Raw genomic sequence first — 69,956 nt, forward strand, 5'->3', positions numbered from 1 at the left:
AAAGAATATTAAATTTAATTAAAATTTGATGGGATTATTTATTACATAGAAGAACAAATTTATACAAATTTTAATCCATTATATATGTGAAACCCACGTATATCTCTTGGGTAATAACTATTTAGTTTGGGTATTTTGATTGTCCATCTACCGATCATGGTCTTTCTTTCCTCAAATTTCTTTACTTTTTTTTCGTAACGCATGAATATTTTGCTAGTATCACCTAATTTCACCGAAACGAATAATGTGGCCGGCATATCAAACAGCTCAGATCGACCCTAGTAGACAAAAAGTCGAGCAGTTCAAAATATTTGGATGGCAGCGACCATGGTTGTTTTGTCCACGGTACGGAGCCAAATATGCTCCTGGATTCATCTGATAAATTACAGAGCCAGTACGACACAATTGATACACAATGGGCATACAAAGTGAAGAACTTTGTATGCCCATTGATACACCATGTACAATACAATAGCTAAGACTTGCAATCATCAGGTCGGCCGTTAGGAGAAGATGTAGACCTCGTCGAATGATTTCCTACGTTGCATCAAATGTGTACGTTTGATTAGGCTTATAATGAAGGGGTTAGTAGATTGCGTAGCAGCTAGTGACAGAGACTCACGATTTTTTCCCAGTAAACGTAGGACTGTAGTTGTAAATCAGATTGTCCAGCACCTTGTCAGCGGGAGGCCTGTTAGGGGACTTGCGGGCTTGGCTGTTTCAAGTCAGAGCAACATGGTGAGAATGCGATGAAAATGATATCTGATCCTATTTCATTACTGCAATGGAATTGCAATTTAGAACTTGCATATGCATAGCATGTACTGGAAGGAACATGGTGCAACAGAAGAATAGCAATTTACAAGTATGTTTCAGGCTTGATGCAACAGAAGCTGCAAGTCTGAACTATATAAAAAGGAACAACTAGCATGGTCTGCGATTATTTGGTCTGCACCCAAAACCGACCCGGATATGGGTGTGTCATGCACTCATGGTGTACCTCAATTGGATTTTGGTTCCATTTTATGGTAAAAACCTGGAAACTTTGATTGATTGTGGAGAGCATGGCTATCATGGAATTAACACTTGTATCAAAATACAAAAATGCACGTGCACAAAAATTCTACAAACTGATCATCTAGTGTGATTATGCTAATTAGGAAGTGCCAGAAAAATAACTAGATTATCATTAAAATGTGAGCAACTGACGTGAAAGGTTAATGGCCTATCACTGCCTTAAGTTAACTTCATATAGAAATTTGGACATGTAAATGTAATGTGCACACAGTATGCTTTCAACTTTTCATAACAGAATGACATGCATGGCCAAAGGTATCAAGAATAGTAAGATGCACTCATGCAGCACTGCAGTAATGCCAATTTAATGAATAAAGGGACCGTTGTAATCATAAACCTGATAAAATAGTTGGCAAAATTTTGTGTCACTTGGACAGCATCCTCACTGTGTGGAATCATCGGTTTACCAAACTCAAAAATAGCTTTCTGCAATACGCAAGCAAACTTATCATGGTACAAAGGCATCATTTACCCAAGCAATGAGAATCAAATAAATTATAGAGAGCATTTATAAATGCAAAGATTGAGTACCAGATTAATACATAATCTTAAAAAATTGTCACATATTTTGGAGATGTGTCAAGTTAAAATTAAAACAGTGCTTCAAAACATTCCATATACTTCAAATTTAAAACAGGGTAAGACTTGAACATGGTGGGTAGCTTCACTACTATATGTACTATGCACTGTACCCACCATTCCACCACATCAGAGACTACAGCCCTGTTCTTTTCGGATTATTCATCAGATTTCTGAATAGGATTATTTGCTCCATGCTTTGAAAAATACATTTCCTTCAAATTTCTTCTACTGCATTTCTTAGACCACTTGTTTTAAGCCATTTGTTAAGTGTATTTCTTAAAATATTTAATCCATCCCTACAACCAAATAGATAATCCAAGGCAATAACCCGCTCAGTAATCTAAATCAAACAGCGTCTACAAAGAGTTCTAACAAATGTCAAATAGCGACAAGTATGATTGCAAAAATGAGCTTACTCCAGCCAACTGGTCAGCAGATGAATATTCAAACTTCTAGCATAACGAGTAGCACTATGGACAAAATACCTCAGGATGCCACTGAGTGCATGTGATTGGATATTTGTTTGCTTGCACGGTTGAGACATAGACCTGATAACCAAATGAAAGGAAATTAGTTTGTTGTACCATTAAAGGAACCGTTGATCATTCACCTGGATCAGAACACAGGGGATCCAGATTACAGTTGTCCTTTTTATACCACTTACACCACCTCAGAATCAGATTTGATAAATACAGTTCAGTTAAGTGGCAGCATAAGGAAAGAAAAGACAACTATTAATGCATTTGAAGAAAAGAAGGACCTTCAGTAATCTATTCTTTGTATAGGAGATAAAACAAAAAATATTATATTTTGTACCTCGCCATTTTCATCTGGTGATGTAGTCAGAATCTTGAAGAAACTTGATAAGGCAGCATTCTCTCTCAATGTCTTGGGTGATATACCATACTTTGACCAGTTGAGAAAATAAACCATGTTAGGAAAAGTAAGAAACTAGATAATTAGGATAATTATTCTACATACAAAGAGTTATTTTGAATCACCACCCATTGTATGGATGAACAGCATATATGGTGTTTAATTTTTCATAAGGTACTGATTTCAAAAACAAAATATAAATAGAACACATGATTTTACTCACTCTGTGGTTTTGCATCACAAGACAACTGGTGCTGAGTTTCTTGATGAGATCAGGATCAAATCTGTGAATTTAGATAATTTCAGTACTTACATACACCATTATCATTGCAGATTAGTCAATGCAGTAATGCGGGCAGAAAATACCAAAATAGCATATATATGTTATAATTAATTGCAATGTATCTTGTAAAAGAAGAACATATTAACCTATGTAACATTAACATGGGACAATATACTTAATCCCTAACTAATCAAACATTAACAAGTAATAAAGGTTGCATTTGCATTCAGCATACCTTTCAAATACTGATCCCTCAAGTGAAGAGTAATTGGGAAACTGAAGAGTAGATGCTTGATTTTCGGCACTGAATGTCTCCAAGATATTATTGTCCTAATATCATAGTAATAACAAAAATTATTTGCTGGTTATTAGCAATGAAGCAGTATGAAAAGCAAGTATTTCGTGGCCTCTCCTGCCAAAAGTATTTGTGGCCTTTTCAAGAAAATAATACCTCAGTCATCTCATCACTTCACTACTTTACACAAGGCATTAGAAAAGATAACTTCTGTAACATCTACCTGACCATTTCTCTCAACAAGACATTTCTTCTAAAAAGGCTATGAACAATCCAGAATCCCCTCCCTCCCTCTTTCTTCTGCAGAGTTTTAGAAAAAAGAGTGAAATCACCTTGCTGATGATCATGCTTACAAGCTCAAAACCAAGGCACTGTGCAAACAGTGGAAATGGAATCCCTGCATCATTCTTGTCCAAGACATACTAAAAGAGAACAAAACAACGGAAACAACAATTAGTCCTTCCATTATGTGTGGGTTAGGACAAACAAGGTAGATACTATATGAGGTTGTCAAACTAAGATGGGATATGTTCGAGTGCAAACAACAAGGGTACACAGCAGCTATCAATCACAACATGGTGCTCAAAAGGTACCTGAAACACCTTTTTTATGGTCTCAAAATATGGACCACTCTTCACTGACCCACCAGTAAACAGCACGCCATTAACCAAATTCAGTTTCTGCCCGCACAAGCAAAACCACGAGGAAATCATTTTAGGAGGAAAAAACATAAGCAGCATGCAAGCAGGGCTTCTAAGTAATCAACAGCTGGCTTATTTCATGAGAAGATGTGATTATAAAAGAGAAGCAAGTTTTATGGTAGCTTAATAGATGACGGGTTAACTATTCCATCCAGATCTGAAGTACTGAAATGATTCCAAATGTTCAGCTTAAATAATTAGCACAAACAAATATTCAAATAACTCAGATAAGATCGTACGGATTGGCAGTTCATCCACATACCATTCAATGTGCACTGAGTTTTCCATCCAACCCTACCTGATAGGCTTCCACCAGAAGAAACTAAAATTCAATCCGGTTGGTTCAGAAGCTAGTTCAACACAAGGAGCGAACTAATGACAGTGAGCAGTCAGATAGCATTTCCTAAGACACAAGCCTTTTAAGAATTTTGCATCCTCGACAATTTGGAATAATTTTTGAAGTGGTGTAAAACAATTAACATGGGTGAACTCAAAATATACTACTAGGCAAGCTGTCTAGAGACGATCAGTACACCTATTTGCTTCCCATTTAATTGGATTGGCAAACGTTGGTGGAATGTAGTTGCAACAACATCACGAGTGCGCGAACTGACACGGATTCTTCTAGATAACGACGAATTGACGCACAGCACATAGAAGGTCTCCACACGCGCGTCGCGTTTGGAAGCGGAAACGAGGATGGGGGAAGGGAAGGGAGAAGGGACCTCGAGGAGCCGCTCCTCGGGCTCGTTGTAGACGAGCGGGACGACGCGCGCCCCGGCGGACTCGACGAACTTGACGTAGGACGCGGCGATGTAGGACGTCGCCGTGCCGTTGCTGATCCTCCCGCCCGCGCCGTCCCCCGGATGCGACACGACGCCGATCACCGGGCGGCCGTACGCCGCCGGGTCCGGCGGCGCCGCGCAGGCCCGCCCGCTCGGCAGCCGGATGACCCCCTCCGCCGCCGCCGCCGCCGAGGGCCCGGCGACCAGCAGCAGCAGCAGCAGGAGGAGGCGAGGCAGAGGAGAACTCGAACTCATCTCCGCGACGCGAGAGAGGAGGGGAGAGGGGAGAGTAGGTGGGCAGGTGAGATGCAAGTGTTTGCCTTTTGTGTTTTTTGTGACTCGGCCGCGTTTACCTTTTCTTTTCAGTTCGCTGCAAGGGCGGAGGGATAATTGGAGTGGCAACTTCAGAGCAAGTTAAATAATAGTATAGCTAATTATTAGCTTTAATTTATCTATATATAGTCAGTTTTAATTTATCTATAGTTAATCTAAGATCTAATTTATGTAAAAATTAATTACAAAACATTAATATATGGTCTCACATATCATACCTATACTATGTCTTGAGCACATGTTGAAGTTAGCTACAAATTAATAGCTCATTGTTCTTCTCTATTATCTCTTTAAAATATGTTTATAGTTAGCTTATAGTCTACTATTATACATGCTCTTAGGGTTTATTGCACACGTCAAAAGTCCAAGACAGCGACAAGCGAACTGAGGAAAAGAGTGAGGATGCGAGGAATCGAACTTGCGGACCTGTGAATTACTATGTGACAATTACGTCTTTTATCCATGGAAAAACTCTATTATCATTGTTTTTTTTATTTTAACGTATGCTATTAGATTAAAACTTCTGTACGATGGATAAATGAGCATGATATGAATAGCCCACTTCCCATGTCCGGTTCGTCTGGTCACCCGCCAAATCTAATCATAGTGTGGGTTCTGGTAGTCCACGGTTATTTCTAAGTTACATTCTTGTTTAAATTGCTTTAGAAAATATTGAAGCTGATAGCTAATCCATAAGTAAATTATTTATTATATAAATTTTATATTATTTGTATCATGTATACATATATGGTGTATGTTGTTAATGGGTATGGGCAATGTTGTGTACATGTTACAAACAATAGATATATCATGAATACAAAAATAAATGATAATGTCTGCCATACCTGATTGGCATCCTTATTACTGTTGTCCATCGTTTAAACATTCATCGAAAGCCGCTTTTAAAGATTTAAAGTTCAGTTTTAGTTTCTTTTTTTTATAAAAAACTTCACTGAAAAACCAAGTGGCTTGCGTTAAATCCGGATCGGTTTCCGGTGTTTTTGTAAACCCTTCTGTTATCCGCACGAGTACAAATGCAAGCTCGCTTCGGGTCGAGCATCTCCGAGGCTAGCTATCTCACTCCCTACGCTTAAAGTTACTTTTCAAATTTAAAATTTAAATATTTCTAGCTTATCTAAATAGAGAGATTGTAAGACTTTTAACAGAAATATCTAACAAAGATATAGAGGTGAAGCCAACCGAAAATTTTATTGGGACATATTTATTGCATACCATAGAGAGCTATGCATTGAAATAGTATTTTAGTAGAAATTTTAGTAATTTTGTCAGGGTCATCTGGTCCTTATAAATAAGGCTAGCTCATACTACAGAGAGAGTATTTGATATTAGAATAAAATTGTATCTAATGATCTCTTCGTCCAAATGACTAAATCCTATTGCCTACGCACCGCAAAACTTGGCCAATCAAAGAGACTCAACACCCCACACTCTCATCTTTTTCACACCTCTCTTCTGCCCTCAATGCTACCGTCTCTATCGAGATTTGTTTAGAATGCATGAATTTTACCAAATTTTATTAACTCCCTTCGAACGCATGAATTTTATTGGACTTTACCAGGCTTTAGAAATCATAACAGGGGATTTTTGCCTATAAAATTTAAGGTTGAATTTAAAATAAGTTAAAAATAAAATTGTATATAGTTTTGAACTAAATTTTTTTTAAAATTACTAGCTGAATGTTATTCCTAGAATAAATAGAAAAATATTTTTTATGAAATATGTGATCATCTTTTTTATATAGAAAATATCCATATCAATTTGACTTTACGTGGATATACATCTAAATTTGATTGATATTTAATATTACAAAGTTAATGGAGTAAATTATAAAAATACAATAAGAGTAAGTGATGGTAGATCTACTATAGGCTTATATACTAATATAATAATAAATATGCTTATATAATAATATAATAATAAAGATAAATAGGATCGTAAAAGAATCAATAGTCTTGGCCTACCAAGTGATACGTAGGAAATGGCGGAAACCCATCCCTGCAATGGGGTAGTGCCTGTATATTTTTATTCATACAAGATCAACGGAAGAAGTTGATTATGTTTTAACACACATACTGACATACGTAATAACAACAGCAAAGCAAGTGCAGCTTAATTACGCTATTAAGGCCCTTCACAAGGCAGGCTTTAGCAAGACAAAGAGAGTACTCCGTATTTAATCAAGTGGGAGCAGCCGCCTTCTTCATCTCCTCCTTGATGGCCGCAGCCAGCTGATCGTACGCCTCCTCCCACGCGCCCCTCATCTCCGGCGACCACATCTCCGGCACCGCGTCCCTGATGGTGTCCAGCAACGCCGTCTTCACCACCTGCATTCGCGGCCGCCGGCCGGCCAACGTGAACTCCGCGTGTTCTGAAATAGAATTAATCTGACGACGGTTTCAGCGATACCTCGAAGTGAGCGTCGGCGACGCCGGCGTTGGCGTGGGTCGCGCGCAGCCGCTTCAGGGTGGCCTCCCTCACCTTCACGTCGCCCGTCTTCCTCAGCTGCGTCGCCGACTCGCATGCCTGACGCCGGAACAGCCATTGCTGCAGTCGTCAGAGCATGCAAGAGTTCATGCAGGGGTGTGCAAAACGAGAGAGCTTTTCTCTTGCCAAGACGAAGACGGTGACGGCGTGGGACTTGAGCTTGGGGTGGTTCTCGAGGGGCACGTCGCCGGAGTCACGCAGGAACGAGAACATCTGCTTCGCACCCGGCGCAATCTCAAAGATCCTGACAAGAAAGAGAGAAAATGCAGGTTTAGTGAAAGTATTTTCGATCAAGAAGCACCCGGATCGAATGGGATATTGTGATGCAATGCAGCTCTGTTCATGGCATCTCGAACTGACTGACTGAGAAGTAAATAATGCAGAGATAGATAGATAATTAGCACGTACAAGAGGCAGTGATAGTGGTCACTGACAAAAATTAAAGCCATGGAAGTCGGCTAAAACCCTGAATTGTTCTGAAGATCGAGGCTTTCTCACCTGAAGAAGACCTTGAGAGCAATGGATTCAGAGTCCTTCTTCATCGCTCGCCATGAGCGAAGGACCAGCTCTTCCTGCGTCTCGCTGAAACCCATCCTCTTTTACCAATGTGTTGTTGTGATCATCCACAGTGGGATGCATCGGTTTATATAGGCAGTGTGGCTGTCCAGCTTGTGAAGAAGCTAGAAACTCGATTTGATTATTCTAGCTGTAGCCCTTGAACGCGTGTGCAGGCAAGAGACATCTGATCTGAAAAACTAAGCTATCCTGATGATTCTCTGGAGACTTTTTTTTTGTGATCTTGCATCTGCTGACCACTCCCTGGAAGATCACACCAGGTTTCTTTCTCTTTTTTTTTCTCATTCTTAAGTATTTTCCATGATTACTACGTATTCCATGCTACATTATGAACACATGCATATGCATGGACGCAAGGTGGCCCATATCTCACTGACAGACATAGGTTTGATAGCTTTTCTACAGATCAACACATGCTAAACTCTGACATACTCCCATATCTTGCTCATGTTCTGTAGCCTGCAGTTGTACATTTGCTAATATCTTGGAATGATTCAGGGTTTCTCCTTTAGAATAATTCAGGATCAAGCTACTCTACCGTGAATTTATATACATCGATCGATAAATAAATCTAGATAAGACTGAAAGTCTTACGATATGAAACAAGTAACAGTAATCATATAAAAAAATTCACAAACTTATTGTTAAGTGCGTGGTTTGGTTGGCAGCAACAACCTGAGGAAGAACTTGAGCGCGATGTCGGCCGCCGGCTCCCCCTTCATGGCGTTCCACGCGCCCAGCACGAGCCTCTCCTGCTCCTCGCTGAAGCGGGTCGCCGCCTCCGACGACGGCTCTGCCGCCGGAGGAGCCACCTCCTCCTTCATGGCAGCGGCGGCCTTGCTCGCCGCCGCCGCTGCTCTCATCTCGTCCTATCGACGTCCCGAAAGGGCAGGATATATGTTGGAACTGCGACGAGTGTTGCACTGTATCTCGCCTACGTCGCAAACGGCCAAGAACAAGATGGATTGGCATGGATGGCTGATGGCTCACTATCACAGGGATACGGCTGCCGTTATCGGCAGCGGCAGATAATATCTGCAAGTACAGACAGACAACGCCGGCAGTAGACTGTAGAACCATGCCCTTGGCCCTATTTAGTTTCTAAAAACTTTTTTCAAAAAACATCTTATCGAATCTTTTGACATCTTAATAAAGCATTAAATATACGTGAACAATAAAACTAATTACATGGTTATAGGGGAAACCGTAAGATGAATCTTTTGAGCCTAATTAGTACATGATTAGTCCTAAGTGTTACAATAACCAACATGTGCTAATGATAAATCTATCTATTATATATATAAAGCAACAGAAAAAAGAGTCACCACGTTCGCTCTCACAGGCCAGAAAATCTCACGTTAATCGAGAGAAAAAAAGAAAAAAAAATCAATCGGACAAAAAACAGAAAAAAAATCAATCGGAAAAAAGAAAAAAAATCAATCGGACAAAAAACAGAAAAAAATCAATCGGACAAAATTTTTTTTAATCGGACAAAAGAAAGAACGTATTGCTTCTTAGTCTCCTGGGCCCAGTAGGGTCCGCTATGGACGCACAGCATGGATCGAAAAAGAGTATTTTTAGGAGAAAAAACTGTCCTTTTGGATAAAAAAACATGATTTTTTGGATTTTTTGGAGTCGAATTTTTTATCGAGCCATGGAAGGAAAATAAGAGACAAAAAGAAGTTTTTTAGGAGGAAAAAAGAACGTGATTTTTTTTGATAAAAAGTGATCTTTTGGAATTGAAAAAAGAAAAGATAATGATTTTTGGATCGGACAAGGAAAGCAAAGAAAAAATAATGATTTTTGGATCGGACGAAAAAGGAAAAACATCAGATTTTTTTTGATCGAGCCGTCGAAGGAAAATAAGAGATAAAAAAAGATAATATTTTTTGGAATCAGACAAGAGAAGGGAAAATGATGTTTTTTTGTTTGAATCGACGCCGCTGCCGTCCAAGGAAAGATAAAAAAAGTCAGTTTTTTAATCGAGCAATGGAAGGAAAATAAGAGATAAAAAAGAAAAGATAATATTTTTTGGAAATCGGACAAGGAAAGGAAAATATCAGTGTTTTAATCGGCGCTGCTGCCATCCGATCCCTACGAGGATATCCTGCAAGATTAAACTAAAAAAATCCTCACATGACTAAAAATATGTCTAAAACAGGTTATGTACAATCATAAATAATCATAAATAAGTAATATATATAAAAGATACATAATTAAAGAAGACGAATGAAATAAGAGATATAATGCCATAAATTTTATACAACTTTAATTTATTGTAACATTATTCTTAGATATATTATGTTATTAAGATAATATAAAAGAAGTCATTGTTTTAATTTGCGTGTACCAAATGTAAAAGTTTGATCTAAGTTAGATCCAAGTTTAAACCTATATTTAATATTATATAAGAAATTTTATAACAAAGCTAGCCGCGCAATTTGCGCGGGCATGATGCTAGTTAATTAATTATACTAAAAAGATTCGTCTCGCGGTTTAAGGCGAAATCTGAAATTTGTTTTATAATTAGACTACGTTTAATGCTTCAAATATATGACCTTACGCATCGATGTGACCTTCTTTCCTAAAAAATTTTAGAAATTGAACACAGCCTAAATAAACCCTTCTCACATTTCTTCATCGAGCTATCATTTTCTGTTGCACGAAAAATATGAGCAACTTGTACAACATATGTGACTACCACGTCTAAGTTTATCCATATCATCTCGACATTACTTATCAGGTGACATCGAATGACATATGGTGTCTCGTGCACCAACTCAATACCATTTTCTCTCTCACCACCCTTTACATTTTTCTTGAAACTTATAAAGATTATCTCTTATGCTTCATCCTCTCTTTTCTTATTTCTCTCTTTCATCTCATCAACCAATCCTACGTAGCACTTTTAGGGCAATACATATATACTTGTATATACTTGTAATACTTACCACACTTGCGTACCTATAAACGCATCACCTAACACACACTTAAAGAGAGCTACGAAAAATCTCACGGAGTCATCAGTTTTTTTTTAAAAAAAATAATAAAATGACATATTTGCAAACAAAAAATAGTTTGTGAATACGATCTAAAAGCAAATGCTGAAAAATAAACTACAGTAAATCTTTCAAAATTAACTCTAAATTTAAGGTTAAAAAATTAGATTTTAATCTACAAGCATAAACATAAAAAAATAAGACCCTAAAACTCATTAAATTTCTATAAAAGCGCATCCACACTAATAGAGGTAGACACTACATGAGTCATGCACTGATTCTCACTTGCACAAAATCTTCTTAAAGTTTGATGAACTTTCACACTATTGATATGATAATCAAATCCAAATTTAGTCAATCTAGTTTTCAAAAAAAAGTCAATCTATCCAATTCTTTTGTTTGCCATTTTTTTTTAGAAGGAATCGCAGAAACGTGGGCCAGCCTTTTCAAGCTTGAGCCCGAAAGGAAGGCCCAAAAAGGCCCATGGGCTTTCTCCCGTCTCTGCTCAACACGCGACGGCGCGACGCGCCGCCGTGTCCGAATCGGGAGACGGATCTGGGCTTCCATTTCCGGCGGCGCTAGGGTTTTGGAGGTGAGAGGCGAGGAGAGAGCAGAGCGACCGTGGAGGCCAGCACCGGAGGGGGGGGGGGGGGGGAAGAGGGGCGATGGCGCTGACCAACTTCATCCTGACGGTGGTGGGCGTGGGCACGGCGGTGCTGCTGCTGCGGAGCGACGTGAGGCAGTCGGCGGCTATCTTCCGCCGCAACCTCCGCCACATCCGCAACTGGCTCGAGGAGGAGTCCTCCGCCGCCGCCAAGTACATCTCTCGCCTGATCTTCAGTCCCATTTCGCTAACCGCGGGCCTAATTTGGTGCCCAGGCTCGCTATAGTATTGAATAGATTTAGTTTTAGTCAATCACAATGAAACTAGAGGTATTGAAATTGATGATAATTAGTAGTATCAGTTTACCTGTTAGCTCTAGCTCCAGGGCTAGTTTAGCTGTTTCGCTGGTAGATTGTTATTCTTTCTTCAGTGGGTTGTCTTGTGCTTCATGGACAGATGGTGTTGGGCGGAGCCAGGAACTGATCACTTGTAGGGATGAGTTAGCATGTACTTCATCATTTTCGGAATTTACATGGTAAATTGATAAGATATAAGTGGGATTATCGAGCTAAGCCTAGCTTAAGCCCTTTTTTAGATAAAGGAAGCCTTTATTGATCTCAGATGATTACATCAAAGTGATACAATTACTCGAAGACCACGTTGCTCCACCCTTGATTCCGCCTCCCAGCAGATGTATCAAACCTTTAAGCTTTCGGTAAATTCGTGCGAATAGCCTTTTCTCTAAAGCAGTATCAATTTGCTTTGCTTCCTATGAATCCTCAATCCAGTGAAATATGTGGTCATATGTGGTAGCATATTGTATATGGATAACATGGAACTGGGTGAGAATCACCTGCCTTTGTAAAGAAGTATCTTAAGCTGCCAATGCCGCACAAGAAGTGATATTCCCTTTATTTGTGCAGACACTATGTAGAATATTGCTATGTGGTTGTCAAGTGATTGGCTGCTTATTCTACATGGTCAATTCTGCGGCTGTAATCAGTTTCCTCGCTAGTGGATGAGACCTGTATTTATGCTTCACCTTTCTCTTGTAGATTGAATGTTTTAGATTCATGTTGTAAGCTTCTTAACTTGACATGTTGTCATCTTGGCTGGCAATTGGCATCTCTGTCATATTGTAATGTTATGGGCTCTTTCATCCCATGCTTTCTTTACATATTCCTCATTTCATCGTTGATAACAATGTTGAGCTAAAATTCCTGGTGCATGGACTGGTTAATATTGCTTTCAGCATAGTTAACTTTCACAGTTTGTCTTTTAGATGCTGATATATTTTCTGTTACAAGTTCCTTTGTGAAGAGCACATGGTTCAGTTGCAATTTCTGTTAGAGTGTTTTGTTGTATCCTTTGTCGAGGCCCTTGTGGGTGCATAAATTGTTTGGTGGCTTGCTGTACATCTGGTACATTATCCAAGCTAGCCATATTTTCATTACATATGCTGTGCATATGCATTTCTACTTTTGGATATTCTAAGACCATGTCACTATCGATAATGCCAACAATTGTCTAGTAGTTCATTACCTTCATGTCTTGGTTTTTTAGCTCTTTTTTTATGCTGTTGGGTCTGGGTGTTTTCTGACGTCCTGGCATAAAGGCTTAACTGACTGATTTCTCTTGCTGATGCATTTTCTACAACATCGTTGGAATCAGACCTTGTTCAATGAATATGAGGAAAATTAGTTTCCAAAGTTTATGTGCTAGAGTCTGGTAAAAATAACTTGTGTACTAGAGTAACATTTGCAGCAGTTGGATTTGCACGTCCTCCATGGCTCCATGTGTGTACTATCTCATAACGGTGTTCAGGCATTAGTTAGTTTGACTTTGTGATGCGTTCTCTTTAGGTTACCAGTAGTAGTTCGGTTTGGAGGAATTTTAACCCATAGGATGCATGCTCACATCTACCCATAGGAATTTTTTCAAGAGGTTCAAGTGGATGGAATTTTCGTATGTTTTCTCTTTACAACATGTAAGAAAGGAATTTTTTTCTTTGTTTTTCCTATACTTCATTCCTACAAACCAAATGACTTTCATAGGAATCTAATCCTTAGGAATCCAATCCTTTGTTTTTCCTTCCTCCAAAAAGAATAGGCCTACATGTGGTAAATGTAAAGTCAGTGTAACACATATGATCCCTACCTTCTCATTATCCTTTTATTTCTGTAGATCTGCTGAGCGTGCTGTACCTAAGGAGCTGGAGTCCCAGGCTGCAAAGAAAGATGTTACCCCAAAAGATGACAAGCATTAGATGATATTGCACTTTATGTTCTCGCACAATGTAGCGGTGATGTGAAATTAGAATTAAGAGGTAGCATTTGTGAATTTTTTTGGCAGGATCTTCAATCTATATGAGAATTTGACTCCATAAGTAAGGGACAAATGGATAGCTAAATGTATGTGATTTATACTTGTTTCTTAAGGTTTTATGCATGGAATATATGGAGGGGCTACTTGGTACAGTTTGAACATCTGAGAGCGTTTATATGTCTGCTTCCTATCATATTTATCCGATGAGGTCAATCAACACTGTGCCTTGTCTATCCATGTTTTTATGGGATCATTTACCTGTTGATTTTGATGTAAAATTAGCTACAAGTTGCCATGTGTGCCTATCAAAAAATAATGGACCTACTTTTTTTATAACGACTAGATTTGACATTATTGAGTCACATGGTTAGTCCTAATTTCTAAAATTTATATTGTTGCTTAGTGTACCAACTCTAGATTTCGATGTGGACTTTGCTGGTTCTTAGTCAAATTCTAAGCTTATTATCTATGGCTGCTATCGAAATCGTAATTAGGAACAGAGTGTCACTGAATGTGGGCCAGCAGATTCGTGCCCCGAGGTGGGCCCCGCCTGTCAGTGTCTCATCCAAGGATGCAACACGGAGGCGAAGCGCTCGATTAATCTCCCCGGCGACGCGATGCTTCTCGTCGGGAAAGCATATTCCAGCTCCACCCATTCCTCGCTCCACCGCTCGCCGCCTCCGTCTCACCGGCCGAGTTCCCGTCTCCGGCTTCGGCTCCGGCACGACCGCGCGGCCCGAATGGACCCTGCCGACCAGTCGCCAGAGGAGGTGTGCTCCGTCTGGGCGCTCCCGCCCGAGCACGTCCGCGACCGGCTCCGCGGCGTCATGGCCGGCCTCCGCGCCGCGCACGGCGGCCCGGCGTTCGAGCCGCACGCCACCGTCGTCGGCGCCATCCGCCTCCGCCGCTCCGCCGCTATCGAGGCGCTCCGCGCCGCGGCCGCCGGTGTCCGGCCCTACACTGCCCGCGTGGCCGGCGTCGCCCGCGGCGACTTCTTCTACCAGTGCGTGTACCTCCTCCTCGAGCCCACCCCCGAGGTACTATGGCATCCCCTCTCTCCTAGAGGATAGCGACTCCCTAATTTTAGAAGCGCGACCCGAGAGCTCAATGGATTCAGAGGTGTGATCATAGCAGCATTTCGATCGAACATTTTATTATGTTTGGGACCCGGAGCTCGGATCAAATGTTTATGCAGTTAATAATCTCTTTTGGAAAAACCTGCAGTATGAATAATCTCATGATATTATCTGATTTTTTTTCTCAGGTGGTGGAAGCGAGCGATCACTGCTGTGACCACTTTGGGTACCAGAGATCAACCCGTAAGTTTAGCAGCGAGCAGAAAAAATTCGTCTCATAAATTTTTCAGGTTGGTGACAATTGATGATTCATGGTCTGATCCTTCATTGCAGCGTATATGCCACACGTCAGCCTCTTATATGGAGACCTGACAGATGAGGAGAAGGAGGTAGCAAGGAAGAAGGTAGAGGAGATAGACAAGGAGATCTGTGGACTGCAGTTTGAGATCTCCGAGCTGGCACTGTATAGGACGGATACCGAAGACAAAAGCTTGGAGTCATGGGAATTGGTGGAGATCTGCCACCTTGAGAAGAAGTGATTAGTCTCCTCCGACCGGTGCTTCTCCTTTCAAGTTAAGTTTGAGGTGAGTTCATTCAATAAAGCTTGTTGAAATGCAAAACATATGCCTAAAAATTTAAGTTTGAGAGTTTCTACTGTAAAAGCTACATATATATCATGGGTTCTTCCCAGTTATTATTTGTCTTATTGATTATCTAATGTACTGATAAGCGATAACTGAGCTGTATCAGAACATGCTCTGATCAACTCTTAATATGTAGGCCACATGGCCTGCATTGCCATCGCACTAGAGTTGCATTCTAAGTATATAATGCTGCATATAGAGGTAGTACAGTGCGCTCTGTATATATAGTGCACACTATTTGTGATGGTTATATTTGATAGTACTTCGCTTAAGGACCTTGAGGTGCAAACCTTCTTCCACCCGATCCTGCTTCCCTTTGACAGTTGAAAAATGTGGTGGCCACGGTGTTGAGGTGGTATTGGCATGCGAAACTTCTGCAGTTGAAATTATGCCGTGTGTGTGGTGCAAAGACCGTCCCCCTACCGAGTTGGCGGAACAACACAAATACCATCCGATGGATGCCTGATCTTGGCTCTGGATTCTCATATAATATTAGCTCTCGGCCTGCAGGGACATACTTGCACTTGGATTTATTGAGTTCTTGACTATAAGCATAAGATAGTTTATCACTTTATCCGCAGAGTGCATCACACTTCCATTTATGGTGCAGTTTCCTCTTTTGATATAGACAAATACAGGTCTTATAGATATAGACGTAAGTGTTTAAGCGATATGAGCAAGTTTTTGTTCCAATATATACACAACCATTTACTCCGGTGTATGGTAGCTGGAAGCAAAATCGTACTATATTACAGGAATCCTCTAAATGCTACCACTATATAAAATGAAACCACTTAACATGTGAGAAATAAATATGGTAGCTTGGCACTATTGTACTTCTGAGTCTTTGAGTAGCTTATTTTATGACCCGATAAAAAGTGTACAATAGTAACCGTTGATATTCTACTGAAGTTAAATGGCACCAGACTTTGAGTCAACTTCTAATGATTTTAACTGATGCATTCACTTATTGCAAGTAAAAAGGCAACCCGGGTAAACTTTATGTTCCATGTAGTGAAATACCAATACTTAGGCATTCGGCATTCCAATATATTAGAACCCCATTGTTCTATGTATTGTTAATCGTCAGAGATTGTCCTGTCATAGAGTTCTTTCTGATACACGTACTTTCATTAATATGGGCACTTGCTACTTTAAACTTTTATCACATTCTCAGCTCTTGTGTAGTTGTGTACCATTAAGAGGAAACCATTGCTAACAACAGTTTAAATGCACCTAATATCTTTATTCATTTTTTTAAAAAAGTCAAATCCTTGTTATGTGATTGTGCTATTGTAATTAGTGGCTTCCTATTGTATCCTTCAGAGAAGCAAACTTCTTAATGAAGTTTGTCTGCATTACTGTCATCTGACAGCTTGTGTAACATTCAATTTTTATTCCTTGATATCCTAGTATGATTTAGTGGTAATAACATGTTTGAGCCTTTCAGGAACATAACTTCCACAGCGACAAAATTAAGTTAAAACTGAAAGCCACACCAAACATTATTCTATATAACCACACCATACCAAAGTTAATTGAAGTTGTTTCAGGGATATCTGTCACCATCCTACAAAAAGTACAGTTGTATCATAAATAACGAGAGCAGACTAAAAAATAAAATTATCTAAAAAATCGAATGCATGTGTCAGAAAAAAGAAGGGTATAATTTGTCATAATTGGTCATAGTTGCAATATGTTGCGGTTAGTTTACCAGTGCAAGTACTCCCTGAGTGATGGGTGGCTCGGGCTTGGGGCATCTGGATCCACCAATACCTTTTTGAGGTAAAGATAAACAGGTCATCTTGCAGGTAGGTTATATTTTGCTAGTAAAAGCATTTTCATTAAACTGGATAAAACAGACTAGAAAGTTCTTCCCAAAAAATGCTTTTTAAAATTCCTGCCAATAGAGGTTGTAATATTAGTCGAAAAATAGAAGGATCAACATATATTGTTCATTTGATTTCATATATCTTAGAACCACCTAGCTTACCAGGGTGTAGAAAACCCTCATATCATTGCCTCCAACATCAATTCGTGGCCTGCTTAAAACTGCTGATGGTTTAAGCTCAATTCCTGGCAGAAGTAGTCTATTGTTGTAGGTTATTCTGAGTGGTATGGTTGGAGTAAATGGATCCAACACTTCTGGTATAATCTGGGTTAAGACCAAAGGATCCATTCCTTTGTAGGCCTAGCTAGAACTATGGGTCGGGGCAAGTAGTGTCCTAGCATGAACCATTTATATGGTGAAGGATGAATGTTGTCTTATTTACCTTTCAAAAGTTAAAGAGATACATGATGTGATGCGCCACCCATATGAAACCGTTTCCTGGAACTGTTCTTCATAGTTTTTGATTAGTCGAACACTAGCCTTTTTCAATCTCTAAGCTTCATCTAGCCATCAAAGCGGTAGCATAGTTTGTGTCTACCTGGCAAGCTTAGTGATTAGCACAAACAGTCGTTCTGTTGGTAACATGCTCTCCTTGTAATCGAAGGGCCATGCTTCGGAACGTAACTATATAATGCGCTGGACATTGGGTTGTACGTAATGTGTTCTGATTCTCATTGCAACAACATATCTAAGCAGTTTTCATCTAGGGATATTTTTTTGCGTTGCCTTTCTTGTTGCGATCTAGGAATATTTTTTGCGTTGCCTTTCTTGTTGCATCCAATGCACTAGCAGAAAGGTTGTTCGTTTACCCTTTTGAGAACAACAAGAACCTTATTTAGTTAAGTTATTTTTAGGGGTCACAATGTTACATAATGGTAGAGTAGGAAAAAGAAAAATGTATGACAGGTTTGTTGCAGTCATGTACTTGCAATAAGCTTGTGCATTGAAATTTATTTACAAGGTGGGTACTTCTATTTTGACCTGCGAGAGATATCATATGGTAATTTATTTTGGAATATGGAAATCATCATTTTGTTATTTTGGAAAAGGTGAGAATGTGAGATTGATGCATGCATGCTCCGAAAGTTTCAGGGTAGTTTGTGCGTTCCCGATCGTGATCCTTGTTGTATTTTGGTATGGGCTTATTTTCATGTTTATTTCTTCGGTATGCAAATGACATTCTTCAATATGCACTGTAACATTACTGGAGTTACTGCTGCACAGTTTGTTCCCATATTGTCTTGATTTACATGATTTAACTTCTCATAAAGTGTAGCAGTAGATTGCATCATGTGCTTTATTAGTACTTTATACATGCATGCGTAAAAAATGACACAATAGCCTGCGGTTTATCCTGAATGCTATTAGGGCTATTAGACCAGTGTCAATACATAATGTCAATGCATATTTGGGGTGTTATGCACATTAAATATGGTGTCACATCAGTAAAATTGCTAACTTGGCAGGATCATTAAATAAAGGAGTTTCGTGAGATGAGAGAGCCCTATGAAACTCATCTGGCTCGGTGCACGGTGTAGTTTATAGTCTTGATAATTATGTCATGAAAGAGACTGCCTATCCTAGAGGGCTTCAATACAGCGCATTAACTACTTTACATATAATTTCATGATACATCGTACATAAAGGAGAAAAAGATTCAAAGTTGTATTTGGAAGTCCTGTAGCACTTTCTTTACCTCAGGATAAGGATTCTATTTCTACCATTTGCTAGCAAAGCAGATTCTTCTTGTACCTTCTCCACGTGGAGCAAAAATGATCCGTGGACTTCTAATCAGGGTTCGTGTTACCGCGATAAGCGGGCCGTCCATGGAGACTCGGCTTCGGTAAATCACTATAACCGAATTTAAATTTTTGAAAAATTTAAAAATTTTGAGGAAATTTAATGAAAAATATATGTTGTACAAATTGATATATGATATAGTTTTGTCAAAGAAATTCATGAAAAAGTGTATTTCTGTCGTAATTAAAAATCATAAACAAGAATTTTGGGAAGCAAATTAAAAAATAGTCTATTGCAAATAATATTTCATAGGAAGATGGTTAAGAATATTTTGTTGTTGAGTCATTATTAATTTACACTAGACACTAGGGTACATAATGTTAAAATACAAATATACAACGATGGATATATTAAAAATATGTATGGAGAAAAATTATATGTGCATGTTAGTAATAATGGGTAGTAGGTATAGTTGTGACGCAGTAATCAAAATAAAGTTGTTGTTACTTGTTATTGTTATTGTTGTGAATTATTTGATAAAGGGTGATATGACGTTGTATGTTTGTATGTTGTAATATCAATAATTTAGAAAAAGTTATGTGAAAATAATCTTGTTTTCTCTATAACATGTCCTATTTTTCCTATGTCCCTATGTCACAGATATAGTCACAAAATATTTTCTTATTTTTCATGTATTTTTTAGATTTTTTAAAGTTTTTTTGCATTTAGTATCACACTCACGGTTTGCTCGCGGTAACCGCGGTCTCGGTCTCAAAAACCGCACGGGAAACCACGATTTACGCCGTTCTCATGAGTTGTTTCAGCAAGTAGTTACCGCACGGTAACCGTGTTTACCGTGCAGTTTTTGCGGCGTCCACGGTTACTGTGCGGGATCCATGGCTGCGCGGCGCTGCGGTTTTGACGGCTCGCACGGTAAGTGCAACTTGCTTCTAATTGCGGGATCCACGGCTGCGCGGCGCTGCGGTTTTGGCGGCTCGCACGGTAAGTGCAACCTGCTTCTAATTGCTGTTCTATTAGGATTTTTGAAGGCACCATATCTGATGCTGAATATAAGTATATAACGTAAGGCAAAATATGTGCCTTGGGGGTGGGGGGGGGGGGGGATTCTTTTTGTGAGCAAAGGGGATAGCACTGCATACAAGGAAGAAATTTAACAATCTTTTTTATTAGCTTTATTCTGTGGACAATATTCGCCTTCTGATGTTTGCTTGAAAGGGGGCATGATATCTTTCACATATTGCTAGTACGACTTGGACAGTAAACGTACCATGATATTAATCATGGGTGGCCATCGACCAAACAGATCTTGGGTTAGATTATTCATCGGCTTCAGCACATATATTTCTCGAACGGTGAAATGCTATTTTTAAAAAAGAATTATAGATATTAATTAATCATTTCATCTCTGTAAACTAGATTTTCAATTTCAGATAATCTTTCCTATTCCATTTTCATCAAAAAAAAAGAAAGAACATAGCCTCCTTAGCGTATGTCATGGACTTAGAAGTTGTGTCGTTTAAAATTGATTTCATGAAATATGGCTTAATTACAGGATTGTGGTGTCAGATGTTGGTACGATGGTATTGTTGGATGGCATGTGTCCAGTTTATATTGCAACTAAACCAGATGGCATGTGTCCAGTTTATATTGCAACTAAACCAGATGGCATGAAATAAGCCTGGCCCAGTTGTGTCATTTATATGCTACAATATGCATATAAATAAGTTTGTGCAAAAAAAATATGATTATATTTATACACAGTAAAATAGAAAGACACACTATGAAGATTGTGGAGACTTAAGTTAGTTTAAGCATTTGTGCAAAGCACATATCCTCTTGATCGAACGCTGTATTATTATTGTTCTTCCCTAATCCTCTCCAACATAATTCACGACGCAGTTCGTGTTCCGTTATAACAGTTTGAAAAATGTATATACAAAAATCGAGTAATAATCTGGATGAAAAGAAAACGAACGCAATCCTGTTGTTCGTGTGCTTGCGCTTCCTGTTTGCTAAACTGTCGTCACTTTTTTTTCTCACTGTTGCAGTGTCATTGAAATTAAGTATAAGCGAAGCAGCTTATTAACAATTAAAAAATATTTTATGTATATATATTATCGCTGATCTAAAAGTAAATATTAGAAAATAAACCACGATAAAATAAACTTAAAATCAACTCTAAATATAAGTTTTAAAATTTAATTTTTTTCCCAAATACGTATAAAAAACAGGGCTAATAATTGCCGTTGTTCGGATCAAATAGAATGGACATTCTAAATACTTGTCACATGCCTTTAATTGAGGGTAACGGTTATGCAAATCTTCGTTAGTTCTGGATGTGCATTTACCATTATGATTGATTCGTTAGTCGGTGCGGGCGAGTCGTGCGTTGGTTGCACGTGTGCGTCTTTTCTTAATTTTTCCTTTTTTTATTTTTGCGACGTTGTGTGTTCTTTTTTCTGTTTTTTTTTTGTCGACGACGTCATTTTTTTCGTGGGGAGGACGGACCAATGATATCATTTCGAGATATTACTTTCTTTTTTCCTTCACACGACACTTAACTATATATATATATATATATATATATATATATATATATATATATATATATATATATATATATATATATATATATATATATATATGCAAACCTACCCAAATGTTATAATATATAATATAAAACAGACTAAGCAATAAAAATTTACGTTTACCATCCGTCCAACCATCCTCTGACCCATGGTCCTCGGATATAAATCACCGGTACGTGGGCCCCATAAATGTGCACGTCCATGCCACAAGAGAAGTTCATTTAGTTCATGCTGTAGATGGTACTTAAATATGTCTGTATCATCTGTAATTCTAACATTTTAGTCTTTTTTTTAAAAAACTTATTTTATAAATAGATCTATAAAAAAACTTATTACACAAATGAATCTTTTTACCGCGTCAACGTTATTGACGTCGTCGTTGTATAGAATAGCACCATCGTCCTCCAGCTACATAAGCATAACATAATGACTTGAAGAATAACGTCAACAACGGTGACGTTAGAGTGGTCAAAAAAAATCTATTTACACAATAAATTTTTTAAGAGATCTATTTATAAAATAAGTTTTTAGAAATGTCTAAAATGTCAAAATTTCAGTTTGAACCACAGTCTATCCGGGAGAATGAGACCATGAGGCATGTCTCAATGCCTAGTTTCACTACGCAGCTTCCAAAATAACTAACTTGATGAAATCATTCATGAAACAACTACTCACTCATAATGATGTTTCATTGTACCATTTCTAAAACTAAATAAAATATTTAATTACCGCTGAAAGTTTAATTGTATGTAGATAGTGTTTGATTGCATGAAACGTCTCAGACCCCTCAATACGAGTTTCACTGTTTTACCGAGAGCTTAGTAATAGTGCCATGAAACTAATTCTTTCTTTTTCTTGTAGTTTTATATAAATATTTTCTTTTGTGCGTACGAGTTAGTGAAACTTTGGCCTTGTTTACTTCTTAAATTTTTTTAAAACATCACATCAAATTTTTGGACACCTAAATAAAACATTAAATATAGATGAATCAAAAAACTAATTACACAGTTATGAAAGAAATCTTGAGACGAATCATAAGTGCTACAATAACCAATATATACTAATGATGGATTAATTAGGCTCAAAAGATTCGTCTCGTGGTTTCTAGTCTAACCATAAAATTCGTTTTTTCATACGTGTACGAAAACCCCTTCAACATCCGATCAAACGTTGGATGTGATGTTTTTAAAAAAAATTTAGCAACTAAACACCCCCTATCATTCAGACGGTGGCCTGATCCATCCACGGTGTAAAAGCGCGAGCAGCGGTGTCAGACCGGCAGGTGGCGCCGGGGCCCACCACCACCACCTCCGCGCGCACGCCCCGATGCTCCCGTCGCCATCATCATCAAACCCTCCTTCCTCCGCAAAAAAAAGAAAAAAAAGGAAGCAGCGTCGCTTTTTTCCTCCTAATCCGCGACAGCGCGGGCCCCCTCCCCCCTGGGCGCCACCACCCAGCTTCGGCGGCGATGGCCGCCGCTGCCGCCGCCGCCGCTCCGTTCTCCATCCGGTACCGTACGACTCCGCCGCTGCTGCTGCTTTCCGGACACCTGCATTGCGGACTGACCTCGTGCTTGCTGCCGTTGTTGTTGTTGTTGTTGTTGTTGAAGGGGGTATGCGGCGAGGGCGCGGGCGGGGGCGGCGGACGCGGGGAGGTGCTGGCCGTTCGGCGGGGAGGCGGCGCGGCTGCCGCCGATGGAGGTGCGGCGGTTCCGGTGGTGGGAGGACGAGGCCGCCGCGCTGGCTGAGGAGGAAGGGGAGGAGGAGAGGAGGATGGCGGCCAAGCGGCGGAAGCGCTCTATCGTCGAGCTCTTCGCCGCGGTGCCCAAGGTCGCCGCCGGCGACGAGGTGCTCGGGAGGGGGAAGCGGGTCAGGAGGAAGCTTGACAAGGGGGAGCCGCCGCTCGGGGCTGAGGCGGCGAAGAAGAAAGGGTTTAAGAAGGAGAAGATCGTGGTTCAGATTGGCGTCAGAAAAAAGGTACGGTTTCATACCCCATTGCATTGCATTACCTAGTACTTCTCAATTTTTACTTTGGTAATTATACTAATGTTTTAGCTCATTAGAATGTTTCCTACTAACCCATTCGGGTGAGCTCAATAATGTGAGAGGCGTGAATGTTTCTGCTGTAGCACTCTAATCATTTTGCTGCAAATAAACAGGCCTTGCATTGTGCAAGCAATAGTATGGATTCAAATACGTTTGACTTCCTGAGAGTATGACAATGATGTATCACAAGCAAAAGTTTATGTGGGTGTGTGGCATTGTGTTGGATGTGCATAATCCTGCGACCATGGGTGGTTGGTTGACTAAACTAGTTGTCAGCCAAAGCTGTAGGTTGCATGAACCCAACTGCAGTTGGAAAACATTGCAATTATTCTTAGATGTCCTTGTTGTCACCTTACATTTAGCTCTAGTGGGCAAGTGGCTATCAGATTATTATCACCTCTCTCGCAGTATCAGATTTTGCATGTATCTTTCTATCTGGTGACTCCCAGGTTCACATTTTTCTTCTGTTGCTACTGGACTTGTATAGTATACTGCTGTGCTGAACTACATCTCCATGATGATCTGTGCATATTTCTTTGTTTCAGGGGAAAAGTAGCAAGACAAAAGTCACCTCAGCTAGTATGTCGCAGTTGTTTCAAGATGCCGTACAAAAGCAGAAGTTGAAAAAGTCTCTTAACAAGAAAAAGGGAGTTTTATTGGGAAAGAAAAGCATGAAGGGAAATAAAATGACGAGTTTAAGCAGCCAGAAGGCTACAAAGAGCAGCTGTCATGTTCAGAGCATTCTTAAGAAGCATCTGAAAACAGGAATGTGCACACCAGTGAAAAACACGGATGTTATGCCTCCATCGAAGTCTTTAATCAAACAAAAGCATGTTACCTTTTCTGATGACAATGACATACTTGGAAGGACAGCCTCTCAACTTGAAGATGGCACAGGGAAATCACAGTTATTACAAACATCCCAGCAACCATACAAGTATGGTAAATCTCAGGGAGGTGACAATCACCATAGTATATATAGACCACAATCCTTGTATCAACGAATGGGTGCTCCATTGGAGAGTGTTGAGGAGGATGCTGGCTCTACTGTTCTGCTTGCTAAATCAAAAGAGAAAACTATATTGGGCAATTCAGTGGATTTGAACCATTGCTTAGAGATATCCAGCAGTGCCAGTTGTTTGAGCTCTATTAATTCAGCAGTCCTATCAGGTCAGGTCCTTGCCCAAAACTTTGCTGGCATGGGCTCTGTTCCGAGCAAAAGCTTAAATGTCGATGTTGGATTTCAAGCAGAAGCAAATAATCATAAATACCAAGGATCATCTGTTAGTGCTAGTTTAACAGTCAGTGCGAGATCAGGTGATCTTATTAGACGACAATTGCCTGAACCTTCTAATTCTTGTTTAGTTGCTTCTCTCAATGTAATCGATAGGAACAGAAGCAAAATGCTTCAGGAAAGGTTGACAGCAGTTCATCCTAGGCTTCTTGGATCAAAAGACATGGTGAACAGCATAAGCTCTTCAGCAGGATCAAACAAATCAACAGATGCACAGACTTCAAATTGTGTATCTGCATGCAGGAGCATTAACACCAGTGATGACTATATGGGGCTTCCTCTTAATTCGCATGGTGAATTTGTCAAGCTTCATCCTACTGGCACAATTGACTCTAATGGGATGATTAAGAGACAATTCTTCGGGGAGGACGTGCGACCTTCAGCATTTCCGACCTTTTTCACACCTGAAACTTTAATGGATTATGCCTATTTAAAAACCTGCTATCAAGCTCCACGATTTTGTGCTGTAGATACCTTCGGTTTTCACTCAGAGCCTTATCTTTCTCCCACAGTAGCAGCTCCATATGGTATGAGTTTCAGGCAGTCACCAAATTCTGAAAGAATGGAGATACCCAACTATGCAATTCCTGGCAATAATGGTCCATATGACAACCAGCAAGAGGTTTCAGTGGATTGCTTTTGCCCTGGATTCATGGGACAAGATAATCAAGCACGCAAGTCATTAGAGATGCACAGCTGCTTGCCTAGTCAGAATTATGAGCAGAACACCCACCCAGCTCCAGAAACAACAGTGCGCCTGATGGGCAAAAACGTCACTCTTGGAACCAGCAGTAAACAATGCAGAGGTCTAGATAACAAGAATCCTTGTCCAAATAAACAGATCAGGGATGAAGGTCATTCCTTTCAGGGAATGTGCACAAAAGATTTTCCTCAATTGTTTCATGGTGCTTGTGTAGAGCCTCCTAACACATTGAGAAATTCATACGGAGGGGTAGAATATCCATCATGTTTTCCTTCAGTTCCAGAAGCTGAACTAAGGTGTGGCCTTGATGCCTATAGTTTCAGGACAAGTGGTCGCTATCAGCAACCTCATCTAGCTGTGAGAAATAAGCTGTATGTTCACCCAGTGAGAAGGCACAATGAGGCTGAGCTATGGCATCAGCAGCTCTCTGTGGAAAACCATATTGTTGGTGCTTCTGAACCCCAGCTCCTTGGTTCTATGCACCTCAGACAGAGTCAAAATGCTGCAACAATGCCATCTTACAGTCCAAAAGAAAGCTTTAGCAACTTAGTAGAGACAAGACCAGCGCACTCTCAGTTCACTTATTTTCCGCAGCAAATAAAAAATGTGACACAGAGGACCCCAATATCATCTTTTTTGTCTGGTTACGCCGTTCAGAGCAGTCCTGGTTTAACAGCTCAAACAAAGTTTACCTCCCTCCGTCCATTACCCCCTTCAATTACGTCGTCTTATGTTTACAGCAGTGATGATGCACAGTCTCATGGATCTGTTCCTCCATTTTATCCATCAATTGCCTTGTCAGATCAGGCAAGCAAAAATAGCTCTCCTGGTGATATCAGAGGCAATAGGAGCATGCAACAGACTCGGATTACATCAAACCATGATAGTTTTGAACAAATGAGCAGAGGTTGCAAAAGATCAGCAGGAGATAATATGCTCCTGACAGCAAGGAAACCTTGCATAGCAGTAGGAAAGGACCTAAATTTGTTGCCACTTCAAGAAGAAAGGCTAGGATTTCGTGGGACTAGACCAGATCCACAACTACCGGTTTGTCTCAGCAAAGATTCTGAAGTAGATGTTCAACTCATAAACGGCAATACGCAGACCACATGGTCTGATTCTGTCAATATGGTGAGTGCAAGACCTGTCAAGTTGACATCTGGAGCTAAGCATATACTTGAACCAGGTGGTAATGCTAGTGCTACCATGGGCGAAGATGAGTCGTGGCCTGTGCATTCGATCAAAAAATTTGTAGTGGACAATGATGTTCATGCAGTAAGTACATCAAAGAAGAGAGACGAAGGAATTTGCGGGGTCTGACCTTTCAAGCGGTAAGTCTTTTGGGCCAAGTCTGGCTAATGATGAGAGGAGACTTCATAAGCAGTACAATCTCAAACCAGATCATTGATTTTGTGCTAATCTCTAATCTGACTTCTTGCAAGAGCTTCTTCTATTCATACTGGCATGTGGTAATCTCTAATCTCTGAATACGTTAATTATGGTTTTGTGGACTGGCCATATTATATCACTGGAAGCAAATCCTGTGAACGCCGACAAGGCAGATAATGCACACCATATGGCGTGCAGGATTCCTTTTATATTATCTCTAGTACAAACCTAGTGAAGTCTGGCTTCAGGAAACAGAGAATGGCTTTGACCTAATTGGCTCGAAATATGGCCTTTTATCTGAAAGCGGGCGGTGCATGATTTATCAGCATGTTATTCTTCAGTTGAAACCGGTTAGATGCATTGCACGATCTACTAAATTTCTGGCATCATATGAGCCGTGCGGTTTTGACCTGTTCATCCCCAGTAGTGCCTGAATGCTGTGGTCATGCTGAAGTAGATGTTTCCTATGCATGATGGTTGATGGAGACATTCAAAGGCCAATCAACATACCGTTCCAAAACTAATTAAACACTGAGAGAAGAACAATGTCGCCAACATTTGAAACCCTCCAAAAAAAATCACAATATCTATATAGTACTATTGTGGCATATATCTGAGCTAGGAATAGCATTTTTTTTTTCTTAAGACAATCGTGTGAGGGTGGCTTGCCCTAGAGGCGCGCGAGGGTGCGGAGATCCACGGGGTGGACGTCGGACGGCAGGCGCGCGGCGTACGCCCTCTGGCCGACGAGCACGTTGGCCGCCTCCGTGGGGTGGAAGGCGTCCCAGAAGACGTACTCGTGGCGGTTGGCGCATGGCGTCTGGAACGGCAGGCATGTCACCTGCCCGTTGTTCCTCCCCACCCCGCAGCACCCCTGGTTGGTCACCTTCAAACCTGCCAAAGAAAATAATTTAAGGTTGAAAATAAACTACGATAAAAAATTCTTAAAATCAACTTTAAATTTAATTCTCAAAATTAACTTTAAATTTAATGTTAAGAATTTAAATTTTGAATTATAAATATAAGTGAATGGAAAAAGATGGGGGTGAATGTGATCTCTGGACCACCATTGATTTTGGCCTAGAAGGACCCTACATCTAAACGCAACATAAATCCAATCCATAGCCATGATCACTTTTGGGCTTAAAAAATGTTGGTTGGTGGATAATGTTATAAGATATTATTATTATTATATCTGTGCTATATTTTTGAGTAATTGCTGTATATGTGTATTGAGGCCCTGTTTAATTCCCAAAACTTTTTCCCAAAGCATCACATCGAATCTTTGAACACCTAAATAAAGTATTAAATATACATAAACATTAAAACTAATTACACAGGTATGGGGAAAATCGTGAGACGAATCTTTTGAGCCTAAGTAGAAAGTGATTAGCTGTAAGTGCTACAGTAATCAACATGTGCTAATGACGGATTAATTAGACTCAAAAATTCGTCTCACGGTTCCAGCCGGAATCTGAAATTTGTTTTGTAATTAGACTACGTTTAATACTTCAAATATGTATCTAAAAACTTGATATGATGCTTTTGCAAACTAAACACCACCTGAGTTTGTAGCTTATAAAATTTTGGAACGTGGATTCGAAATGGCTTAGCTTGACGGACGTACCGTGGGATCCGGGGCTCCTGAGGATGTCCTCGAAGATGCCGTAAATGTTGATGTAGGTGAAGTGGGCTCCGGGCAGCGTGTTGAACTGGTCGACGAGGCCGGACAGCTTCTGGTTGAACATCCTGATGGCGCTGTTGATCCGCTCGACGCAGGTGACGCCATTGGCGCTCTGCTGGGCCAGCTCGTTGGGGCTGCACCCGACCTGGCCGACGCCGACGAGCGCCACCTTCCTCGCGCCGTTGCTGTACATGGCGCGGAGCAGCTGGGTGTACCGGCCGATGAGGTCGTCGGCGTACTGCTCCGGCGTGTACTGGCTGCCGGTGTTGTAGAACGCCGGCATGAAGTAGTTGTTGAGGTAGTCGTTGCTGCCCATGCCGACGGTGAAGATGCACTGGCTCAGGTGCGCCGCCGCCGTGTCCTCGTCGCCGAGGATGCTCACCAGCTGCTGCACCGCCGACTGGTAGTTCTGCACCTGCCCGCTGAAGCTTATCCGCGCCCCCAGCTGCTGCCCGGTCTCCTCCCGGATCCCCGCCGCCGCCGACGCGAAGTTCACGCCGGTGAGCAGCTGGTCGCTGCTCGCGCCGGCGAACGGCGGGATGAAGTCGTCGAACCCCAGAAGCTTAGCTGCACGCACACGAACACACAGCCCATGTCACGCACGCCATCTCATTCTCATTCTCACGTACACATGTACGCCGTCGGCGACAGCGACGGCGTGCATTGACGGGGAGCTTACAGATGACGTCGACGGTGGTGAGGCCGTTGCTGAAGCGGCCGGTGGGGCCGCCGGCGAAGTCGATGCCGTAGGGCGGGTAGTTGGCGCGCGCCAGCGACACGATGTCGTTGTTGTTGCCGTTGTCCACCAGCGAGTCCCCGAACACGAAGTAGCACGGCACCTGCGGCGCCGCCACCGCCGCGCCGGCGGACGCGGCCAACACAACCACCGCCGCCACCACCCCCCATCGCCGGCAAGCACGCGCCATTAGTTCCTAGCTAGCTCACACTGACAGTACTGTCACTCCAGCTAGCTCGCTACTATCTACCAGTGTCACTATGCAGGCAGTGTGCGTGCATGAGACATATAGAATGCGACATTACGCGGATCCATTTATACTCCAACGGAGTGGGGATTGAATTAATCAGGTCGCATCAGCAGCAGCAAAAAATGGATTGGATTTGGACAGGGTGGAGATCGATCGATCGATCGATGGATCGATTAAATTATTGGGCTCTTTACCTCCACGCGGCGCGGCCACTGTACCAAGTGTGAATCGCAAGCAAATTGACATTCCTGGTTGGGACTTGCGAAAAATTACTCCCTCCGTTTCTATTTATTTGACGTTTGGTTAGCTCATTTTTAAGCTAACCAATGACAAATATAAAAGAACGAAGGTATGACAGAGTTACAGGAAAACTGTTTTAAACTCTCGAGAACATTCTCTCTATTTAAATAGTCATTAAGAAATATAAAAAAATTATAAAGATAAATTAATATGTGATATATCGCCACACAACATGCAGGTTAAAATATGACTTCTACAATTCATAACAAAATTAACAAATATATGACTGTGAGTACGTGTATACTATTCACAACTTAATTTATTATATTTGTTATAGATTGTAGAAGTTATATATTTTAACTTGCCTGTTGTGTAGTGATATATCACATATTAATTTATCATTATAATTTTTTTATATTTTTAATAACTATTTGAACAACATATAATAGACGAGAAATCGACGAGAGAATATCCCCTCGAGAGCTTAGAATCCATGCTCCGGAAGGACAGCACAAAACCCTATTCAGATTTCATATGGACTCGCCAACTATGGTACTATACGCGTATTTACGCAAAGCCGTGAGGCCTCCTGCTCTTTTATTACCAGCAATTAGCATCCGGCCGGAAGCGTAATGTCGCCAATAAGAGTAGGGCCAAATTAAGTACGGTCGGGCCATGGAAGGAATTGAAGCACACGCATGCAGGTTGAGTGTACATTACGTTGGAGCACAGCCAAATTAAGTACAGGTATTTCGCTGAAGACACTTTTACTCCAGTCGTACTGGAGATTGGCTTCACTTCGTATGCTGGAAAACTTCTCAGGATTTTTGTTTTAATATATTAGGTTCTCGCCACAAACGTATCTAACCTATAGACCTCTAGGCTATTCTTAGCGTAAAATTTCAATGTGCGGTTTTTAACAATGTCACATAATCAAAATACGTTTGAGTGGATGAATGAAATAAGTTCTCTTAATACAAAATTTTATTTTACGGTTTTATAAGTTAACATATCACTTAAATGGTACGTCCAAATAGCCAACAATAGTTGATTAAATATGTAAAGATTAAACAAATTATTCTTCGTGTAGGTTTCAATATAGTTCTATGGTCTAGTTAAATGTGTATATCAAGTTTTATCCCCGTGAAACTCATATAATCTCTCTTATCCTAGATTCTATGCCACATCACTCTTTTCACCATCATTTTTTTGTTTTTTTTCTTATGCTTATATGCCAAAATTTAAAATTTTTTAACCTTAAATTTAGAGTTGATTTTAAATATTTTTGTCCTAGTTTGTTTTTTAACTTTTACTTTTAAATCGTTAAGAATACATATATAAAAGGTTATTCACATATTATTTTTGTTTGCAAATATATCATTTGATTTTTCCACTAAAAAGCCAAAAAGATGACAACTTTTGCATGTATAGTTTATCATTTAATGAGTTTTAAACTCCCCTGAAACTAGGCTTAGACAAACTTAATGCAGAAAGACTTGAAACTCCTAGAGTTATTGGCGTCAAGGTTAGTCATCTCAATGCCAACCTTGCCACTGCTGACCTCTCACACTTTCATCCCACATTTCAGAAAATATATCAAGAAATATTTCTTTGTCAGTTTTTCTGGCACCAAAATAGAGGGTATCGAAGAGGGACAATTTCACACCCTCCTGTTTATATCAATAAAAACGAAACAAAGAAATCAGTCACGATACATTGATTTCCCACTTTTCAAATTAGTGGGAGTTAGGCCAGTCTTAGGGGTGCTTTAATCTCTTAGGGTGTGTTTGGTTTAGGAATGGGTCGGACCTATCCTTATTCTTGGGTTAGAGCGGTTCTATTTTTTGTTTGGTTAGAGGGTTAGAGCGAGTCTGTTTTTGTTTGGTCAGAGGGATAGAAAGGAATGGAATAAACCTATTATATGTTTGGATTGAGTATCCTCCTCATAATATATAAAGGTTAGATTATCTCCTCATATCAAATACGTGAAGTTACAAATTTAGTTGTTAGACTGGAAATAATAATGTGCATGCATTAATCATAATATTACAAGATGACGAAAATTCTTGCAAATAAATAATACATCAATCCTTCACATATAAATAGCATTTTTAAAACATTGACAAGCCAATCAATCCACCTTCGATAATACAAAATCGCACCTGACGCCGGAGTTCCTGTCGCCGTAGCTCCACTCCCCGCGCAGCCAGAGATAGCACCAAGGCAGAATACGTGAGGGGGAGAAACCGTGATGGGGAGAAATCGCACGGCAGAAGAAAAACGCCGGTGATTTTTTTCGGACTTTCGGAGCGGTAACTCTCGCGTGGGCCCGGCGAAATTTCGCAGCCTCCTCGTCACGTGCGCGCTCGCGCCCGCAGCCGGGTTGACTCGGTCTGGCAAAATTTCCTCTATCATCTCACCCTGAATCTGAGTGGTATATTTCAGCACAAAATCAGGTTGGCTCTATCCTAACCCTTGAAATTCCCCTAACCAAACACATACTTAAAGGACATCTCTTAAATGACATGTCATATATGTAAATACAATGATGTAGCATATAATTTATGATAAATGAGAGGAGTTAAGTGTTATATGGATAAAACTTAGTGTTATGTAGACCATAAAACTGGATTGAAAACTTTCTTAAGAGTAATTTATTTCATCTTCACACATCTAATTAACTTCTATTGGCTACGTGAATTCAACATTCAAGTAGTATGTTAGCCTATGAAATCGTGAAGTAAACTTTTTATTTAAAGTGCTTGTTTGATTTATCCGGTCAAATATATTTTTGATGATATTGCACTATTGAAAACCTCACAATTAATTGCAATGAGAATGGTCTTAGGAGGTGTGGTCATGCGGATGAGGGAGGGACCCACAACCTTGTTATAGATTAATCTTTTATAAATACAAATAAATTGTGATGTATTGGAGAAAGTATTTGGTTAGATATTCATTCTTTTTCACATGTCATCTAAATAGTTATTACAAAATTAAAAAATAAACTAGATTAATATGAGATATAGCGCTTCATAAACCTATAAGTTCTAATTCGACTTTACAAGTTATAAAAATAAATTGATATAATTTATAGAAGTTGAATTTGTACTTGTATATTTGTAATTAATGTGATATATCTCATATTAATCTATCTTATCTATTGTTTTTAACTTTTTATGGCTATTTAAATAGCATGTTAGAGAATAATGGATGTCCAACCGAAGAATGAAATTCTTCTTAGGCGATGTTTAGTTACCAAATTTTTTTTTCCAAAAACATCACATCGAATTTTTGGACACTTAAATAAAGCATTAAATATAGATGAATATTAAAACTATATTAAAACTAATTACACAGTTATAGAGAAAATCATGAGACGAATCTTCTGAGCCTAATTAGGACATGATTAGCCACAAGTGCTATAGTAACCAACATGTGCTGATGACAGATTAATTAGACCGAAAAGATTCGTCTCGTGGTTTCCAGGTAAAATTTGAAATTTATTTTATAATTAGACTACATTTAATACTTTAAATATATGATCATACGTGTCGATGTGATCCCTCTCTGAGAATATTTTGGGATCTAAACGGCGCCTTAAATACATTGCCAGCTTTACCAATACTCGACAGCAAGTAAATAAGATTAGTAGGTGTAAGAGTGTGGGTGTGAAATTCAAGCTTGGGTTCCAACGACGGGCCAGATCCTCTTTCATTATGTTTCTCGGAGGATCTGCATGTGAAATAAGTTTAAAAGGACCAAATCGTAAAAAAATTCAATGGAAAAAAAAAAGGAAACATGCAAAACATTGCCAATGAGGCTGGCAGTTGGCAGCTGGGTGTTGGTGCTGACCACGAGCATTTTGCGAACACGGGAGTCATATATGGATCATGGATGCATGCCCGCTTACACGGGTTCAAAGTTGGAGATTTCCGGTTCCTTTCCAGCCATCCAGAGATGGCATGGTTGCTGGTGACATGAATTAATGGGTTTCATAGACTTTCGGTCAGATTTTTTTCACCGAGACCAAACCATGCTGCTTCGTCTTTTGCCTCTTTCGGCTGATCGAAAGACAAAGACAGAACGATATATTTACAGATAAAATAAATTATAGATATAATTTTTATAGATGTGTTCTTAGAGCACGAGCAATATATAAACATTATATAGCCTTTATAAGTAGGATCCACTGTTATTGATATTAGTTGTGGCAAGCTCCATAATACTTATGGATAGAATGAAAAACAAAGTTGATCCTGAATAAGAAAAAAAAATAAGAGTATTTATTCTTATAGGTAGCCATATGGCTTTAAACTGCTATGGATAGAAACAATTCATATGGAATTATTTATCGTATAATGACTATTTTTTTATACATTGTAGATGTCCATAGTGATCTACAAAGGCTGAATAAAACTACGATGAATAAAACTTAAAATAACCTATAAATTTTGGATTAAAAAAATTAAATTTATACTTGCAGAAAAAAAAGAAATAAAAGATCTAAATCAGTGACCGACAAATTCCCCTAATAACTCGCCGACAATCTCCGTCGCGTTTACTGAATGCTCAATTCCGTTTCCCACGCATGCATCCATACATTCGCCTTTCGATCGGCCCAGTTAGGTTGTTATTGCTATCTATCTACTCCTTAGCTCCAATTAATAGTCGATCGACCATGGCAACTGTGCAAGCCACCAGCAAAACCTGACAGACTGTGAACATGCGACGTACTTGTGAGCTAGCTGCCGAGAAAAACACAGTTGGACATCGATCTGTCAAATTAGAGGATGAGAAGATAGATAGGGGACACCCCACATGCCATGCATCCATGCAGTATAGCAGCGAGCTAGCACGGTATATTTACAAACAAAAAATAATTTATAAATAAAATCGAAGACTATAAATTAAACTACGATAAATAATCTCTCAAAATTAATTTCATATTTAATTTAAAATTCTGAAATTTAATTTACAAATATAAGAAAAAGATGAGACTGCAAACAGATCTATCACCGCCGCCACCGCCCGAAGATTCTGACCACGCGAATTCATTGCGCCGCCATGGTAGAGGGCAGAGAGAGGTAGACTGCAATCTTTAGCTCTGCTCGATCCATCCACTAGGCTAGATCTAGGAACAGTGGTTAATTCGTAAACATGTCCCAGCTGAAGACTACAGGTACGTACCCGATGGCTCAACTGGTACCTTGTCCCAATTTTTTGTCCTTTTTTTTTTCCTTTGACAGCAAATAGTGTGACCATTTCCTCTTTCCATTGTCCTCGTTTTATTAACTGCAAGATGACACTATGCGAAATTGCATGCGTATGCATGTTATGTAGGAATGTGATTTACCATTATCCAGCTGCGAGGTTAAAGTTAGCCTCAGGCCACCAGCTGAATAACAAATGTCTTATGTCTCATAATCTGAGATCCTCTTACGAACATCATCTAACTTTTGTCGTTAATATGCAAATCAAGATGAGGTGTAACCGTATATATATATCGACTTTTGTTGTTAATATGTAAGTTAAAATGAGATGTAACTATATACCAGTAGAACAAAGTTATCTGATTTTACGTTAGAGGATCCACGTCCGTCTCACTCTCGCTCACACATCAACTTTTCCTTTTTTTTTAAAAAAAATCTGGTATATCAGTTCGATTAAAATATGTGGTGGAGATGACCTAGGATGGGCCTGTAAATGGGCCTGACAGCCCATTTCTCTGAAAGAAATGGTGATGAGTCCAGCCTATTTCAGGGTTCACTTTTTCTAATATATATATACACACACACATACAGACGTACTACTCGTTTAATTTGTTGGGATTATCTCATGTAGCGACCTACTCATTTCTCATGAAACAAGTGGCAGTTCTCTGTCCCTGAGCTCTCATCCTGCACAGTTTTGCACCTGCCCAAACCGTGTTCTACACGAGTAACACGACGCAGCCTACTGCTGGCTGAACACTGCACTTCACATTTCTCGCTGTCGATTCCAAGTATACTAGCGTCATGCTCGTGCGTTATATTATGATCTTAAAAAAATGTGAATAAATAGATTTATGGGGTTTAGGTAGGGTGGTTTTGTTAGTAAAGAAAGAGTAAGTGAGTGAAGGAGGAGGATGACTCTTCTGCTTTATCCGTTCTAAAATATAGCGACTCTAAATTCAACAGAGGCTGCGTTCAGTTATATGCTAACTTAACCTAGATTAGCTCGTTTTTCACGCGTACGTTTCTTGAACTACTAAACAGTGTATTTGTGAAAATTTTCTATAGGAAAGTTGCTTTAAAAATCATATTAATCTATTTTATATTTTTTAATAATAATTAATTAATTAATCATATACTAATTTATTACTACGTTTTTTCACGTCAGATAACTGTGGCCACAATTAGGAGTCCGGATAAGGGAAGAGAGTGTTGTGCAAATATCCAAGAAGAGCAAATTGGGAGACAGAAAGGCATGGCCTGGTAAGAGAGAGGGCGAGGTAGCCCACAGAATGTGGCCCAGAGAGATCGCACGTATTGCGACCAGAGAAGGTCCACGTGCTCGTGAAATCTCCCCATGATCTACGAGTATCATATTCCCGCTATCGCTGGCTCACGCAATTCATTTGTACCAAGATTCCTTGACCAGCCGTCACCATCGGAGACAGCAAAAGGAATCGGTCTATTTTGGATAATTTAGTTGAACTAGGATATATATATGTAGAAAGAGATCAACGATGTTACGAAGTGGAGTAATTCACATAGTCTCCTAAAGTGTGTTTGTTGAATTATCGACGGTAACTAAATATATAAATTTAAATTTTAGAGTTTAATTTTGAAGTTTGAATTGGAGTTTTCTTAATTATATTTTATTGTTTACCATTGGGCTTTAAATTGTAATATGTAAATATATTTTTTAGAAATTTTACCTAAGTTTATTTTCCGTTGCTTCGTTTATCTTTGTACGGCTCATATAAACCAATCAGATCTCTAAAAAGACGGTTCTAGGCTTTACCTAAGTTTTTTTTACGGTTCTTTAAATAATTCTGTTTTTTAGCATGTATAATTCCATACAAGTTTAAAGAAACAACAAGACACCAAAATACTTTTTCGAAAAAAAGAGAGATAACGTAAAATAATATGAAACACCCACCGGCAACAAACAAGATAAAAGCTAAGTGGCTGTTTGGATTCATGGACTTTTTTTAGTCTCTTGTCACATCGGATGTTAGGACGTTAATTAGGAGTATTAAATATAGACTGGTAGCCAAAACTAATTGCATAAATAAAGATTATTTCGTTAGACAAATTTTTTAAGTCTAATTAAGACACGATTAGCAAATGTTTACTGTAGCATCATATTCACTAATCATGAACTAATTAGGTTCGATAGATTCGTCTCGTGAAATAGTCCAGAGTATGAGGTGAGTTTTAATAATAGTCTATATTTAATACTTCTAATTAGTGTCAAACATTCGATGTGACAGGAACTAAAAAAGTTTGCAGTAACCAAACAGGCCCTAGGTTGTTACGATATTTTATTGGAATAAAATTCTCTAACGTTATTATTAGCATGACGTGGTGTGGTTGATAAAAATTCTCTAACGTTAGAGGAGAGGGGAACCTTTTAATTTCCATGAACCTGAATGAGATTATTTAGCACGTGATTTAATCAGCGTAGATGTCGGCTGAATTTTGTATGGAATTAATATGGTTGAACTGCCGTGGTTCCCGCCACAAATTCGCCACACGGTAGCAGGACGAGGCCGCGCCACATTTTCCGGGAGCAAGCCACACGTTTGTCCCCCAGGTCACGCCTCGGATCGGAGCAGGTCACTCTTTTCGCTGGTGGTCAAAACGAATTTTAACAAGTGAATTGAACCAACAAGCCGTCCCTCTTAACAAAAGGTTTATAAAAATGGATTTTTACCGGCAGCTGAGCTGGCTTAAGTCACTGGAGTTAAAAAGTGATTTTATTCCAAAAAGATTGAAAATAAAATTTACACCAATTTTTAAACGTTTCTTCACGAATCATATCAATTCAACTCAAATTACAGATCACGTTGGGCTGGACAATTTATTCGATAAACTTAACCTCAATCATATATTTACTACAGTCGAACACCAAGCATTCAAAATTTCACAAATCCGGATCGTGAACGACACTGTCCTACACTAAGATGAGTCTTCGCTATCATGATGCCTTCCGAGTAATTGCAACCCGCTGCTTCGGTGAGAAAGGACACCACCGTTGCCTGCCAAGGACCCGCAGCACCAGGTCCACCATGGACAAACTCGTGGGAGTCCATGACCGCCGTCCTCGCTTGTTAAATTTTTTTCTAAAAACATCACATTTAAATTTTAGACACCTAAATAAAACATTAAATATAGATGAACAAAAAACTAGTTGCACAGTTTTGGAAGAAATCTTGAGACGAATCTTTTGAGCCTAATTAATCCATGATTAGGCTTAAGTGCTACAGTAACCAACATGTGCTAATGACAGATTAATTAGGTTCAAAAGATTCGTCTCGCAGTTTCTAGGCTAGCCGTGAAATTTGCTTTTTCATTCGTGTCCGAAAACCCCTACCGACATCCAATCAAACGTTCGATGTGATGTTTTTGCCAAAAAATTTTAGCGACTAAACATCACCTTAGAGTCCATGTTTTCTTTGCCATCGAGAGAAAAGTGCGATGTAGCTTCTCTCCCACCCCGATGCTGATTTTTCATATTCGGACATTGATCTGACCGCCTCGCTGCCGGTGCCTCCCCAAGCCGGACGTCGCACGCCGGCCCTGCGCCATCCCTCGCGCCGCTCCGCCCCGCTACCTTGCTGTACCCGTTCCACGGCAAGGAGCACCGCTTCGCCATCAGCTTCCGTGACAACGTCCACTTCATCCGGAGCGACGGGGAAGAAGTACTGGGTGGCCAAGAACTCGTGGGGGTCGGATTTATCATCGGGGTTAGATGGACTTCAGCCCCTTCTATACGATATGTGCCTTTGAAGCCCTCTAGACTTTCTGTCAAAATTTTTATTATTACTGAAGAGAAGAAAATACTATAAGCATATTCTTTTTAATCCATCCAGTCTTTTCTAATTTTTTTTCAGATCCGTCGCTGCGTGGGAAGACCTGGGGCACCTGCGGCCTCGCCGTCTCGCCACTCTACCCCACCGTCGAGCTGGCGACCTCACCACGTACGGTCGCCGGCCGGCTCGCCGCCGTCGTCCTCTTCGATCTCCTTCCGTTAATTACAGGTTGGCTGGCCGCGTGATCATCCGGCCGTGCGTGCGTTGTAACGCGTGGAATAATGAATCAGTATCGAATTACGAGAGATTAATGGATGGATGCTTCTGTTTGCTCCATGTGATGATCGATGTGCACGCAGGCTGAATTTCTACTCGTGATTTTTTTTTATACGATGACCATCATCTTCTTCGACGAGATAATTAGGGCGGGGCGGGGCGGCGCGGCGCAGGGCGTCCAGGCGCCGGGCGGCGAGGCGCGGCTCGTCCTGGCTTGGTGCGGGGAGCGCGGCCCTGGGCGGCACGCGTCCTGGCGTGAATGGCGGCGAGGGCGCGGCGCCGGGCGTCGATGGTCGTGGGGCGACGCGCGTCCTGGCGTGAAGGCGCCGACGGCGTGGCTCCGGGCGTGGTGCGACTGCGATGCGATCTGCCTCGCGTCAATTACCAACAGTTTTTGGGTTTTTTTTTTGCTTTTTGGCAAACGGATTATCCTAAACTCTCTTAGAGATAAAATTTATATTTTCTTTGCCATATAATTTACAAACTTATAAAATATAGGTTTTCGAAAACCGAAATTGCAATACTCTTGAAGATGCAGTTAGAGAGGTGAAGGAGATACGTGAGGAGAGGTGAGAAAGAGGGGGCTTATTCGTAGCCTCGGTTGTCAAATTATGATCTAATAATTTTAATAAGTTGTCATCTTGAAAACCTTGTAAGTAGTAAAAAAAACCTAATTTTTTTAATGTGAGAGTATTTGTTTTCATGGGTAAGTGACCGCATATAATTTTTCTATAGTGGCTTTGACCACGTGACCTATTATTATGAGCAGATTTTTAATAGTTTGTCTACAAGAATAAAATCATGGTTTAAGAAATTGTGTTCACTTATATTTTTTTACCAATGCACTGACATATAATTAACAGGTTGTTTTAGGTTTTCTGCTCGCCCAAGAATACTTGACAACTGTCGCTCTCTCTTCCATCTATGTCTCTGTGACCCTGAGACATAAGATAATCTTGTTCTCCATTGTCAGTCAACCCTGAGCTCTGCTCTTAGATACTCCCTCCGTCCCAAAACAAATCAACTTTTTAGTTTTTAGATACAATGTTTAACTCTTCGTCTTATTCAATTTTTTTACGATTAATAATTTTATTTTTATTAGATGATAAAACATGAATAGTACTTTATGTGTGACTAATTTTTTGAAAATTTTTTAAATAAAACGGATGGTCAAATGCTTGACAAAAAACCAAAAAGTTGATTTTTTTTGGACGGAGCCATATCCATGGACATGAGCCATGATGTTAGTAGGCTGCAATATATGCATTAGGAAGTATGTTGCCATGTGAACTTTTGGTTTGTAAATTTCCCATAAATTTATATGTTATGAATTGTCGTAGAGATGTTTCGAATGGTGCAATGAAATGACTGGCAGTAAATGATATAACATATTCATAATTGATTTGCATTACTAAAAATCATCGGGGTGTTAGCACGAATATATGACTAGTCATTTTAATTAGTGTGTGTGCTGGCATCTAACTTTGAGTAGCTAACATATGAGTGCAACTAATAGCATGTCTAAATATGAGAGACTCAAGTTAAGAGTACGCATCGGTGTTATAACTATATCTCATGGCATGTCTCGTTTCACATGAATATTATTTCACTGGGTGTGGATGCTCAGATATGACTTCTCATGACAAATCATACCAACCTCTACGTTGATATCAACGACCTAATCTACTTCTTATCCAACACGTTACACGGCCATCGCCTAGGGGTGATTAGAAAAAGGTAAATTGTATATTTGCAAACGAAATATAATTTATAAATAAAACTTTTATATATGTATTTTAGTGATAAGGCTAAAAGATAAACTTCGATGGAATACTCCCAGAGTAAACTTCAAATTTAAAGTTGATAATTTAAATTTTATGTTATAAGTATAAGCAGAAGCGAAAAGATACGAGTGTAAATATATGGAGGTTATACTTTAAAAGTTGTCTTTTTGAGGTATGACAATTTTAATATAAAAAAGTTAACACCTTCAATTAATACGTAACATATGGGTATTTTCTCGAACATGATAAAATTATTCTCGGCTAAGAGAGACACACACATGATGGTGATTACAACTAGGAAACCACATCGACGGCAGAAATTTTTTTCTTTTTCAAACCTTTTTAATAATAATTTTATTACTAAACCTCAAAAGAAACTATTCTCATCAGATGAACCTTTTGGTAACACCATCAAGATTGGCGTGGCAAGATAACGCTGTCACGCAGAGTATTTGGCTTGGCAGGCTTGTCACGCCAAATACTCTACGTGGTAGCGTTATTTGCCACACTAGCGAACACTGACGTGATCAAAAAGTTTATATGATGAAAATATTTTTTCCGAGGTTTAATAATAAAATATTTATTAAAAAGTTTAAAAAATAAAAAAATTCTCGGCAGCGGCTGCCACGTACGTGTGGCGGTGCGCCATAGGCTGCCGCGCGCACCCCAGTTGCATGGCATTAATTGGGCCGCCTTTGAGGTGACAGGTGTCGCGACCCATTATTGGGCACAGCTAAAACCAGCTTTAGCTCGCCGTCAAGTCACGTGAAATTATGGCTTGTCTAGTTCTTAAAAACTTTTCCTAAAACATCACATTAAATCTTTAGACATCTAAATAAAATATTAAATATATATGAATATTAAAACTAATTATACAGTTATACGGAAAATCGTGAGACGAATCTTTTAAGCCTAACTAGGACGTGATTAGCCATAAGTGCTATAATAACCAACATGTACTAATGGCAGATTAATTAGACTCAAAAGATTCGTCTCACGGTTTTCAGATGGAATCTGAAATTTATTTTGTAATTAGATTACGTTTAATACTTCAAATAAATGTCCAAAAACTTGATTTGATATTTTTGCAAAATAAACAAGTCCTAAACATCCGAAATTCTCCTACTACTAGTGCAAATAGTGGCAGCAGAGAGAAATGGGGGTATCGCAAACCGAAAACGACGAGAGGAGCTAGCTACGCCTACGCATCGCAAGGCGGAGTACGAACGAGAGAGAGAGAGAGAGTACCCTATACCTTCGCAAGTTGCGTTGGGGGCAGCAACGCGGCCAAGAAAAACGGGCCACACATAGATTCCGCCGATCGTGATCGATCTCGTCTCGATCGATCGGCCGCCGCTCGATCCGCGCTGCATGCGAAAACGAGCGCCACTCCAGCGTCTAGTGATCTCCAGGCAGCGTTGCACACAACACGGGCAGCCAGGCAGGCAGGCTGACCCCCAGCACGTACAACTCTCCTTTTTTCTTTTCTGGCGGTGACGAATAGACGCGTTGCGGTGCGTGGGCGCGCGTGTTCGCGGCGCGAGATCTTGCGAGATCCGGCGGGGGGGGGGGGGGGGGGGGGGCAAGCAAGAAAGGGGCTGGTGGTGCGTGCGGGCAGCGCGGCACGGTTGCCGAGGAGGATTTGGTTCGCGGGAGGGAGATTGCAGGAGGCACATGCGCGCAGGCAGGCTGGTGCATGATTTCCCGAGCGCTTTTCTACCGGTAGCCCACGATACGCTGGTACGATCTCCTCTCCCACCTATCGACGTGACGTCATCTTAGAGTGATCGCCGATATATTTTTGGTAAACAGAACATAATTTGGAAATAAAATTTTTATATATTTTTTTTATTATCTAAAAATTAAGATTAAAAAATATATAGTGGTAAAAAAGCTTTAAAATTTAAGATTAAGTTAAATTTAGGTTAAAAATATAAGTAGAATCGAAAAGATTAGGTGCACCAATGCACCGATGATAGGAAGTCGTCTGATGACTGTCCCGCCTCGCCGCACTGCAAACCCTCAGAGGTCTTCGGTGCACCCATGTACTACTAGGAGTGTTTCAATTTTTTTTTTTACTCTAGCTAGAGACACACCCAGGAATTTAACATAGTGTTTAACAGTAAAATATAAATTTATTAATATATTTTGACTAAACCTAAGTACTTTTCGTTGTGCAATTTTTCAACTAGGTATGGAGCTTAAGCCCAAACTGCCTCATGCCTATCGTCCCTACATTACCCTACGATTTACCAAAAAAAAAGAAGTCATAAGTTTAACTAAAGATGTGTTCCGTTTCTAGCCACACATTGCTATGGTCTGTCACACTCCCACCAAGGGTATTCACAAAGTGATTTTAAAGTGGATAGCAAGGAATAAAATACTCCTACGGTTGCATATATAGTGAGCCTAGGAAATAACAAATAAACTCGTTATTCTCCCATTCCTCTTTCATGACTAGCGGTTGTGGGGCTAGCTTAATACCTATTTTTATTGTTTATCATTATAGCTACGATAACATTTATACCCATGACACAAGGTCCATGCTTATTTACAAGTAGCTAGTAAATATTGGTGATGACATTTGGCAATTGTTTGGTTGCGGTTTCAATTGTGGTGAGATTCTCTCCTAATAGATTAAGTCCCACGTGTCAATGACTCGAGAAAAAATATGGGAATATTTTCTTATACTTGTTATGGTGTGACTAAGAATTCAATAACCTTAATTTAGACAAATGTGGTAATTTTATTACCTCGTGCTGGTAAAATGTGGTAGGTAACCAAATTGATCCTAAAATTACATATGTTTCCAAAATACCTTATTTTATTTCCAAAATACTTCATTTTATTCAAAGTCTTAGTCTTTTGGAGGTAGGTGCAGAAGTAAAGAGTATTAACGTTCACCACGTCGAAATAAGGAAACTATATATGAAAATATGTTTTATAATGGATCGATCTAATAATGATTAGAATTTGATATAGTAAATATTTGTATTATAACTATAAACTTAATCAACGTTAATAGAGTTTGACTTAGCAAAAAAATATTATATTTTTGAATGGACAGATACTTAGTTATTACTCCTATCTTCATTATTGTTCCCAGAAAAATATTCACTGTATTTTAGGACATAGCTCTAACCATAGATTCTACTATCTATATATGTCATATTATAATACTTTTTAGTAATTACCTAAATCTATCATTGATCGATGTTTAATAATTTGTATATGTTTAGATTTATTAACATCCATGTATAGTTAAGCTTAAAAATCTTACATTATGAAATTGAAATAGAGAGAGCATTGAACACTTGTGGGATATACTTTTGGTAGTAAATAGTAGCATATAAGTTTTTGGTGTACGTATGAAACTTTCTTATTTTAATAAAACAAACTATATATATATATATATATATATATATATATATAACACTACCAAAGTATGTCGCAGGGAAATAAAAATCAAGAATTCGTAGTGTAGCCAACCATTTTTAGCACGCATAATACTATAACGTAAAAGACACACTTACCGTTCCTATCTCCTGTGTTTAACTTAGCTACTCCCTCCGTTTCATAATTTAATTCTTTGCAGCATTATTTATATTCATAAGGATGCTAATAAATCTAGACACATATATAAATTATATATATTTATCAATGAATAAATTTAGACAAGTCTAAAAAGATTACAATATGAAAGTATCTTGCAATCAGCTCTCTATTTGCGTTCCACATGGTGTGGATAAGTGCGAGACATGTTAAAGTGTGCGTGTGTGTTGTGGTTGTTCTAGTTGCATCAATATGGTAACAAAAGGATGCCTTTGTGTACACATCATTTTCAACGGTAGTACCTTGTGTGTGTGGCTTCTGGTAAGTAATCGGTAGGGTAGAAAGTAGCCAATGCATCAGTACGCATGGACGGTGCGATCGCGATGCTCCACTATCATGGTGATGTCTCTTTGCTTTACAGTGCAATTTTTATGTTCCTTTCAAAGGTTTTTGTGTGGCCTTTTAGTATAAGATGATTCGGAACACATGCAACATATTTTTTTTATTTTATGTTTTATGTCTACCTAGTGATGCTCATTAGGGAGCAATATGTTTTGAATTGTAGAAAATGTTGGAAGTATAATTTAGGGGTATATAACTTTGGTTTTTATTTTAAGAAAACACCATTCACAGATCATAGCTAATTTTACCATATTTTCACGATATTAACCACATCTATAAATAATCTGATTGGATCGAAAACAACAATTCAAAAATATATATTCCACTGAATTTTATGGTAACAATAAAATCGATGAAAATATGTATTATAGCCTAAATAGTATACTTCATATGTTTCATAATATAAATATTTCTTGAATTCAAATTTTGTTCCACTTTGTAAGCATTTTTTTTACATAGATTTCTATTATTCCCGTAACATCAACAATTCTCTAACTAATCAGAAGCTTGGAAAGGAAACATACATCATTCAAAATTCAAAAACTGATCAAATGAAGTGACTAAAAGAGTATCTTTTGAACAGCATTAATATTTGCTAAATAGTCTAGAATTTCTTATATTTCAGAACTGGCGTAGTATGTCATACTAATTAGGATTTAAACGCGGGTGAGGTACATATTATAACCAACATCATGTGTCATAAACCAAAATATCCAGGCTTTGCTATGCATCTGATCATAGAACCTTTATGAATTTTTTTCTCCTTATTATGATATTTTTTGTTTCCTCGTCATCAGTTCGTGCATGCTGACAGTGCCTGCAAGACAATGGACATGAACTGGCATCAGAGGCTGTAGAAAGATCCGAGCATAACGTGGAGAAGATTTTCGTGCAAAGTAGAATTGACTAGTCTTTAGTAGCAGCTAGCGTGCATTTTTTTTTTCACCCGTGAGGTGAAATTTTTTTTTTCCAAAGGTGGTGGTAACACCTCCAAATCTTGGGGGAGATATATTTGTCGGGTTGAGACCCCCAAAAGGGCAGACCCAACAGCCGATCCATCACCTCACATGATGCCATTGTGGGTGCAAAGGGATAATGCACGTAAAAAAGGCTGCCGTGTACGTAGCAACGCACGCACATTTTTACCCCGGGGATGGAGAGGTGAGGTGAGGTGAAAAAGGGTCATGTGAAAAATCTTCACTCTCTTTTTGGTGAAGATTCATCAGCTGTTCAACTGTATACATGTCCCTTCAATTTAAGCCCTCTTCTAAAAAAGTAATTTATGATAAGACTTTTACATACGATGTTATTGAGGATCTAAAAGTAAATAATGAAAAATAAGTTACGATAAAAACCTTCAAAATCAACTCTAAATTAAAATTTTAACTTACAGACATAAAGTACGATGTTAAGTTAGCTATTTTTCAAATAGATTACTAAGCTCCAATCCCTCTATAAAGAAAAACAGTTATTGATATTATATCCAAATTTATAGCCAAAAATTATTTTTTGAGAGCGTGCGCACCAATAGTCGGATCTACCTAGGTACACTGTAGTATAGCAACCAGATTGTCTCGCTAGCGTTTGATGACACTAATATACTAAAACGTAGTGGAATTTTTTTCTGGGCTCTAAAAGGTCGATTCCACGTCTATATATATATATATACCACATTATCTAAACTAATCGTAAACCTTTTTCTGCGGTGTGTAAACCGAACGCAACCTTGATTCAGCTAACTTGACCATGGCCCTAATACTTATCTGCTAGCTAGTTCAGTAGATCTTAATTTGTTTGGATGCCAGTTGCCACTAGATCGAGTAGAACATATCATACTTCAGATGCTTCACCTAGCTAATCTACTATAAATCTCTATATCATCACATACATAGCATTTTAGTAGCAAAAGGAGGAGGAAAAAAAAAACTACCACTGTGTACAAGTCGCTGATGCCACCCCTAAGAGCACGTACAGTAACATACTATTATAAACTAGCTATAAGTATATTTTAATGTGATAAGAGCGAAGAGGAAAGAGCAGCGGGCTACAGATTTGTAGCCAGCTGCAGCACGGACTCTAAGATATATGTACGTATGATAGGTGAGACGGATATTAATTGTGTAGCATACGACTATTGTATGAATTGACTATTATAAATTGGCTATATATAATTTATAGCCAACAGTTGGGAACTTGCTCTAATGTGTTGAAGCATATCTCTCTCGTCGTGAACTCTCATTTTTAGTTGTCTCATGCAAAAAGAAAAGATATAGCTAGTACTACATTCATTCTGGTATAATTAATTTTAATATAGTCAGTCGAGTGATGATGATGCATGCTACGTTGACAATGCCTGGGGGGCTTTCCTTTTCGTTAGCGCATAATATAAACAGTCGCTTTAAACATGGCCTCTGAATGTGACTAAAGCCGGGGGCATCCAATCACTTCTTCGTCTTTGTGATGTACAATATATTTATTTTCCAGTGTGTGGATGCTTCCAAAAGCTAGCTATAGGCTTCTTTCTTTTTTTCCCCCAATCAAGTGTGTGTTTGTGTCATTGTGTGTGTAGTTCATCGATCGATCTCTCCATAGCTTTCCCCGGAAATATCCCTATCCAAATAATCGAAAGCGGGCAAACACATTTGCAAAAGATGATCGTTGTCAGCTCAATCTAATTCCTTGCGAGCTAAGGTTTTGCTCGACGACGCGTGCATACATGATCGCCGTCACGTACAGCACCCGTCCGGACATGCATATGCATGAACGCACAAACCTACCTGGCTATTACCTACACATACGTATACATGCATTTTTTTTTATAAAACAATTATTAGCTACGTCGCAAAACGTAAACATTTCTATATTTAGCAAAGATTAAATTGACAGGGAAAAAATATATGACATCTCTTAATAGATGAAGAATAAATGTGGTGGAAGGATTTGTTGAGGTAAAATTAGAACTGACTAATGATGGAAGGAGTAAGAGAAAATTGGGTGAAGAGAAAAGATGCGCGCGCGCACACATGTGCAAGAACCTAAAAAGATTGCAAAAGGCTGATGATGATTGTTTGCTTTCTCCCCCCTGCTGCCAGGGGTGGACGTGGGGACTTAAGCCTCTATTATTCTCGTTAAAGTTATACAAACCCTTACTAAGATCTATCTAAAATTATCAATTCAAAGGAGAATTAAAACTCTATATATCCTTTTAACCTCGGTGACCACAGCACCTTTACACAAAGCTGTTTTGATTCGCGGGGCAGGGCACAGGGCCGCCCGAAGAGGCAGCTAATTAGCTCCTCCCTCCTTCACTTCCCTAAATATTTAACGTCGTTAACTTTTTTATACATGTTTAACTATTTATTTTATTTAAAAAATTTACATAATTATAAATTATTTTATATCATTTTATTTATTGTTAAGTATACTTTTATACATATATATATATATAGCTTTATATATTTGATAAAAAAATTTAAATGAGACAAATAGTTAAACGTTTATAAAAAAAATCAATAACATTAAACACAGGGACAGAGGTCCTGTTACCGGTACTAGTCGTGTCGTGGTAGCCAAAACACCCAGCTTTCCAACATTTTGTTCTCTTCGCCAACTTCGGCTTCCACCCACTGGCCCGGCCGCCTTTGCCAAAAGCCCCCCCCCCCCCCCCCCCCCCCCTCGGACAGATCCTGAATATCTTATGCGTCCCGCCTCCTTTACCAGTTACCATCCTCTGCTGCTGGGCCGCCCTCCAGTTTCTTCCTCCTCCTCCGGTCCTATGATCGCCGTGGTTTCAAATTACGACGACATTTGTGTGATAGTTATGGTTATTGGTTTCATTGAGCCGGTTCGTATTGAGAAACTGCTTGGCAAAACCGATCAAGTTGACAAGGAAAACTGAATTTAATTTCAATGCTCTTTTTTTTTGTTTTGGGGAAACCGATCATGGTTCATGAATGGTATATGTTTTTTCTTTTCACAATTGTCCCTAGAGGACAAAATGCCCACCTAAATATATTACTTCGAACAATCTCACATATAGATAGATATCAACTAAACAAATATAATAGAGAATATTTTAATATTTTTAAAAATATCTTAAGATAACACATTTTTTATGTAAAATTTTAGTACCACGATGTATAATATACCTTGAGGTGCTATAATTTTGCACTAACAATTTTTATACCTCAAATTACTTTCTAAGTATGGTAAAAAATACCCAATACAATAATATTAGGGGTATAATAAGAGAGAATAATACTCCGTGGAATACAAGGAAGATAAGAACAAGGTACGACCAATATGTTGACGGATTGCATTTTGAAACCCGGCAGCTCCGTACGCTTTGCTGCACATTGGTGCTTCAGTTCGCACGCCGGCTTTTGCTATCTGCTGGTCGATTGCACGATCGATCCAATCGTGATCCATCGCTGAATTCGCTAGTGGAGTGCTGCGACGCTCGCAACTCGCAGCGATGTTTTTTTTTTCAATCGTTGATTAATTATATTACTTCGTAAACTTTGTAAACTGTATTGACTATACGTCCTGCTGCTTCCTTTTCTATTCTGACGTTGCTAATTTTTAGGTTTATGTTTGAATATTTACTTTATTTTGAAAATTTTATATAATTACTAATATTTTGTTATGACTCAATTTATTACTATAAAAATTTTAATCACAGCCTACTAAAATTATTCATAAATTTTAAAAAGTTAAAATTAACGACATCAAATAAAAAATCAGGTGCGAGCCGATAGGTCCACGAGACCACGACGCTAGCTGTCGTTTGGATTTCGGAGCAGAGTGCGCCGAGATTTACATCTATCTCCTTAGCAGTGAAAGCTAGCTAGCTGATCGATTCAACGGGCTAGTGAGATAGTATGTGTAACACATGTTGGGTTATTGCCTTATTGGCGATCCGAATGCTCGATCGATCACGTATGGTCGAGCTGATGGATCGAACAACTGATGGATCCTGAAATCTGAATCCACGATTCATGGAGATTTGCGCCCCCCCGACAGTTGCGGTTAGAGCACTAGAATGAGACGGTGGTCTTTGACTTTAGCTGGGAGCAATGCGGGCACTGCCCCTACTGCAAATGCAGGATCCCCGGCCGGGCCGGGGCCGGGGCTATCGCCCTAAGAGCAGATACAGTAAAATATAAACCAGCTATAAATATATTTTAAAGAAATAAGAGGAGAGAATAGAAGTGAGTTATTAATTTATAGTCAGCTGCAGCACGAGCTCTAAGACACTGGTGTGTGTATAACACGTGAGACCATGTATTAATATTTTATAGGTAACTATCGTATGAATTGATCATTAAATTGACTAGGAGCTAGCGGTTGGCTATACTATTGAACTTGCTCGGGCAAAATCATGCAGCCTTGTCTTTTCATTTTTTGAAATATAAAGTGAAAAAATTTATTTGAGAACAAAAAATAATTCATAAATAAAACTTTTACATGGTCATCGGTTGATTTATTAAAAAACGATCCACATATTCACATAAGAAAAATAATTTATAAATAAAACTTTTATATATGTATTCTTAGCGATTTAAAATAAAAGACTAAAAACTAAACTATAATGAAAACACCAAAATTAGCTCCAAATTTAAGGATGAAAAATTCTATTTTAACTTATAAGAATAAACGAAAGCAAGATGAGTACCTTATATTTGTGGTAAAATACGATAAAATATCCTAAAATTAACTGTAATTTTTTAAAATTTAAATTTGACTTATAAAAACAAACAAAAAGATGGTCCGAACCTGGCTCGCATGCAGAGGCATTGCCTCGACATGTTCCCCGACCATGCTGTCATAAGGAGAGACCTCTCCCGGCGCCGATTGATAAAGGCACAGGATAGTCATGCAAGATATCTGAATGGATTATCGCTTTTAGGATGTCTGTTGTTTCACAATGGTTACTGTCTCCTTTGCTATGTACCTAATCATTTCTGTTCTTTCACCAGAAAATAGTTGGAACAGGTCATGAGTTTTAGCTTTTGTTTTGGACTTATGTTTTTTTTTGGGGGGGTCATTAATGGAGTTCTTTTACATCATTGAAAAATATCTCAAGATACCAAAAATTTGTACTAAAATTTTTTGGTACCTTAAGATACTTTTTAAGGATGATAAAAAATAGTACGAGGATGTATACAACACTTAATAGTATAATCGATGAAATCAATTCATCGTAGGAGCTGTCTCTGATTTGTCTCTTAATTACATTAATTAATATCATGGGAGCTAATCATACCTATCTAGATATAGATATATATGTACTTTTTAGGAGCTCCGACATTAACTTATAACGTTGTTAGATGGATTATATTATACCGTAGATCGGTTTTTAAAATCACGCGTCACATTATAACCCCATGTATTCTACATGAAAATTGAGGTTTTAAGCATAGTGCAACTTAGTTTTTATTGATTCAAAAGTTTATGTAAAAATCAAAGCTAATATTTCAAAACAAGTATTGCTCGGTATTTTTAACACTTTTATAAATCAATAACAACAGTCATATCACGTACGGTTTGATGACCAGTATAGATAATACTTTCTCCATCGCAAAATATAAGTATTTATGGGATTTAAATCTGGTACCAAAACATAATCATATCTGGCAATATTCATTTTATCGTTTGTCCTATCGATCACTTATCAGTCAAAATTCTTTTTATTTTATCCTCATATTTCACTCAAATCCATTCCTCATTTGTTAAAGAGTACCATAGATTTTTTCTCAACCTTAATCCCCAGTGAATAACCTAGAAATGATTAATTTTGGGACACAGACAGGATATTAACTCAGCTCTTGAACATGTCCTAATGCTTATTGGACACACTTTTGCAGTGGCGGATCTACCACTGGGGCCCCCTTTAGCCCCTCTGCGTCATTGAAGCCCCTGCTTAGCCCCGCAAAAAAAATTTTGGTATTACTGAAGGAAATGATAGGCTAAAAGTAATTCTCTCTCGTCCAGCCCCTTTTAATATTTTTTCTGTATCCATCACTTCACTTTTGTCCACCGGCATTATTTGCCCTCCTGTAGCTAGGTCAGAATATGCCATTGAAGTTGGGTCTGAATTTGGTCATCCGAACAAACTGTCAAGCACATTTGAATATGTTGTTAGTTGCATCTGGTTATGTAACCTTTTATATTATTAGAAACACTATCTAAAAGCCACGGGAAGAAAGTTGAGCACCTGGTGCATCGATCTTCCTTTTGATTAACTAAAATTATAGCCATTGCAGGGTGGCAAGTGGCCATTTCAATATAAATTGAGTAAGACTACCGCACACAGAAAAGAAGAAAAGCATTGAAACTCTCCATGCCTCCATGTTTGTTATTGGCTCTTTACTCCTGTGATGCATTTTCATTATTTTTTTTTCCTCTGAAGAATTTAATATCGTTTTTGCTTCCACTCGTTTGCGTTCCATTCTAGATGGCGTCTCGAAATGGCTGATGTCAACCTTTCAAAAATTCTATCGAAATTTTGTGCCCATATAATCATATTCCTCTAACTTTACCCTTTTTTTCAATAACTTAACAAGCTTTATTGACTTACGACATATTTACTTACAAATGACGTGCCACTACGATTAATTATAAAAACTGCACTACAAACCTTTAATTCTCAAAAACAAAAGTGAGGAGGTAACAAAGAAAAAAAAGATAAAAAAAGATAGTGACCCCATTTAGCCCGGACGCATCAAATTGACACGGGGCTGGTCGGCTTTCAAAGGAATCTGGAAATAATTCGCATGTTCCAAGTGGGGGCTACCCCAGCAACGTAACCAGATCACACGGCGATCGTCCGAATATCGCAGCTAGCACGCACGCGCACAGACGTCTACATTCGAAAGCGGTATGCCGATAGAACAACAGCAAGGAGGATTATTTGAGGGTATAAACCCCTGGAGCTGCAGATCGACCTCATCCTAAAGAAAGTGAAGAAAGGAACGTGAAAAAAAAAAAGAAGAAAAGAGAGCAGCGGCAGCAGCAGCAGCAGCAACGACACAGCGGCAGGGTGGTGTGGGTCGAGAGGGGTACATATTCCCCTCCCCCTCCCCTGCTCCACGGTTAACGCAGACCGCACTACGGGCAGCCCACTAGGCGCAGCGCATCGCGTTTTTTTTTTTCTCCCCCTTCCAGCGGCGGAGATCCCCTCGTTTTTTTTTTGGTTTCGGGGAGCCGCCACCCATCACGCCGTGTTTGCCCGTGCTCCCCCCCCGCCCAACTTGCACGCGCACGTAGCAAGCACCCGGCTCGTGCAGCCGTGCGTGACACCGTCGTCCCGCTACCCGCTAGGGCCGAATCGTATTCGCGCGATCGTGAACGCCGCCGCCCGTCCCGCGCGCTCCGCGCGTTGTTGCGTTCGCGCACCGGCGCAAGCGGTAGCGCGAGGCGGATCCACCGAATCGATCGGGCCGCGGGCCGCCGGCTAGCGCCGATCTGTCCGTCCGTGAGATGATGCACGCGCGGATCGCGGGTGAGAGCGGTGAATTCGTCGGTCCGTAACGTGGATTGCGCGCATTCCCGCGAAGACGTATGGTGGGGGGTGGGGGAATCGATCGGTATCCTTTTTGTGGACGGGGAGGACGGGCGGGAGGGGTCGCTGGACACTCTCGTGGATAAACAGGGTGACGACGAGACTGTTTGGAAAGCTTTTAGATTATAAGAAATAACTAACGGGAATTTAGTTCCACCATAATCTAGAAAGCTGAAATTTTTTTTACTTCTAGCTTACAGTTTAATTTGTAGATTCTAGAATCGATTTTAGATCTTACGAGTTAAGTATTATTTGAAACAAAACTTCTAAAAGATTAGTTGCAGCTGGCAAAAACTTCTCTAAATAGATCCTATATATACACAGGGAACGACTGCTTTACTCGCGCCAAGATGTTCGCATCATGCGCAAGTTGTTAAGGTGTGTCGTGGATAGGGAATCTGGACAAAATAGTATAGATAAAAACCGAGAAGTTTCCGTGGAGGATATAAAAAGGAAAATGAAACATGAGGCTGCGAGAGCTACCGGACGGGATTCATGTAAGTTCGTTTCTTTATCTGTTGTTCTGAACCGGATAATGTGAAATGCATCCCTCGGGATTATATATCTCACTGTGAAATTTTCTGTTTCCCTAAAAAACGTGGGACAAATTGTTATACGAGATTGGGATGCCATTTAGAGCCGAATCTTTTGCCCGAAAACGTTATCTCCGACGCTAAAATTTAAATTCTAAAACTTTTAATCGTTTTTTCCTGTTCGATGTTTAAGTCACAATTTTCCATTGCTAATATACGTATTTTCAGTAATCATCCAACCGATGGGGAGCTGGTGATTTAACAACACAACAAAACGCATAGTGTGCCGTGACTTGTGAGGAGACCAGTTACAGTACCCTCTTCATCTTCGTGCTCACAAAAGAAAGTCGCCTCCTGCTAATTATGTGAGCCATTAGTCGCCTCATCAGACGCGATTTACTGAAGGGAGCCTCACATCATGCATCCGCGTGAGCTGCACGCACTTTATCTGATCCTCGTGTTCCTCCTTGTTCTTTGCTTTCTTATACGGAGACAGGGCAATCTCTTCCGGGATTGAAGTTCACGTCTCGCTGTCTGCGTCCCATTCTTTCTGCAATCAGCTGAGAAGACCGTAATTCAACGGCTATTTTTGCTACACATTCTTTCAAACCAGACTGATTGTTGATTAACTTGTGAGAAAAAATAATTACTACATAAACAGAAATATTACTTTTATTGATAACAACTCGATCTCCACGAAATTATACCACTGTCCATACTGTTCTAAAAGAAGACAGTGGTGGTTGAGTGATTCTGCTATCCCCATTAAATATTCTTTTTTTTTAACAAAATACTCTTTCTCGTACTTAACGTTGCAAAATACTTATATGAATGGATCGTTTTAAAACCAATAAATTTATCTATAACAAAACACGAGTATTTAGCCAATATATAAAGTACACGTCAGTGGCATATCTTATGAAACTTACATAATCAAACAGTCATCATCTATCATGTTGATTTTTTTTTCATAACTATTTTGACAAAGTCCAAAAACGAGTGGACAACCATGGGAGGGATTAACATCACAAGCACAGTGTAATATACTTGCAGTGGCTGCGTCAACGAAGGGAAGTAAGTAATCCAAGAGTCAAGTTGGGTTCTTCAGCTGGAGAACACAGGATCTGACATCAAAGAGATCAGGCAACTCGTGGTGGATTGTTACACATAACGCGAATTCGATCGATATGATCGATAGGCCATGAGTGCGCATAACACGTACATTTGCTTGGGAGCCAGGCAGTGGCAAATTTGCCACTTTTGCATGTCGGCAGCATGTCAGCTCGATCGACGAGAGATATTGATCTGACAGACAGCAAACATATATTCCTCTGCATAATTAACAGATTTATAACAGTTCTGCGCGCCGCGCTCTCTCTCTTGCTGAAGAAAGACACCCTCTTCTTTTCATTTTTGTTGTGCTTATAAGCCAAAAACAAATTTTTAGTCTTAAATTTAGAGTTAATTTTAGGTTTTTTCATCGTACTCTATTTGTTAGCTTAGCTTTTAGATCATTAAGATCATATATATATATATATATATATATATATAAGTTTATTAATAAATTATTTTTTTTTGTTAATAAAAAAAGCAAACGATCACCCAAGAGAGAGAAAAGAGGCCAAAGCAAGCATGCATGGATAAATATTCTCCTTTGCCAAAAGAAGATTTAGAGACGATCACGACGTGTTTGTTCCCTTTTTCAAGTGAGGAAATTGTCCCTTGTAGTCTTTTGATTCGCACTCGATCACGCACTCAGCTCAGCTTACACCAGTGGCAAGCTCAAAGTCCTGTATACCCTAAAGAGAAAGTGGAGAATTGCACCTTCCTGATGCTTTTTGTGGCAAATGATATCGGAAAGAATATATAGCATCCAGCTGTTGAGTACTTTTGGCACTATTACTGGCTACTCTTTTAACGAATTAAAGCCATGGCATCAACCGCTACAAGTTGTGCATATGTATTCTGTTTTCCTCCAGCCGATGAATATTAACATCATGATATCGAGCTTACAGCCAATTTTATTCTTTTTCTAACAAGTTAAGTGGCCGTGCCTTTCCAGGCATAGAAATGGTAAACAATATTATCCCCTGCGAGCACGTTAATTAAGCTTTGGAGAGGTATTTTAATTCGATAATGGATTTACTATTTGGAATGCGACTGTCTTAGCCGTTGAATTATAATGTAGTGTTGCTTGGTAGCTTTGTCTTCTACTACCAACTCTAGATTAATATCACCAGTAGAATTAATTTGAACCATTAATTAAGAAGGATATTTTAGTACTTTATTATTTAATTATTTAGTAGTATTATGTAAATTAGATTTTTTGGCAAATTGTTTCAAGCTCACAGTAAAAAAGACGATAGTATCACCTCAAATTTCTACTACTCCTAATGTTGTTGACAGTATAATTTAATCCTAGCCATTAGATAAAAATCGATTAATGATGTTGATTAAATTCTAGTATCAGTATAATGCACCGGAAAGGGTTCACAAAAATATTTGTTATTTAGGATAAAATTTGGTTAAACTTCTAGAACTCCAATCATCTATAATTTCTTAAATTCTTAGTTTAAATATAAGACAAATGATACCCATAAATTATTCTTGCAAAATACTGTCATACTACCGTAAATTTATTAGATTTTATAAGTTTATTATGACACAAAATTACTTATTGGTATTTTAAAATTTAGACTAAATTATGTCGTAAACAATAAATATTTTTGACTGGAGTAGCCAGAAATGTTGATAATTTTGGATTGTGAGGGTACATCGAGTCTATGTACGCAGCGCCATCATCTTGCATCCACTGGTCCGCCTTGGCTTCATGATGGTAGCGGTGAAGCAGTGGGTGATGGTACGTAGTCCTACAGCGGTGAAGCCATCGGAACCGTGGACAAGTCTGTGTTCCTGTGCATATATATTTTTTTTCAACATTTGCGTGCACGCTTTGTAAACTATTAAACAATATGTTTTTTTACAAAACCTTTGTATATAAATTTTCATCATATTATATTTTGAAAGACTATTTATTTCCATTGTTTATATCATTAAACACCTATCAAAGAATTAGATAATCATATAATCTTTTATATTTTATATAAAAAAGAACAAAACCAAAGAAGAATGTTAACGACGGTATTGGCATTAAGCATGGTAGACACACTGAGTGGTTAGGAGGCAACGGTGAGTGTTGATCCAACGGCGCTGAGAGGAAGCAGCGGAGGCCATACAGAAGAAATGTAAAGAGATAAAAGAAGCAAGTTGGGACTGGAGGAGGAAGAAGGTATGTCCAACTTAGCAAACAAAACTGCTAGACAAAAGTGAAGAAAATTTTAGGCGGCAAGCATATAGTCGTAGTAATATATGTGAAGAGAAGATGACAATATCAGGATGACAATGCAGAGAAGAAAAGATATTATGCCATAAATATTGTACGAGTTTGATTTATTTTAGAATTATTCTTAGACCTATTATGTTATTAAGATAATATGAAAGGAGTCACTGTTTTACTTTGCGTGAAACATCAAATATAAACGTTTGATCTAGGTCCGAGTGTAAAACTATATTACTATTTTTAATGTTTATATTTTATAATATAATATAAAACTATATTTGATATTATATAAAAAATTTCATAACGAAGTTAGCAGCAGCAGCGCATCATGCTAATTCATATATACCTTAGCTAGTTTAACTGGTAAAAGCTGAAACCAGCGTGATCGACGCGGGTGCTTGGAGAGGGATTGAACTAGGGGCCTCTTCTTGCACCTGCCACGTACGCTCAAACCATCTAGGCAAAACGATTGGTTGGTTTTAAACATAAAATTGATCGAATTTAATCCTTTCGACTAAACCAAAAGTAGGAAAAGTCTCGAACCAGTTTATAACCCACCGGTTTGATCGCTAGCCTAGATCCACAACTATAATCCTTGCCGTGGGTTTAATACATTTCTTCATAACTGCACATCCTTCAATTTTTCATTAATCTTAATTAAGCTAATACTTAAACTCATTGGCTCGCTATATGGGCAAAAATTATTGGGTACACTACCCTAGCACATCGAGCCAAATTACCCAGACGATTCCACGCTGGCTATTAAGCATTGCATGCACGTTTTGGACACTGCCACTCCGTGCATCGTTGCATGGCAGAAAATTTATTTTTTGTTACGTTGTGGCCCATTCGCATGTGTCAGATGTCACAAGCACCTCTCGGCCCTGCCAATTGCTTGCTGTTTAGTAGTAGCATGAACTTGGTAACTCGCTCTCACTCGATCGAGGACCACACAAAACAGGATGAGTGTAACACGTACGTACTGTGGCGCTTTGGCATCACATTGCCTGTTTCATTTCCAGTTTAGGAAAGCCAAAGGACGAAAAGCCAAGAGATAAGAGTTGCCATATATGAATGACTAAGGCTGTGTTCGGCCATGAGGATAAGTTAACTAACCTTCTCTCTGTTTTTCGTACGCACACTTCCCGAACGGTTAAACGGTGTATTTTTTGCAAAAAAATTCTACAGGAAAGTTGTTTTAAAAAATCATATTAATCTATTTTATATTTTTTAATAATTAATAATTAATTAATTATGTACTAATCTATTACTACGTTTTCCGTGCCGGGTAAGTTAACTTACCTCCCCTCTCCACCGAACGTGGCCTAAAGGTGACAATGGAATCATGGATAATTATCTTGTTAGGGTCTTTTAGTTGATTAGTTAGGTACCACACAAACACACACTGGGTAGATGGGTATAGATATGGTTTTATATTGTCCATACCTATTAACCAATGGATACCCATTTATTACAAAGTTTATTTATTCTGATTTATTTTGTAGTAGGCTAAAATAGTTGGATACTTAAGTTAACCTTGTCTAGTTCAATACTACCTCCGTTTCATATTGTAAGATTTTTTAACATGGTCTAAATTCATCAATTGATGGATGCATATAATTTATATATATGTCTAGATTTATTAGCATTTATATGGATCTAGACAAAGCTAAAAAGTTCTATTGTGAAACAGAGGGACCCAAGCATAGGAGATGGACAACATCTGATGTGCCCATGTCGGTGCCAATTGGATGTGGTACCCGTAGATACCCATATACGTGGATACAATTGCTATCCTCAGAACGGAGATACTCCATCATATTCTTCATCTTAAAAATAGAATATGCGAGGAGAAATGTTATCTTTAGCAGATACTCCATCTCATTCTTCCAATATAGAAAATCATCCATATTAGAAATAGAAACTCCAAATATAAATGTTATCTCTCCTCCCTTCATATCTCAACATACAATCACAACAGGAGGAAGCATAATAACATGAGAGAATGTGGTTACAAAATATTAATAAAATACATATAACGTAATATGGATATTCTGGTGGAGTGATAACTGATCTGAATAGAAAATCTATTTTAGATTGTTATTCAAATGGTAATATGGATTATCAAATTTGGACGAGTTGTTGGGAATGCTCTCATATATTTTCTCCTCACATGGTATCAGGGGCGAACCTATAGTCATTCTCCCGGGGTCCTCGGACCCCGGGTAAATTATCCAATTCCTATTAAATTATATCATATTAATTAGTATACAAGTATAAAAATTAGATAATTAGTATGGATTGGACCCCGATAATTTCTATTATGGGTTCGCCACTGTATGGCATAGTCCATAGATCTCATTCTTTTCTTGATTTAGGAATGTCGTAACATTATATTAACTTTTTTGGTTGGGTATTGATTTTTTTAATAAAAAATCTGGATGCACACATTTTAATTAGTGGGTTCGTGGAAATGTGAAAAACCGTACTTACACGATGCATGTTTTTCGTTAAGTCCAACATGCAGCTTTATTTAATTCTTAAGAAAATATCTCTATGTACCAAAATTTACATTTAAAATTTTAGTAGCTTGAGATACGAAGTAATTAACTAGAGGTATCAAATTTTATTAGCATCTTTCGATATTTTCTCAAAAATGATACAACTACTTGTAGTCTAACATGTTAGGTATAGCTAGGACCAAAGGATATGGTAAAGCTATAAGTCACTTAGGCCATGTTTAGATGACAAAAGTTTTTGTAAAAATGTCACATCGAACGTTTGACCAGATGTCGGAAGGAGTTTCTGAACACGAAAAAAAAAAACAAATTTCACAGCTCGGCTGAAAACCACGAGACAAATTTTTTGAGCCTAATTAAGCCATCATTAGCACATGTTGGTTACTATAGCACTTATGGCTAATCATGTACTAATTAGACTCAAAAGATTCGTCTCGAGATTTCTCACATAACTGTGCAATTAGTATTTCGTTTTATCTATGTTTAATACTCTATTTAAATATCCAAAAATTTGATGTGATATTTTTAAGAAATTTTTTTGGAAGTAAACATGGCCTTAGCATGCATGCTGAGCAGCTGAGCTTGAAAGGGCTCTAAGATACAACTGTACCGATACAGCTGCTGCTGATCGATCGCTCTCACGGGGAGCCCTTCTTTACCACGCAGCGCATGGCCCATGCCCCTCGCCCTCGCCCTGGACCTGCTGCTTTCTCATGTGTCTCGCCACCTCAGAGACGTTGTTAACGACCATCAATATTGATGACACCTCCTGCGTTTTGCATGCATGCCAAACATCTTGCCTTTTCAAGAGGCGATATCAATACGGTATCCATCATATCCATATATATGATGATGATATCTCTCCTCCTGCGACTGCAAATTAAAATAGAGATATGATATGTTATATATTGCTACCTCTATTTCATAATATAAGATGTTTAATTTTTTTTTAATTTTTTTTACAACGTTTGACCATTCGTTTTATTTAAAAATTTAGTATAAATATAAAAAATGACAAGTCATGTTTAAAGTTCTTTTGATAATCAAATAAGTCGTAAGCAAAATAAATGATATTTTTATAATTTTTTAAATAAGACAAATAATCAAACATTGCAAGAAAGAAAAATCAAACATCTTACATTATGAAACGGGTGGAGTACCTTATACTACCTTTAGTTAAAAATACTTGTCGTCGTTGAGCCAAAAGAAAAAAAAAAAGAAGCTAAGGCTAATGCAACTTTGGTGTTTAAAACGTGCAAATGTGAGCATATATCGTGTGAGAAACATACACCATTTATGTAACATTTTTAAGGCATTACCTAGAAGGTGCTATACGTATGGGATCACATCTAGCTGGGGTAGTGTGCTTGACAGGGTGGGTTGTACGTACTTGATGCAACATACAAGAGCTAGTACGTAGTCCCTCAGAAGAAGACATGGCGATCGATCACCTGACTCCAAGTCATTTTACACGATCCTTTGGTCCTATGCGCGGGAAGGAAGGAAGCTCCACGCATTTTGTGTGCGATCATCGATCGAGTGCGGTGGACGAGTAAAAATGCGGCTAAGCAACTAGCCTAGCTAAATACTCGCTAGCATGCATGCCTGCCTGCATGAGCATGGCGCCCCTTGGAGCTCTCGGCTACTCACTCCGTTCTATATTTTATTTTTAAAAAAAATTTGTCTAGATTTATTCATATATCAATATATTTATTTCTTTTATATATTTATATTTATTAGCATACATATAAATTTAAACAAGAAAATCTTATAGTGTGCAACAAATGGAATATATCCAGTGTTGTGTCAATTGTCATACCGTGTTAGCTAGACATCAGCCAACACCAGATTACCAGCGTGGGAAATTTGAAGAAATTATATGAGAGTCGAGAATTACTAATTTACATGAGATTCTAACAAAATTTCTACTATGTTCTAAATATAAATGTGTGAATTTTATAATAATCTATCAAACGTTTAGTTTCTGCTAAATTATTTAAAGATAAAGTTAGTTTGGACTACTTTTTAAAGAAACCATTTAACTTTATGTTAGTTAATTTATTCGTTTCCACCCTTAGCAAAAAAAATTAGGGCGTGTTTAGTGTCGTGCAGGCAACGTTGGCCAGGCTATGCGCATGCAGGGTACACGCATTTGGTTACCTGAGTAGTGTTATGAGCCTGTCCCATGGCATGCAAAACTAAAGGGTGTATCTGGCCACGCAGAAACGCAAATGTAGTTCGTTTCTCATGAGCCTGGCTGAGGTGAGCTAAAAACAGCCAACGTGGCTATTTGGTATTGGCTTCACATGACGCAACCAGACTAAATACAGACTAAATACATGTAACCAAACAACTTCTCTACAGCGTCTGGCTAGTTGAACACGACAAGCCAAACATCTCGACAATGATTGGGCGCACCAGGGTCACTTGGACCAGCTTCACATGTACGAGCCATGCTGAATATTAAGCGGTAACCAAACACGTACTTAGATAATCATCAAATCCTAAATCTTTATGTCATGTTTAGATCCTTTAAAATGACAAAAGTTTTGTTAGCACTTTTTGGCAAAATAGATCTAAACACTAGGTAAGAAAATGATAATTTTGCATTTGGCATTTGGTAATCTAGACTAGCAAATTTTGCCAAAAAGTACATAGGGACGCGGACCACCCCTCACTTTTGCAAAAAAAAATAATAACTTTAGCATGCCTTTAAACACCAACTTACAAAAATATAATGCCAAAATCTTTACCATTAAAACTTTTACTATTTGTAATTTTACGTGCCTCTAAACAGGACCTTCATAGCAGAAAAGAACACACCCAAATGATGTTTATATCTGTGGACAAATAACTTTTCCTATATTATCTTGCGTTGCTGTACCTTGTTGCATCTGGCCCTTGCTCGCATGCATGATGTAGGCACAATAACGGAGGGAAAGCGAGGAAAACGAGGAAAGAGCGCTAGCTAGCTGTGACGCCGATGCACCCGTAGTACGTGCGCCGGCTGGATTCCCGGCTAGTTATCTTCCCACGTTTCTATTTAACGGCTACTTCGGGCTTGGTTGGATACCTCGGTGAATAGTACCTTTTTCTTTATTTTATAATATTATATATATAATTTTTTTAATGGTACATATAGTACATTGATTGGGGAGAGAAGTACACACGAGGGTAATTATTTGACGTCATATTTACAAATAAAAAATAATTTATTAATTAAACTTATATATATTCTTAGTTATCTTAAAAGTCAAAATAAAAATAAAGTATGATAAAAATATAGCAAAATTAACTCTAAATTTTTAAAAATAAAATATTTAAATAGGAGAAACGATATCCTTTCGTGCATACGCGGCACGTCACGCGCGCGCTGGCAGCTGCATGCGTTTGCTTACCGTGCTGTGCGCCACGCTTTCTTCGCCTCCACTCGACCGTGCTGGGATTTTCGCAGTGTTTGGACCTTCTCTTTTCACGTTTCCGCATCCGTGCACGCGATGTTTTCACGAATTACCAATTAAAACTTGAACATGAATTAATTGTTAAAATAATTTTTAAATAAAAGTTTTACATAAAACATACAAGTTATTCGTTTAAAAATGTGATAAATGAAAACGAGGAACAAACCATTTCCATAAGCTGAAAAGAACAGGTCAAAATTTGTATGGAACATGGGCGGTTTTATTATACTTAAGCACGTTGAAATATGTAGGTTAAAAGATTTTTTAAAGAAATTCACAGCTTATGATCTTTCTAATATTCAGCCTTTTCTTAATTCCTCGATAATTAATTATCGCAAACTCGATTTTTCTGCCAAAGACGTCATTCACCCAATCTTTTCACTTTTGCTTATAAGATGCACCGTTACGGTGCATTTCACAGCAAGCGGTAGTGGTGTAGTAAAATTTAAAGTCAAATTTTAAATTTTACAGCATTAAATTTGGAGTGATTTGTGTGTGTGGGGGTATCGTAATTTATTTTTCAACTTGACTTTTACATCACTAAAGCCATTTGGATTTTCCTTAAAAAGAGAAAAAAATTGACCCCTACTATTTTTCATTCGACTATCTTCATCGATCCACGTCATTCTAGGGCTGTATGCCGGCTAGATCATCCTTCCCCTTCAACCATATATATAGACTAGAGGAAGTGAAATTCATTTGAAGAGACCAAGAGCTACACCACACTAGTTTAAGTGGGTTGGCCAAAAACATGCAGATAAAAACTCCAAGCCAGGACCGGCAGAGCCATAGCTTATTCAAATTAGTGCCATATTTGATATTCCACTTTAGGCCTTGTTCGGTTAATCTTAATCACAAGATGATTCAAAAAGATTAGGAATAGATTTATTCCTCACCTATTGTGATGTGAAATTATTTCATCTCAATTCTCTCCAATACATCCCTTTTGGGAAATAACCGAACAAGGCCTTATAGTAGTCTAGACCCATGTCTTACGCAAAGTGGATCAGGCTAGGACCGAGACAACGCCGTCCACCCATAAACAAGGGATGCCATGGAACAACCTACCGTTCTAAATGAGATAAGCATTATTTCTATATGATTTATATGTATCAAATGTGATATCCAGTTATCAGTCTATCTCATTTCAATGGAACATTTTTTCTTAGCATTTGTTTGAACAAACACATGGTTACAGGCCCGGCTCCGACCCATGGGCAGAGGGGGCGACAACCTAGGGCACGCTAGAAGGGGGCCATTACCCTCCTCCCTGGCGAAACATCGAGTAGAATATTTTGGACAATATTGAACTTTAAAATATTTTTGATGATTTTGCTTCAATAACTACTTGTAGAATCCATTTCTATAAAATACAATAGGTATTTCTCATCAACAATTTTACGGCTCTATACTACATTAGTAATGTTTTTTTGTTACTATGTCGTATGGCTTATATAACCGCATATTGTAGTAAGGGCCTATAATTCAAAGTGCGTCTAGGGTTCTCAAAAACATAAAACTGGCCTATATGGTTGATGTAGTAAGAGTATAATAGCAAGTTATAAGACAACTAAATGTTGAGGTGGAGGAGAGTTGAGAGGAGAAAGAAGAGAAGCGGGCGGTACGCTTACCGCCAGTTCGGACGAGAACTCAAAACTCTACGAGAGAGACAAGTGAATCATGTATTAGCGATGAACAATTAACTATTGTGTAGATTAGCTGAGAGAAGACTGTAAAGAGTCTTAAAGTTGGCTTGTTGTCTATATTAGCCTGGCTCTAACGGTGCTCAATTCACATATGATTAGAGCATAATAGTTTTGGATTTGTGGAGATGATTTTGTTTTAGTCGATTGGGCTTTTGAGTTAAAAGATCGTAGTGGTGGTCGTGGAATCCAGCGATGAGAGAGCTCGAGAGCTGGCTCTGGCCACTCCCATGGGTTTGCCCTATAAAGGAGGGGCTCATGTGAAACTCGTAAGAGATCGATCGCCCTGCCTGTGACGCGACGCGAGACGAAGGCAGCTTCTTCCATCCTCGTGGAGGGGCGTCTCATGCCGACCCCCTCACCCTCCTCCACGCCGCCGGCGGCATCCTCCTCGTCGTCCTCCTCCTTCTCCTGCGATGGCGTCGCCTCCCCGGACCGCATGCTGCGGGGGGATTGCGGCCGCCGCCACCACCCCCACCCGTTCGCGGTGGCGACCGGGGTGGGGGCGGGGGCTTCCCCTGTCTCCATGGACACGGACTCCTCCTCCTCCTCCTCCTCCTCCTTCGCGTCCTCGGAGCCCTCCTCCGCCGCGTCCTCCGTAGCGGACTTCGGGGTGGGGCAGTCGCCCGCCGCCACGCCGGCCAACATGGACGACGCGGGCGGCGCGTCCGCGGCGGGGCACGCCGCGCGGCCGCCGCTCGCGGGCCCGCGCAGCGGGTTCCGCCGCCTCGGGCTCCGCGGGATGAAGCAGCGCCTGCTCGTCGTCGCCAACCGCCTCCCCGTCTCCGCCAATCGCCGCGGCGAGGACCACTGGTCACTGGAGATCAGCGCCGGTGGCCTTGTCAGCGCGCTCCTCGGTGAGTAATCCCCGCAAAATTTCACCCTTATCCCAAATGCGATGTGGTGGAGCGAATGCATGCATGTGCTATCCTGCACTACATCTTCATATGGAAATTTCACCAACGCCGCAGGCGTCAAGGACGTCGACGCCAAGTGGATCGGCTGGGCGGGCGTCAACGTCCCCGACGAGGTCGGCCAGCGAGCTCTCACCAGAGCACTCGCCGAGAAGGTTCGTCGTTGCAACCTGGGACAAAATTTTCAATTCTGTCTGAACTCTAAGTCTGAACCAATAGAACAGTGACCGTTTTGGTGTCACTCTAGTAGTTGGAATCATATTTTTCTGATTGATTGAACGGAACAGAGATGTATACCAGTGTTCCTGGATGAGGAAATCGTGCACCAGTACTACAACGGGTACTGCAACAACATACTGTGGCCATTGTTTCACTACCTGGGGCTGCCACAGGAGGACAGGTTGGCGACGACGAGGAATTTCGAGTCACAGTTCAACGCGTACAAGCGAGCAAACCAGATGTTTGCTGATGTTGTGTATCAGCACTACCAGGAAGGGGATGTAATATGGTGCCATGATTACCACCTCATGTTCCTGCCCAAGTGCCTCAAAGATCATGACATCAACATGAAGGTCGGCTGGTTCCTGCACACGCCATTCCCTTCTTCAGAGATTTACCGCACGCTGCCTTCTCGATCGGAGTTGCTTCGCTCTGTGCTCTGTGCTGATTTGGTCGGGTAAGCACGTCCTTTGCGCTCTGAGTGTCCGTTCTGCCTCTTGTCTCTTCACTAATTTGATTGACAGTGGAAGTAGATGAGTTTGGTTCACTGCCCTCTTCTCATTCTGAATTTAATTCACCTGCGACTTGCTGTTAGACAAGTCAACCAAAGTAACTTTTGTGATTTTGACCATGGTCAATGTGTTTATTAGTCCTAAATCAGTCAAAAAGAAAAACAGTTTGTTATCTATTATTTGCCATGTCTATAGAATAAAGTTACTTTTATAGTAGCTTAGAATTCAATCGAACAACTTTATTTCGTACAGTTTGACAGTAAAGGTACACAAGGTGACGATGGATGGTCTAATACTTGAAATTGACAATCGAGACACACATTGCATGCCAATTGATTGAGTTTGGTACATATTGCTAAATTTCTCCGATATCATTCTTTCAAGAAACACAAATATATCAATGCTACAGTATTGTTGATGAATCTATTCCATGTTGATCTGCCTTTCTGGTTTCTGATCTGATTAGTCTCAACTGGGTGCTTTTTCATTATCATTTGCCGATGATCCTCCCAGTAATCCATTCTGCAACATTTAGATAGTTTGGCATCCAATCGAATCACATAGAACATGCTACTTTTAAATGAATTTATCAGTCTGATTACTTGGTGAGTTGTTTCATGGTTTTTCTACTGATGTTTGTTCTTCAGATTTCATACATACGATTATGCAAGACATTTTGTGAGCGCATGTACAAGAATACTTGGGCTGGAGGGCACTCCAGAGGGTGTTGAAGACCAAGGAAGGCTAACCAGAGTTGCTGCGGTATATTATCAAAACCTTTGTTTTTATTAATTATTTTACCTGAACCTCTTGAAATTCAGGATGATTCTCTTAGCTTGATTATTTTGATTATTTATGATCTATTCAAAAGATGTTTACAGAATGAGTGATTCTTTTGACTCACTTGGCTGAAATCTTCAGTTTCCTATTGGGATAGACTCTGAACGTTTCAAGCGAGCATTGGAGCTTCCAGCAGTTAAAAGACACATCTCTGAATTAACAGAACGCTTTGCTGGTCGAAAGGTGAGAAAATACATGTACTTCACATGATCTGTGGTAGATTTATGATTTTTCCTCTTCATTTTACCGGTTATAAGTATAGCTATGGCCAACAGTTCCAAATGCCTGTCTTGCATCACTCTCACTATTAGAAGTTTTGTATGTGTTGCATTAAGTTACTCTTCCTATTTCTTTCTTTGTGCATCTTTTAAAACGGGCAACAGTTCTAAAGAAACTCATAGATGATCCTAACACATTTACATATGTGCAAGTTACACTGTAAACATTTAACAGAGCTTGTCTTTATAACAATTTACAATAACGCTATCCATGGTGTCCCCTGTTTTGCAGTCTGGGGTCTGTTTCTTGCTTTCAGTCGTATCAGACTCTTTATATGGTGTCGAAAATTAATTATGCTGAGCTTGCCTCCCTTGTAACTGATAAGATGCAACCATTATACTTTTCCAACTCCATTTGCTACTGTTTACTGCTTCTAACTTAGAAATACACTGTTGCATGTCACTTTCTTCATTGTTGTAAATGAGATTTAAATAATAATTTCCAATTGATATTCTTTGCAAGCTTTTGTTTATCGGCATTAAATATGTATAGATGCATCGTATGGTCTTGTCGCTATAATTTTCCCTTGTTGATGTGATAGGTAATGCTTGGTGTTGACCGACTTGACATGATCAAAGGAATTCCACAAAAGATTTTGGCCTTTGAAAAGTTTCTTGAAGAAAACCATGAATGGAATGATAAAGTGGTTCTACTTCAAATTGCTGTGCCAACAAGAACTGATGTCCCTGAGTGTATGAGCCCTTTCTGTGTCTTATCTCCTATTTATACTTTGTGCGACTCTACAAGCATGTCTGCTGGAGTACCTCAGATGCATGAAGTATGACTTCTCCACGTAAATGGATTATCAATTTTTATCAGCTTGCAATCTTCTTTGTTAAAAATACATTATTCTTAAAATTTAAATGAAGTTACAGTTCAATAGCTTTGTTATTGTTTGTGGATAAAAATAGGTTCTTTTCGTAACTATAGACTCAATATATCTCACTGTTAAGAAATTACAAGAGATCTTATTAGGCGAGAGTGGCTCATATTATCTACTTGGGCTAAAGTCCTATAAGAACCTAGTTATGAGCAAAAGCTAAAAGAAGATTGTTTCTCAACCTTATTTCCTAATTTTGGTGTTATATGATTGAACTGGAAATCTGATCTGATTATTTATGGTCACTTTTACTAACAGTAAATAGTATCTTGAGCAGATCAAAAGCTTACAAGTCAGGTGCATGAAATTGTTGGGCGCATAAATGGCCGATTTGGAACATTGACTGCTGTTCCTATTCATCATCTGGTTAGTTTTAGCTCTTGTCCTTGTTACCTTCGTTGTTGTGCTATCACAAAATGTACATACTCTAGTCATATTTGTCTCTTTTCTAGTAGGCAAACTAGCACTACCATCATAAAACTCTAATTCTGTGGTACCCATATTTTCTGTTACTACAAATAACCTTTGCACTATTTAAATACTACAAGAACACAATTTTGGTTCCTTGCTTCACTAATACCTTCAGCAGACTTCATGTTTTTATGAGAAGCAACTATCATTTAAAAATATTGCACTCCTTGCAGGACCGATCTCTTGATTTCCATGCCTTGTGTGCCCTTTATGCAGTCACTGGTAATTATAAGCTCCTCTCTTGATATTAAATTTTACTTATGAAAATACTTCCTGCATCATAACGATTATGTTTAGTGTTTATAAAAATGTTCCTTCAGTATTTAAGTGGCTTTTGTCAAGCTTGATCTGTGCATTCCTCTGTTTTGTTCAGATGTGGCCCTTGTGACATCGCTGAGAGATGGAATGAATCTTGTAAGCTATGAATATGTTGCATGCCAAGGA

General features: G+C 39.2%; 8 protein-coding genes and 1 long non-coding RNA gene across 10 annotated transcripts in view; 5 read left to right on the forward strand and 4 right to left on the reverse strand.

The window, feature by feature from the left end:
• Positions 1-282: 282 nt before the first annotated feature.
• LOC102700528 (gamma-glutamyl hydrolase 2-like) lies at positions 283-4,912 on the reverse strand. The gene is made up of 10 exons (XM_006655425.3): positions 4,540-4,912; positions 3,707-3,793; positions 3,446-3,535; positions 3,054-3,148; positions 2,759-2,819; positions 2,476-2,565; positions 2,145-2,207; positions 1,415-1,503; positions 623-715; positions 283-537 (listed from the first exon to the last, which is right to left on the reverse strand). The coding sequence occupies exons 1-10, from the start codon at positions 4,852-4,854 to the stop codon at positions 504-506; spliced, it is 1,017 nt and encodes a 338-aa protein (XP_006655488.2). The 5' UTR covers positions 4,855-4,912; the 3' UTR covers positions 283-503.
• A 1,982-nt stretch (positions 4,913-6,894) lies between these two features.
• LOC102700805 (non-symbiotic hemoglobin 1-like) lies at positions 6,895-8,923 on the reverse strand. Of its 2 annotated transcripts, none has more exons than XM_040524493.1 (4): positions 8,689-8,923; positions 7,564-7,681; positions 7,360-7,476; positions 6,895-7,277 (listed from the first exon to the last, which is right to left on the reverse strand). In XM_040524493.1, exons 1-4 carry the CDS (start codon positions 8,874-8,876, stop codon positions 7,131-7,133), a joined length of 570 nt encoding a protein of 189 aa, XP_040380427.1. In that variant the 5' UTR covers positions 8,877-8,923; the 3' UTR covers positions 6,895-7,130. The 2 variants fall into 2 exon arrangements, with proteins under 2 accessions (XP_040380427.1, XP_040380428.1); XM_040524494.1 differs by lacking the exon at positions 8,689-8,923 and adding an exon at positions 7,936-8,618.
• Positions 8,924-11,549: 2,626 nt separating this feature from the next.
• On the forward strand, positions 11,550-14,102 carry LOC102707962. Its single transcript, XM_006654592.3, has 2 exons — positions 11,550-11,829; positions 13,801-14,102. The coding sequence occupies exons 1-2, from the start codon at positions 11,678-11,680 to the stop codon at positions 13,880-13,882; spliced, it is 234 nt and encodes a 77-aa protein (XP_006654655.1). The 5' UTR covers positions 11,550-11,677; the 3' UTR covers positions 13,883-14,102.
• A 372-nt stretch (positions 14,103-14,474) lies between these two features.
• Positions 14,475-15,948, forward strand: LOC102701083 (cyclic phosphodiesterase-like). Its single transcript, XM_040524243.1, has 3 exons — positions 14,475-14,978; positions 15,206-15,260; positions 15,351-15,948. Exons 1-3 carry the CDS (start codon positions 14,559-14,561, stop codon positions 15,554-15,556), a joined length of 681 nt encoding a protein of 226 aa, XP_040380177.1. The 5' UTR covers positions 14,475-14,558; the 3' UTR covers positions 15,557-15,948.
• LOC102701359 (protein RICE FLOWERING LOCUS T 1-like) lies at positions 15,914-17,840 on the reverse strand. The gene is made up of 4 exons (XM_006655428.2): positions 17,655-17,840; positions 17,376-17,437; positions 17,191-17,231; positions 15,914-16,165 (listed from the first exon to the last, which is right to left on the reverse strand). Exons 1-4 carry the CDS (start codon positions 17,838-17,840, stop codon positions 15,930-15,932), a joined length of 525 nt encoding a protein of 174 aa, XP_006655491.1. The 3' UTR covers positions 15,914-15,929.
• Positions 17,841-23,369: 5,529 nt separating this feature from the next.
• LOC102701637 lies at positions 23,370-27,283 on the forward strand. The gene is made up of 3 exons (XM_006655429.3): positions 23,370-23,410; positions 23,511-23,877; positions 24,492-27,283. The coding sequence occupies exons 1-3, from the start codon at positions 23,370-23,372 to the stop codon at positions 27,261-27,263; spliced, it is 3,180 nt and encodes a 1,059-aa protein (XP_006655492.3). The 3' UTR covers positions 27,264-27,283.
• Positions 27,284-27,891: 608 nt separating this feature from the next.
• LOC102701918 (GDSL esterase/lipase At4g18970-like) lies at positions 27,892-30,025 on the reverse strand. The gene is made up of 3 exons (XM_006655430.3): positions 29,696-30,025; positions 28,960-29,583; positions 27,892-28,226 (listed from the first exon to the last, which is right to left on the reverse strand). Exons 1-3 carry the CDS (start codon positions 29,940-29,942, stop codon positions 28,003-28,005), a joined length of 1,095 nt encoding a protein of 364 aa, XP_006655493.1. The 5' UTR covers positions 29,943-30,025; the 3' UTR covers positions 27,892-28,002.
• An 8,911-nt stretch (positions 30,026-38,936) lies between these two features.
• Positions 38,937-39,575, forward strand: LOC107304252. Its single transcript, XR_001550279.2, has 2 exons — positions 38,937-39,198; positions 39,346-39,575. It is a non-coding gene; the product is annotated as an uncharacterized LOC107304252 (long non-coding RNA).
• Positions 39,576-65,664: 26,089 nt separating this feature from the next.
• LOC102702196 (alpha,alpha-trehalose-phosphate synthase [UDP-forming] 1-like) overlaps positions 65,665-69,956 on the forward strand; it is a 7,984-nt gene continuing 3,692 nt past the window's right edge. The window contains exons 1-9 of the mRNA XM_015837178.2: positions 65,665-66,254; positions 66,369-66,466; positions 66,599-66,987; positions 67,690-67,804; positions 67,964-68,065; positions 68,703-68,853; positions 69,319-69,407; positions 69,686-69,734; positions 69,886-69,956. The exon at positions 69,886-69,956 is cut by the window's right edge and continues 30 nt beyond it. Of these exons, the coding sequence (XP_015692664.2) occupies positions 65,744-66,254; positions 66,369-66,466; positions 66,599-66,987; positions 67,690-67,804; positions 67,964-68,065; positions 68,703-68,853; positions 69,319-69,407; positions 69,686-69,734; positions 69,886-69,956 (1,575 nt within the window). The 5' untranslated portion in view covers positions 65,665-65,743. The remainder of the gene's footprint in view (positions 66,255-66,368; positions 66,467-66,598; positions 66,988-67,689; positions 67,805-67,963; positions 68,066-68,702; positions 68,854-69,318; positions 69,408-69,685; positions 69,735-69,885) is intronic.

This window comes from Oryza brachyantha, chromosome 5, assembly GCF_000231095.2.
Source record: "Oryza brachyantha chromosome 5, ObraRS2, whole genome shotgun sequence".
NCBI classification, from domain to species: domain Eukaryota; kingdom Viridiplantae; phylum Streptophyta; class Magnoliopsida; order Poales; family Poaceae; genus Oryza; species Oryza brachyantha.

Excerpts from the sequence above, each read along its gene's own strand:
- LOC102707962 (XM_006654592.3), top strand. The coding sequence starts at position 11,678 with ATGGCGCTGACCAACTTCATCCTGACGGTGGTGGGCGTGGGCACGGCG. Across the intron at positions 11,830-13,800 it reads GAGTCCTCCGCCGCCGCCAA|ATCTGCTGAGCGTGCTGTAC; the intron begins GTACATCTCTCG and ends TTATTTCTGTAG.
- LOC102700528 (XM_006655425.3), bottom strand. The coding sequence starts at position 4,854 with ATGAGTTCGAGTTCTCCTCTGCCTCGCCTCCTCCTGCTGCTGCTGCTG. Across the intron at positions 2,820-3,053 it reads GAGGGATCAGTATTTGAAAG|ATTTGATCCTGATCTCATCA; the intron begins GTATGCTGAATG and ends CTAAATTCACAG. Across the intron at positions 1,504-2,144 it reads GCACTCAGTGGCATCCTGAG|AAAGCTATTTTTGAGTTTGG; the intron begins GTATTTTGTCCA and ends TGCGTATTGCAG.
- LOC102701637 (XM_006655429.3), top strand. The coding sequence starts at position 23,370 with ATGGCCGCCGCTGCCGCCGCCGCCGCTCCGTTCTCCATCCG. Across the intron at positions 23,411-23,510 it reads GCCGCTCCGTTCTCCATCCG|GGGGTATGCGGCGAGGGCGC; the intron begins GTACCGTACGAC and ends TTGTTGTTGAAG. Across the intron at positions 23,878-24,491 it reads AGATTGGCGTCAGAAAAAAG|GGGAAAAGTAGCAAGACAAA; the intron begins GTACGGTTTCAT and ends TCTTTGTTTCAG.
- LOC102700805 (XM_040524493.1), bottom strand. The coding sequence starts at position 8,876 with ATGAGAGCAGCGGCGGCGGCGAGCAAGGCCGCCGCTGCCATGAAGGAG. Across the intron at positions 7,682-8,688 it reads GCGCTCAAGTTCTTCCTCAG|GATCTTTGAGATTGCGCCGG; the intron begins GTTGTTGCTGCC and ends CTTTCTTGTCAG. Across the intron at positions 7,477-7,563 it reads CCGTCACCGTCTTCGTCTTG|GCATGCGAGTCGGCGACGCA; the intron begins GCAAGAGAAAAG and ends TTCCGGCGTCAG.
- LOC102701083 (XM_040524243.1), top strand. The coding sequence starts at position 14,559 with ATGCTTCTCGTCGGGAAAGCATATTCCAGCTCCACCCATTCCTCGCTC. Across the intron at positions 14,979-15,205 it reads TCCTCGAGCCCACCCCCGAG|GTGGTGGAAGCGAGCGATCA; the intron begins GTACTATGGCAT and ends TTTTTTTCTCAG. Across the intron at positions 15,261-15,350 it reads TGGGTACCAGAGATCAACCC|CGTATATGCCACACGTCAGC; the intron begins GTAAGTTTAGCA and ends CCTTCATTGCAG.
- LOC102701918 (XM_006655430.3), bottom strand. The coding sequence starts at position 29,942 with ATGGCGCGTGCTTGCCGGCGATGGGGGGTGGTGGCGGCGGTGGTTGTG. Across the intron at positions 29,584-29,695 it reads CACCACCGTCGACGTCATCT|CTAAGCTTCTGGGGTTCGAC; the intron begins GTAAGCTCCCCG and ends GTGTGCGTGCAG. Across the intron at positions 28,227-28,959 it reads CAGGAGCCCCGGATCCCACG|GTTTGAAGGTGACCAACCAG; the intron begins GTACGTCCGTCA and ends TTTCTTTGGCAG.
- LOC102701359 (XM_006655428.2), bottom strand. The coding sequence starts at position 17,840 with ATGGATCCTTTGGTCTTAACCCAGATTATACCAGAAGTGTTGGATCCA. Across the intron at positions 17,438-17,654 it reads TGAGGGTTTTCTACACCCTG|GTATTGGTGGATCCAGATGC; the intron begins GTAAGCTAGGTG and ends TACCTCAAAAAG. Across the intron at positions 16,166-17,190 it reads AACAACTTCAATTAACTTTG|GCCGAGAGCTAATATTATAT; the intron begins GTATGGTGTGGT and ends ATGTCCCTGCAG.